This window comes from Leptonotus elevatus, chromosome 2 (assembly GCF_054856555.1).
Source record: "Leptonotus elevatus isolate MCC_2025b chromosome 2, RoL_Lele_1.0, whole genome shotgun sequence".
Lineage (NCBI taxonomy): Eukaryota > Metazoa > Chordata > Actinopteri > Syngnathiformes > Syngnathidae > Leptonotus > Leptonotus elevatus.
Window position 1 is genome coordinate 3991862 of NC_141240.1, and position 66804 is coordinate 4058665.

The following is a 66804-nucleotide window of genomic DNA, read 5'->3' on the forward strand; positions in this document are numbered from 1 at the left end:
TCCTGCCTCTCCCAGTGTCCCATACTCATAGCCAACAGTTCTACAATTAGTCCAAATACTTGATTTCAAGCACTTGAATACTTACAAGTACTGGAATCTTCCGGAGTGACTTTCAAACTGACTCCCATATTTAGTTTACACAAGTCGTTCTTCCATCTTGGTTGTGTTTCCAGAGGAAGCAAACGTTTTTTCAAAGTGACTCCACTTAAGAGTGTAGCTTCTTCTCCACTTTGGTTCTGATCACTCCTCTTTGTCTTGAATGTTGTGGAACAGCTGATGGAAGATTTGGGAGGAGAGGTAGGTCTACATCTTATTCAGGGTGACCTGATTTTGAACATTAAAAATCGGGATGCTAAAATTTCGCTGAAAATGAAATATACAATAAATTTCACCAAATGTAATTGTTAGTCAATCTTGGTCAGATAGCCAAATGCTATCTTGGTTGACAGTACTGTTCAACAGTGCTAAATAATCAATGCACTCCCCATTACCCAATCTTTTTTTTTATTTTTATTATTATTTTTTTTAATCTGTCCTGACAGCTATTGGAAGCTGGCTGTACCGTTTACTTCATGCTGGTCACGTATTGTAACATTGGAAATGTACTGTTAATAAGCTCGGCTTGTGTTGTCTGACGAGTGGTGACCGCAGTATATAGTAGGACTACATTTCCGATGCTTTCCTCGCTCCGAATTTTTTTTAGCTGGACAGTGAGTTAACGACGTTCCAAATAACCAGACTTTGTTTCTTTTTGGGCAGTTTATTTAAACAATTGCCTCTGACCATTACGCTCTTTAGGTCGTCATAAAACTAGAAACCAATGTGGTATTAGCTAACTATATACCGTTCTAGTATGACGTCACGTTTGGGTGCCGCCCCATGCTGGAGAACAAGCTACCAACGCGATGGAATGAGAAAACAATCAGCGTGACCAAGAAAGTAGGTCAAACAGTTGATAGATCAGCAACCAATGCTATGGTGAACTTGTGTGCGGACTACGGATGCTCTAATCGCTCAAAGAAAGATGAGATCATTATTTTGGCTGCAGGCCCGGATTTTAAACCATGTGGAAGACAGGAGTTGAGTGAAAGACAGCACGGTGGCTAGCAAACCGACGACGTGACTGTTTTGCACCCACAAAGAGTACGAGGATATGCTCTGATCATTTTATATCAGGTAGTTTTTCTCTTTTTCATATACAGTGGGTCATAACGTTAACCTCTGATTGCAAAGTCCAGGCAGACGTGATGAAAATGCCATATTATCTTTATTTATTTTGAACAACAAAATAACTATTTAAACAAGATTATCACAACACTTTGACTCAGGCTTGATCGCTGCTGAGGAATGTGTTGTAAATATGCGGTCTGTTTGTTAGCAGCTAGCAAGCTAAGATAGCTTGATGTCTTCGATATACAGCAAGACGAGTATATCCGGACACAAACGATTTAATCAATGACAATTTACACCATGAAAGTAGTGATTGGCGTACTGTTTCAGCCAAAAACAACATCCCTTGGCTTCCACTTCCACCTTGCCCTCCAACCAACTAAATTTTTTGTAGCTAGCGGCTCCTAATGGCTAGTTCCAATGAGTCACAGTAATGTCGTGTCCAATGCGGGACGTTTTTATTTACTTTTACACTTGACATATTTCCCACTTTTTAACAAAAACGCTCGCCGAAATTCAAGCTCTCTCCATTTATTTCTTAAGGGGGGCTTGTCCTCCAGGAGGCGGAGCAGTAGCTAAGCAGTGACGTCAGCTAGAACGGTCTATACACGACACACTCTCATGCTAGTAGCTAGTTACATTGCATATTCAACAGTCACTGTATAACTATCTTAATTAACTAAAATGAATAGACAATGTTGTTATCTTGACATCATATGTACTTACGGACAATTCTTGTCCAAAGCAACAACAAACTAGGATCCAACAGTCAGCATAGCATATAAACAAATCGGCGTTGCGTGCTGCCACATTGGAGTTGTTTTTTTTTTACTCAGCAAAACAATGAACAAAGCAACCACAGGAGGGCGCTCTAAGGCTGCCCAAATTCAAACTAAACTTCTGAAGGGCAGAATATTTCCCATGAATCTTAGATGTGAAAGCATAAAGTCGTTCTAGTTCTTGTCAATGCTTGCTACCGATTAGATGCAGATGTGAATGAGATTGAAAACGTGAATTTGGAAGTAAGAAGGAATTTAACAGTTAAATTCCATTTTAATAGATTTATCTTGTGAATCGCTATGGCAACTGTGTGATTGACATACACATAAAAAAAAAAAAGGGGGACGCCGAGACGGGACATGCGTAATATCGGGACACAACAATGAGGTTGGCGAAATCCACTGGGACACCGGACCCAAAGCTTAAAAAGAAGTGTCCCAATCAAAATGCAACGTCTGGTCACTGTACTCTTATTCCATTTTACTGTTTTGCCAAAATAAGACACCTCCTGTTGTAAGGTGGCAGCAGCACCAAACTACGTTCAACACCATAAGAAAATTCTACAACTTCACCATTCTGAACCTGTTTGAATATTTCCAGCGGGAGATCTACTGATTCCTTAAAATACAAATCCCAAATTTTGCTTGTAGTTTTTTTTGGGTGTGGGCGACTTGCCAGAACTTAGCAGGACTTACAAACTGTTCAGAAGGTAAGAGTGGCCACAGGTTTTTCTGTAGTTTTGTCTTCCTAGCGTCTTGCGGTGATAATAGTGACAGCGCTAGCAGCTTTTTCCTGTCTGTTTTCACTCACATTCTAGTCCTTAAATTCCATCAGGATATATTGGATGTGCTGTAATTGCTCACAGCACAGGAGACAGTTTCATTTGAAACAATAACAGTACAGTAGCTACTTGAAAAAATACAGTAGCTACTTGGTAGCCTATGTCTTTCTTCCGGTTTGACAAATCTGTAAGAGGTTTTGTTTGTGTTTGTCTACTTTTGAATTGGAATGGTTGAGAAAATCTAAGGCTGCGTTCACACTGCTTCTCAATTCCGATTTGTTCACAAGTATCTGATTTTTTCATGCAGTGTGAACGGTACAATTCTGATTTTTTCACACCAGACCTGGGCCTCTTTCGTATGTGGATATAAATCGGATATGTATGCGATGCGTCTGCACTGTGAACGCTCATCCGCACGCATCCGATTCATACGTCATCAAAAGCCTGATATGCGCTTTGCGCGGGCGGCAGAGAGTGCTTGGAAGGGAGACTACTGACATTCACATTTAAGTCACATTTGTTTGTGTAATGTGAATAGTCCATAAAAAGATCGGATTTAACAAAAAATCCGAATTGGGTATCACGCCCCGCAGTGTGAACGTAGCCTAAGAGATGTCTGATAATACAATAAGATACCGTTTATTAGTCCTACAAAGGGATCATGTGTGGATAGTGCATAGGCCCTACTATTGCAATGCATGTATGTAATGGACTGACATGACACTTGACGTTCGACGTGATGAAGCTTCCCACCCAACAAGTAAATATTGGTGAGTCGTGTCATCAATGAGAGATCTCCGATTTTCCCCAATTGCTTTCTGTATGATCACAAGTGAAAGATATTGCATCATAATTGCCAAACATTCAAACATGTTCTCAACCTCCCAATTGGAACAGATACGCCCATGCAGTATTTGTACATTTCCATCTTGGTGTTCTAATCTTGTGACAGCTTGGAAGTGACGACATTGGGAAAAAGTGCACCTAGCTGGGGAATCTTCTCACTAGGTTGTGGGTCGCTTGACGTTGACCCAACCTCACCTCTGCGTTTGCGGCTTTTGGGTGCCACAAGATCCTAAACTGGCCTTTGTCAGACCGAATGGGACCACAGTAAGCAGCCGCCATATTGCATGTTCCAGAGTCTAGTGCCTATAACCTTGCGCGTCTTGCCGGAAGCCACCATGTCAGCCAGCAGCCATGTTGTTCCTAGACTTAGTAGTGATGTGTGGTGACCTCATAGCTGCTGAATAATAATACTCTGCTTTCAACTCAATACACTGTCACTGTAGACGCACTAGTTTTTACCGGGTTATTAGTTATTTTTCTTATTAAAAGCGTTTGTTGTCCCCCTACAGTGTCCTTGTCTCATCAACACACACAACCAAACAGTCTTTTAACAGAGTACAAATTTGCTGTAATTATTGTATATAAGAAAAATGTTAACTTATCTGTACTTCACCTTGTTATTTACTGTATTTCTCCTGCAACTTTCACTCTACTAAATTTATTTATCTCATATCTTGCTGTGCGGTCGGTTGTACAGACAGACAAAGGCGTAAACCAAATGTTACTTTTTATCGCATACCTACTAATGAAGACAAAAGACGTCGATTGATAGCAGCAATCAACAAAAAGGACTGGCAGCCCACAAAGTATTCGCGGATTTGCAGCGATCATTTTTTGCGAGGTTAGTAGATAAATGTTGTAATTAGTAGATAAATGTTCATACATTTTACTAGTAAACGTACACTCTTAACAAAGATTGTAACAGAGGTGTTGAATTGCGTGTTTCAAATCACATTAACGAGCCAGATAGTTAGCGTCCACTCCAACTGCACGAACACACAGCTTAGTTTTAAAATGCACCTTCTTCAAAACTATTAAGTGCATTTGACTGTTTAATAATAGGGGATTTCATCTTTGTGCTTGGAGTTTTTCGCTCTGGAACCGGAGTCATATTCATGAAATTACTGCATAGCTTGCCACTACGATAGTCATTTGTTCCATGCTAGTAAACATAGTAACATAACATCATCACAGCGTTTCAATATAGAACGGACTATGTAAAAATAAGTCAGCATGATAAACAAGTTTTACCTTTGCATTACGAGGTATATTGTACCCCGGTGTGAGCGTAGCATCTCGTCCCAGAGACTCAGCCAGCGACAAGCTTTTGAATCAGCCTTAGGAGAAGAGACGGCATTGACTACATAATGATATAGGTCGTGCGCTGTGAATTCCGGCAAAGTCGGCGATTTGATTAACTTGGTAAAAACAGCAGGCAACAGAAGGTAAGGGCTGTTTTCAAACTAGCGATCTCCAACTTACTAAATATTGCGCTGTATGAGTCCCGGGGACTAAACGTGCAACTTCGACTGACAGGCGAATTTTGGTTGAAATAGTAGATTCCATGGCTCTATGGGCAATAATAACTTTTAATTTGTAAAATAGCAGTCGCTAAGTCACTCCGGGTCACGTCCACTTCTATTCAACAATTATTTCCTTCCGCCGTCCGTCAGGGCAGTCACGTGATCACGTGACGTCGGTGCAAATTGTCAAAAGCAGCTCATTAGCCAAGACGCAAATTTTTTAGTCACTGCAAATAACTAAAGTTTAGAAAAAATAAATTAATAAAAATAAAAAACATTTACTTTCTGGGAATACTTTTACTTCCAATAGTTAAAGTACATTTATTACTGACATTGCAATATAGGCCGGTTGTATCAACAAATGTATCAACACAGGCACATATGCTTTCTTTCTAAACCAAATTAAAACAATTGTAAAATAATTGGGGAATATGTTTACAAAAATTGTGTGGCATTTGACAGAGTTTAAATGGAGCACGGTGATTGGCTGAGGTGTTAGCACAGGAAGCTGGTGGCCCGCATGGCTTTTACGGCAGCAGCGTTACTGTTGGTATTTTTGTCGCTGTTGCTGCTTTGTCCTCGACTCGGCATAGCTACACCAGGCATACAACGGGGTCACACGGAGCTTAGGCGCATCCGCATTCTCGCCACAACTATGGCAAGTGTTGGGCACGTGCACTGGAGCAGCTAGACTCACACTGCACGGATATGACGTCAGAGTCACAAAGCCTCTTGGCGCTCAAATTCACACACTGTCATCTGAGCAGGTGAGAACGGTTCTAGTCGTTAACTTTTCTTCAGATTACATGTTGCATTCTTCTGTTCCTCCTTTTACCGTTGTTGTGTCTTTTAATAAGGTAACTTACTAGATAAAATAAGCTCACACAGCTCTTGCTCATTGACAATTCCAAACATCCGGGAATTTCTGGTCTTTCCACAATGCAAATGCTCCCTTTTATACAGTGAAACCAAATGGCGGATAGTGTTGATTTTACCTGTGACTGGCATACAAACCACCAGGCAGATTGTTATAGGAGTCAAGCGACATTCCATCATCATTTTGAAATCAAAATTCCCACAAATCAAATTACAGCGATCTAAAGTCCAATGCGTTTGGAGAGTGTCATTTCACCAAGTAAAACCGCCATTTTGACTCGGAATTGTCAATAGAAAGCTTTTTATCATGTTTAGGTTACTTTAAAAAAAAAATGTTTTAATTCTATCTGTCCATGCATTTCAATGGGCGTCACTTAGACAATAATTTTTTTAAATATTTGTTTGCAAATGTTGATTTTAGGTCTGGTTTTGTCAGGGTTCGTTCAAGTCCGCAAACGTTCGCTAAACGACAAAAAAGACCATTTCGATTCTAACCGAGGCAAACTCATAGCAAGCATTTGTGAGTTTTTGCTAACATTGAATGAACTCCGATCAACCCTGACGGGAGCGCACATTACTACCTTTGCCAACACTTGCAAATGTTCGCCCCTCAGTGGGATACTGGTCTTAAAGTAAAAAGGACGTGAGACAAATTCACCCAAAAGTATTTTTACGAATCAGTACAAGTACAATTAATAAGATTCAATGATTGCTTTGATAAAACGATGCGATGAAACAGCCTCTAAAAATTAGATATCACGCCCCTGTTTTTTACTGTGTGTGTGTGTGTGTGATGTAGTAAAACTAAGGACTCAAGGAGTCGTCTTCACTCTGAAGCTGGCGACAATGAGCAGTCACACAGAACACAAAAGCCAAGGACATACTGTATAGCAGTCTTGCGTCACTGTTCACTCATTAGTGGCGAAGCTAATGGACAAGTTCTTTCGGCTAACATCTTGATGCTAACCCCTTCAGCTCAACAAGTCAGAACTAAATTGCTGTCAGCCTTTGCACGCATTCAATTTATTAAAATTTTTAAAGTCTACATATGTCAGTGGTCTGGTTTGGTCCTATTAACTCTTAATTCTAATCATGTTCATCAGGTGTGTTTATTTGTGATAAAAGAGGAAGTGACATCACTGGTGGTCAATAAAGTCCGTTCTTAATTTTGTGTGTCTCAGCTCAGATAGGAATTTCCCAGCATGCCCTGAGGGGTCAGGGGTCAGCAGCTGCACAGCATCAATGGACACTGTGGCCTTCAATGCTTACACCGAGTTTTTCACGCATGCCCACGCCATTTGTCACTTCCTGCAGTCTGAAGCCTGGCATAACCGAGCTGAGAACACCATGCACAGGTAATGAATGCATGCGGGAAGGGGAAACGATTGGACCCATGACAGACAGGGAGTGATGGGACAAATTGTGTCGAGGTGCATTAAGAAACCGAGGAAGTAATTTGCATTGAAGAACATGTTTTTGTGTGTAAAGGCTGACAGAAAGTTCTTCAGGTGTTGTCAAGCAGCTTGAGTCCACTAAGCAGATGGCTGAGGAGCTAATGGAGGCCCAGAATGTTGCCTTGCAGGCGCAGCAGGAAATCCTGGACAATGGGGAAGAACTTAGAGTCACCCTAAAAGACTCCACCCAGGGCAAGACCAAACACCTACATGTGGTTGAACACTGTTTTGTCTCGCTGCCATTTCCAGGATTTTGTTGAGGACAGAAAATCTTACATTCGGTGGTATCTTGAAGTTGGAACGCCCCAAAATGTGTAAAACTTGAGCCGAATTGAATCTGAACCTTCCTGAAAAAAATACACCCTCAAGTTCAAACTATATTTGGAGCTGGATGTGCCATCATAAGGGGGTCAGCAGCCAGCACGTCTGAAGACTTTTTCAGACAGAATAAAAGCATTGTACTTTTTCTGAAAGGATCAATGTAGGTAAAGCCCCAAGACTTGAGGCCAGGGGCCACCAACTGCAGTCCTTGAGGGCCCCTATCCAGCATGTTTCCCTCCTCCAACCAGAGGTGGCAAATCCGGGTCCAGAAAGTAAAAACCCTGCCACAGTTTGGCTTTAGCCCCAGGTGCTAGCTAGCTCCCTAGCTAGTTCCCCGGGTGCTTGTTTACCTGCTAGGGAGCTAGCTAGCTAGCACAAGGGGCGAAAGCCAAACTGTGGCAGGGTTTTACTTTCAGGACCTGGATTTGCCATCTCTGCCTCCAACCCACTTGATTCCAATGATCAGGATGGTTATTAGGCTTCTGCAGAGCTTGCTGATGAGCTGATCATTTGAACCAGGTGTGTTGAAGGAGGGTTACCACGTAGTTACTTTTACATCGGTTCCATTGCGTTGGCTTTATGGGACTCTCAAGCAGATTTTTGTGAACAAAGGACTTTGATTTGCGTTTTGTGTGTAGATGGTACATCGTGACATGATTTGCGTTCATTTTATATTAATGTGACTAACTGTTGATGAAAAAAGAAAAAGTGTGTGTGGTTAATTACCCGTCTTTGTCATTAAGTGTGCTTTTTATTGTTTTTAACAATTGTTGGGTGAGATAAAGAATAATACAGGCTGGTTAACATCTTATACCTGTATGACAGTTAGGGAAGTCAACCCAAAAAGGTTCATTACAATAACATGTTCTATGCAGCCCTATATATAAACACGGTATTCTGATTTAATACTGCATTTGTGGAATATGAACGAAGCAGCTAAATTCACTTTAAAAAATAAAATCTATCTCAGGGTCTATTTCTGTCGACTGAAAATAACATCACAGTAGGGCTCAGCTTGCCAACAGGTGAGCTGTGATTGGTCGTTACTTGGGTGGATTTTGCTGCTTAATTCACTGAAATGGGAAATCCATGTCCAGAAAGTAAAAAACCCTGCCACAGTTTGGCTTTAGCTACAGGTGCTTGTACTCAACCGGCAAGGTCATTACGAGAAGCACCTGTGGCTACAGCCAAACTCTGGCAGGGTTTTTACTTTCTTGACCTGTTTTTTCCATCTCTTTTAATTGATATTCCACAAATGCAATATCAATCGGAATATTGCGTTTAGACTAGTGGGGGCGCATACAACATTTTATCGTCAAGAAAATTTTGGGTTGACACCCCTTTTAAAAAGTAACAAAATAGTGTACAGTTAAAGGTTTTGTAAGTGACTTTTTCAATAGGGGTGTGCCAAAAAATCGATTCTCACAAAAATAGCGATTCTCATTTAGTACGATTTCAGAATTGATTTTAACTCTTTGACCGCCATAAACGTTATAAGACGTTTAGCATAAACCTAGGGAAGGGCGCCGAGGACGTTAAAAGACGTCCACTATGTTTTTTTTTTTGTTTTTTTTTGGAAACGGGTGTAGGAAAGCCTTGGGCAGCTGTGCTGAAAGTATCAGGCAGATCTGGTTAGTATAAGACTCGTTTTGGCCCCTAGATGGCAGCGATGACTCTCTTTGCACAAGGTTGGATGGGCCGCCCACCGTGGGCGTCAGTAGAAGACGTGAGGCGGAGCTAGAGTGTTGAGGAGACAATGGCTGAATAAGCCACAATGGCTGACCAAGCAACCGGTTGCAAGCAGCTCACGCTTGACGGAAAGCATCGATCAATACTAAAAAGCGCATTGATGTCGACGATGATGATGACTCCGAGCTTGACGCCAAAGTTGGAAGCCTTGACGCGACTGTTATGATCACGTAGTAAGCCTCACCGGCTAAGCGCGGCTAGCGCTGCTAAGGCCGGAAAACGCGCACAATAACCGACTGGGTACTTCTACACAATCGGACATTCGATCGGGCGATGGAGAGTTGGCATCGACCAATGCAGATTGATGATGATGATGATGGTGAATCCCGAGGTTGACGCCACAGTTGGAAGCCTTGACGCGACTGTTATGATCACGTAGTAAGCCTCACCGGCTAAGCACGGCTAGCGCTGCTAAGGCCGGAAAACGCGCACAATAACCGACCGGGTACTTCTACACAATCGGACATTCGATCGGGCGATGGAGAGTTGGCATCGACCAATGCAGATTGATGATGATGATGATGGTGAATCCCGAGGTTGACGCCACAGTTGGACGCCACAGTTGGACGCGGCCTTTATTCTCACGTCATAAAGCATCACCGGCTAGCTCTGCTAACGCCGGAGCTCCACATGCGGACATTTTGTCGGACAATGAAGAGTACCCCGAGTCCAATGCATATTCATCGGAGGAGCGGGTACAGTCTGATCACGGAGAAGACACTGGTTCTGGACTACGATGCCACCATGAATGGAGTGGATAAGATGGATCAGAACATCTACCACTCGGTATAGCAACTGAAGGACATGAGGAAGCCAGACGTAACACCACCGTAACGTAACCGTAGCATGATCCTGATATTAGGCTTGATGGCAACACACACTGCAGTATATACTTGCTATTCCCCGGAAAAAACGGCCTGCAAGAAAGTGGAGCTTTTGCACGCGAAGAGGCAATCTGTTGTGCAAATGTTGTTGTGTCTCCTTGCACGCAGGGGAGAAAAAAGAAAAAGAAAAACTGTCGTTGAAACATCCACATATTTGTAAATAGCACCACAGTTGCACACATTTGTAAATAGTTTGCCAAATTGTTGTCAAATTGTTACACTGTTGAATGTAAATAAACGTATTTTGCTATCAAAAAACACTTTTTCATTCTTGGTGGTAGTGTTTTATAGAAGTAAAGCACTATTTAGGTGTTTGTGGCATCATTCATGGACAAAAAGAAGTGTAAAATTCACTAGAATGCATGAAATAATATCGTTTCACTAAAAGCTTGATTTCTCCGTATTTTGGTCCAAAACAGGCGAAATTGGATGAAACTAACTATTTTCTATTGTTGATTACTAAAGAACGGAATAAGGTAGAAACAAACTTTTTTTTTCTGATGAAAGTCCAATCTTTCATTTGGTAGTACGTGTGTTTCCATAGTCCAAACAGAACATTTTCTGTGGACCTTAAAAGATCAGTCAAAATGCTTAAATCGGCTGGCACTGACGGCATCCCTTTTCTGAAAACGTCTGGCAGTCAAAGAGTTAAATGTCCCAAAATCAATTTTATTTTAATAATTCTATACTGTCTTCTTGCCCTTGTTTGTGTGCGTTTGTATTTAAGTGTGCACTGTGTGTAATTTTCATCGTTATGTGTGTTTAGATTTACAGTTAATCTCAACTATAGTGTAATAAACGACTTGATACTGTAACAATAGTGTTGTTAGTTTGAGTTCATGTTGCTTGGGGGACTGATTAGATTTAGGGAACACTACAGGAAGTGAGGTAGACCGAGCATGCGCTATGAGCCAGGAATAACATACTGTAGTAAACACGTCACTGCTTTAATCATCCACTCTGTATGGTCAGTGAGAACGGAACAGGTTGAAACCGAGACCAGCATTGGATGCTGTCTGCTCGGGGAGGGCAGAATATACTGTAAAAGTGATAACATTTATAGCTAGCTACATAGAGTAGCAGTTGTGGTCCACACACTGTTTTTGTGGAAAAATTGACTTTCCTTACAATTCAAAAAATCATTTTGAATCAAAAACTGTTCTGAATCGAAAATCAACGGAATAGAATCACAGACCCAAAAATTTGAACCGACTCGTGAGACAGTCAAAGATTCCCACCCCTAATTTTCAACTCAAGTAAATTGTAAATAAAAATTTTAATAGATGTTGAACTTCAAGGTACCGCTTTTTGTAATCTGACTTCTAGAGGCTACTTTCAAGTGCAAGTATGCATCGCAGCTCATTGTCACATGACACCCACAGGTCTTCGGTCAATGTTCTCTGAACTGAGCAGTGTCTCTAAGGAGCAGCAGGTGGCGCTCTCAGAACTCTTCAACAGAGTTTCCTTCATGCAGAACTTCCTGATGATGGAGGCACATAGTGTCATTTCTTGTCTGTACAGTGCTGCCGCCCTCTGTGCCTCCTTCCTTCTCACCGCAACACAGCGCTCCTCCAGGGCCAGGTAGGTCCTCCCCCTTCAGCAGCAGGAGTGTTTCGACTGTTCTATTGGTAACATGCATCTGGTTGCAGGTTGCCGTTGATGGTTCTGGTGTGTATGAACTTCTATTTGGAGAGAAAGATCTATCAATATGTGATAACTTCTGATCACCCCGAACACAAACACATGGTGAGTGTTTGATCTGACGTGTGCGTGTGTGTGTAACAACTTCGTAATTTACATGTGCAGGAGGTGGTCAGTGTTTATGTCGACGTGTTGAGGTGGTGCATGATGGTCGTCGCAGTGTTTGTTCTGCTCTGGGTGTGTGCGCGCTACACGGATCCCAGCCAGCAGAGTCTTTTGGTCTTACAGCAGCTCCAAGATACACAATATCGCCTGCAGGAGGCACTGCAGCGAGCAGGTCAGTCTGATGCACACCGTTCAGCTCCTCTGCCTCTGATTGGCTGGTAGACGATGCCTTCGCAGATTAGATTGGCTAGTTTTACAAATGAGGACTGATGAGCCAATCGTAGACAGAGTAGGGTGGGGCATAAACACAGTGAATGATCCTTCAAATACTGTCCGAAGGTTTCGATCTCCGGAGTCGGCGCTGCCAGTTACACACTTACCTACATGATTTTGTATTGTTTTAGTAGCTAGGCCGGTAGTTGATTTTAAAGTAATGTAAAACACAAGAATGAAGACATGTACTTCAAGATTCAGCCTAAAACATATGGACATCGAATAGTGACTGTTTTTGACAATTTTCATTGTTCACTAAATATTGTTTTACAACATTATTTATACTGTATGAACTTCAATGCAATCCTATGCATGTTAGCCCTACTATGCTCCTGTATTTTAACATGGGCCATTTTAGTGGTACTTGCAAGAGCCAATTGTGTTTTTGGGTGGTACTTCATGTGAAAAGTTTGAGAATCACTAATCTCGATGAAAATAAACATTAACTGGCAAACAAGCGTGAAAACAAGATAAGCTGTGTTGGTAACAGATAAAAACAAAAGAGCCAATGTTAACGTTAATATCAACTATAATAATACTGCATGTGTATTGATGCTGGAGTCTGCATTTGAATGTGACCTCACTTCTTGTTAATTTTTCTCTGACAGCTCATCTTTGTTGAGGTTGTACAAATGTGGCTAAAAGAAAAACACATGCAGAGTTATTCTGTGTATGAGTTCTGTGGTGTTAGACTTGCTTGTTTCGAAGCACTTTAGTGTATGCAAAAAAAGGTCACGTGTTCTTTTGTGAGCGACACACCAACAGTGAAGGGTTTTCTGTCTACAGAAAGTTTTGTGCAATGGAAGAAGATAGAAGACCCTCAACTTGAGGTGAAGGTGAGAAGAGTTCAGTTTTTAAAAGTGTATGAAACACCACAGAAAGTGAAACATGACTACATGTACCAGGCAAGATGGAAAGAGTCACTGAAGAAGAAAGGAAGATGTGAAGGAGAGAGCCATACATTGGTGGCTCCAAGCACAGATGCCCACCTGTCAATCACTGGTTAGTTAAAAACAAAAACAAAAAAACACTTTACAATTTAGGACCACTTTAGGCACCGGGCAGAGCCAAAACAAAAGTGTGTGTATGTGCGCAGGTCGAAACTCTGATCGTCATCTCAGTAGCACGCTGATCACAACGGTGACAGACAACTCTGTACAACCTATCGTTGCTCATGACGCCTCGGTAACTCCAAACAGACATCCTCGCCGGCGTTCCTCTTCTTCTTCCCCTCTGGTCTTCAGCATCCCGGTAGAGGGCCAGCAGGTTGACCAGGTCCGACCACGTTACAGCCTCAGGAGCAGAAGATCTCAGAAAAACTAACTTGAACTTTATTTTATATTCTTCACATTTTTTTAAATCATCAAACTCAATAAACTTGATCTTAAGTTTAAATTCTGACGTGTTTAAAATTGGATGTCAAAATCTGCACGAGTGAATGCTGAGATGGTGTCATCAAAGAAAAACCTTTCACTTTCACCTTTGACTAGCAGCAGTAGTGCAGTCCAGCGTACACCCACTTCTTTTTTCAGTCAGTTTTGCGCCTACCCACTTCTAAATTCTCAATTTTGCATCCACCCACTTCTGAATCCTCCTGGATGCGCAGTTTTTGCGCACTATACAGCCATGACCACTGATCCGTATATATTACTGGATCGGCTCTATCGGGTATCCAGTAATATTTCGATCAGTTGCCATGACCCACCCTCCGCTGCCTCTAACTGGCTGGCCTGCACTTGCTGTCGTTGTTTTATTAAAGGCATGAGAACTGATGCGCCTATCAGAGAATGAGTAGAGTGGGTTATGCTGAGGATTAACAGGTCACTCTGTCTCCTGCGAGATGATAGTAAATGTGAGTGAAATAAACGTCTTACCAGTGAGTGACGACATGCAGGCTATCCAAACATATTGTACATAGAATGAAAACATCATTCAACAGATACGATTTAAAGTTGTTTCCAAATAAATCCTTGTTAACTTTTAAACTACTGGCAATGTACTGTACAGAGGTTTTTGTCGGCAATACATTATAGTTAAACTGTGCGTTAATGTTATGAAATGTAACGCTATCCTAAAGTTAGCAGCTAAACCCTAGATTAGGATCATGTAGGGTTCTCAACCTTTTTTTCATTTCATATTTTGCCCCCCCCCCCTCTAAAAAAAATTTTTTTTAGGGGGGGCAAAAAAATAATTCAGCCTAGTACTGCCTGAAGTGCAAAACGCAAAAACAAAAAAAGTGAACACAACTGCAAACCAAAAAACACAAACCAAATAAAAACACAAACAAAAACGAGACTACAGCAAATTTTTAAAAATCACAAAAAAAACTAAATGTAATCGCAAACACAAATAAAAAACACAAACACAATACGAAACAATAAAACGTAATCGTAAACAACAAAACACAAACACAAAATATGAAACACAACGAAAAGTTATCAAACATAAAAAAAAGTTATTGAAAACACAAACACAAAATACGAAACAAAAAATAAAAAGTAATTGCAAACACAAATCAAAAAACAAACACAAAATACGAAATAAAAAGTAATTGCAAACATAATTTTAAAAACACACAAAATAAAAAGTAATTGCAAACACAATTTAAAAAAAACACTAACACAAAATACGAAATAAAAAGTAATTGCAAACACAATTAAAAAAAAACACTAACACAAAATACGAAATAAAAAGTAATTGCAAACACAATTTAAAAAAACACTAACACAAAATACGGAACAAAATAAAAAGTAATTACAAACACACACAAAAACAACACAAACACAAAAAGGTATGCGCGCAAACACAAAAACCCAAAACACATTAACAAATGATGAAACACAACATTTCGCAAACTGAAGTGGCGTTTACGTAGGAGGGGGGCAGGTTGAATCCGAGGAATGTGATTGGACGAAAGTAACTCCTAACAGCACAGTTTACATGTGCTTCAAATACTTAGAAATAATAGATATTACAGTTTTATAGTAGCGTTTGCCGTTTAATTTAATGAGATGGTTGGAGAGAAAAATGTCTTCTGGCACAAATGTACTGGAAATCCTACAATACTTTAAAATTTAAAGATTGGCTAGATCAGTGGAAGATCAGTGTAGTGGTTAAGCATTCGGTTTTCTGACCAGCGTAAGTTTTGCGATAGGGTTCGAGCCTCGCTTTTGGCAAAATCCTTTGAGGCACTTAATATGCGTTGTTATAATTTTTTTATGTAATATTTGCACAAAGAGTTGTTTTAAAAATTTTGGGCAAGGTAAAGAAAAAGAACATTTGATTGCCAAAAGCGAGGCTCGAACCCACTTGCAAAATCTACATAGGTCAAAAAGCCTTGTTTTACCACTTGACTGACCTTATCAGTATAGTATAAATGGGATACCATGTTAGGATTTCTAGTACATTGCCAGATGACGTTTGTTTTCGCTCCAACTATCTAACTAAATTCAACGGCTAACGCTACTATGAAACTGAAATATCTATTATTTAAAAATATTTTAAGCACATGTAAATTGTGCTTAACAGTGCTGTTAGTAGGGTGATACTTTTGTCCAATCACATTCCTCGGATCCCTCCTGCCCTCCCCCGCACGTAAACGGCACTTTATTTGTTAATGTGTTATGGGGTTTTGTGTTTGCACGCTTACCTTTTCGTTTGTATTTTTTATTTGTGTTTACAATAACTATTTGTTTTTTTGTTTTGTATTTTGTGATTTGTGTTTGCGATTACTTTTTTGTTTCGTTTTTTTGTGTTTGTGACTTGTATTTGCAATTACCTTTTTATTTTTGTGGTTTTATTTCGATTTGTGTTTTGGGGTTTGCAGTTGTGTTCACTTTTCTGGTTTTGCACTTCATGGCCAACATATAGTACCCCCACCCAGCGCAAAGCATTTTAGATGAACAAAACAGTGCTGTGCCATCTTGTGTCACGTACCCACAGGGGTACACATACCCTGACTTGAGAACCACTTATGTAATTGTTTCAGTAGTTGGATAATTAACCCAGTTTGCAAAGACTGTTATGCCAGACTGCAATGTTAGATGAAACTGTAATAAATGCCAGGACCAGAGATGATCTCAATGTCTATGAAGCCTGTATACAATAACTTAAAAGTAATATAGCCCTAACTTATGATGTATTTTAATTCTATAGTAGATAACATATTGTTGTTTACCTAAAAATAAATACATTTTATATTACAAACTGTTCCCAATTCATTCACGATAATTTTATTATTGTGCGTAAATACAAATGGCTTTTCCCTCACATGTCACCGTTTCTAAATACAGGGTGTTTTTCTAGAAGCGGAGGAAAAAAGTAAGTAACATTTAGAGTATACCCACTTTTCCAGGGACCATTACCCTCTGTAGTGGCGGCATGCACTTCCCGGGTTCTGATCTAGCCAATTGCACGTAATGTGATAGCGTGTCGTAGAGCCAGTCACAAGCTGGGATGTAGGGGACCGTGTGAAACACTTCACATGATTGACGCAGCCAGGAGACAGAGACGACCACTTTTTCTTACAGGTCAAGTATTTTAATCGTTTTTATGTATTTAAAAACAAAAGTAACTATTGTTTTTGTTTTGGGTTCTCAAAAACAAACCTTTACTTCAGGAGAAAAGTACTTTATATCTATTGGCTTCAACAGATGTATACAGTGCAGACGCATTTCCGCGCTCTCGTTGATCAGTTCCCTGTCTGACAAGCGCCCTCTGCTATCTGGATGTTGCAACAATAGTAGGCAAATCAACATTTGCTTTTTTTCTGTTATTACAATAACGACCTTTTGAAAATGTATTGAGTAAAAAGTAGATACTTATGTTAAAATGGAACGGATAAAAGTTTAAATTAAGTAGACAAATACCCATGAAAGTACAAAATAGTACTGAAAAAACCTACTCAAGTAAAGTAACTAAGTATTTGTACTTTACTTCCCATTTCTGCGTTTGGTCAGTTGTGGTTTTATCCCAGTGTTTAACCTGAAGATGGCGCAACAAAGAAGTTTTTTTGCCCCAAATTGCAGTATTTAATGGACTACAATGTCAAAAATAATGACCAGGTCATGTAGACAGCATTAGTAGACAGCCGTTTATACAATTTATAAGCAAAAAAAAGTTGATTTGGTCTTGCTTTGCTCTTAAAGCACTCGCTTAAAGGGGGATATCGTCATTGACGGGAATTGACGATTGACAGAAGTGCCCACCTCTGTCTGGATTCACAGGTGGAATGGAGCTGCATCTGCAATGATGTGGACTCTGTTGTGATGACAACGGAGCTAAGCCAAAAGACAAAACTCTCAATGTTTTGTCAAATCTACGTTCCCGTCCTCATCCGTAAAGAACTCAAGTCAAGATGCTGATAATTCCCATTGTCAGATGAGGTGGCTTGGATATTTGGAAGACCATAAAAAACAGCTCATTACCAAATAGTGCATGCTACCAGTTTCATTTTCACCCCTTATTGTAGGTAATGTATGTCAATAGTTAGCATTATAATGAGATACATGAACTCTTAAGATGACTCATGTTTAGTAATTTGTAATTTATTGCTGTTAAGTGTCTGACTCAGATCAATTTTGCACATTGTTTGTTTGACCGCATGCCGTCATTCCACATTGGCTATATTGGGGCAGACATAAAACAGCAAACTCATTGCCAAACAAAACTTTTTATTCAAGTATTAAAATGTAAAGCACATTATTTTGAATATCAACAGAGTACCAATTAACAGAAAAGCAAAATTGCAACCTTATCTGTCTGTAGCATGTATTTTATCATCTCCCTTTACCACTTTATTCTCATTCATGTATGATGCATAGAAATGTTTGTACAGTAGCTTTCACAAAACTACAATCCTGTGTCCAAAAAGATCTGTTGGTCCCTTACTTAAACAAAAATGTTCTGAGGTGAAATACATGTAATGACAAAAAGCATCACTAAGCCAAGCAGGTGACGACACTTGAGTGTGATTCACACATATCAACAACTGGGCCAAATTTGCCTGCCAATAGTCAGCAAAGGCCTGGTTTTTTTTTTAGGTCTACAATGGGTCCTCCTAGTGACTATCACCTGGTGTAGGGGGTGTTACCTGCATGGAAAACACTTGAGCTGACAACATTAAATGTAAATCCTGTTTGTTATTTGTGATTGCAAATCCTAACAAGTGTGGTGAATATAACCTGCCCCGCAAGACATTTGCTACCGTAAAAATTAGAACAGTTTAACTGCCACACCAGATAAGCTAACGGTTACTTTAGCGCCTTCTACAGTATCTCACAAAAGTCAGTACCCCGCTCACATTTCTGCAGATATTTAATTGCATCTTTTCATGGGCTAACACTGAAGAAATGATAGTTTGACACAACGAAAAGTAGTCCGTTTACAGCTTATGACTACTTTTTGTGTTCCCTCAACTCAAAATACAGCCATTAATAGCTAAACCCCTGGCAACAAAATTTGTACACCCATGTGAAAATATACAAATTGAGCACAGCTCTCCCTTTTCCCTCTTCGGTGTCAGTGTTAGCCTCAGGCATGAATAGGTAGCAGGTGTGTTACATTTGGTATTACAGCTCTCACACCCTCTCGTAACGGTCAGTAACGGTCATTTAGAGTTCAACATGGCACCTCATGAAAAATGACTTTTTGAAGATCTTAGAAATTATCTAATTGATCAGCTCATCAGCAAGCTCTGCAGGAGCCTGATAACGATCCTGATCATTTGAATCGGGTGTGAAACATGTAAACAAGGAGTGGTAAACTGTGAAGCTTTGGTGAACTCTTTGCTCAAAGGAGTAAAATAAATGCTGGAAATAATGGCGGCCACACAAAATATTGACACTTTGGACATATTCATTTTGGGGAGTACTCACATTTGTTGCCAGGGGTAAGCTATTAATGGTTTAGAGTTGTTTTGAGGCATGTTATATAATCTGTAAAACAACTAAAGCACAGGTTTAAAAAAAATCTGAATGAGTGTATTTTGATGTTTGCATGTGTTTATATAGCCTTTCAAAGCCTGCAAATTGCCAATCTTTGGGTTTTTAAAGGTTTATTGATTGAATGTAGCCATTGTGTCGGTGTCATTTCTTCAGTGTTGTATAATGGAATTATACAATGAAATATTAGCAAAAATGTGAGGGCTGTACTCCCTTTTGTGAGATACGGTATTGCTTTTTTGTATTTTCCTGCAATCACAGTACCCTGTAGTGCCACACTTCTTCTCACAGGTCAGTTGACAGACATCAGTGTTTTTTCCCCTTGTTGTAGGTCTCATTGTGTTTACATGGGTAAAGATGTTACAAATCGGTAAGTGCGTAACCTGCTTTTAGCGAAGCGGTTTGAAATATATGGAAATACAACCACAACATACTTCGTTTCCATTCATGAGGAATGTCACTCAAATTTTTTATCAAAGTGATAATCAGAAAAGGCACAACAAAATCCACATCATAACAATTCTAATCATATTTGCTCCTAAATGTTCTTATAATTTCCCCCAACTGCATATCATAGATCCTCGAACAGGATAAACATTTACAATGCTAGTCTCATTTTAAACGAGCTTCAGCAGGCAAATCTCCCAGTTTGACAGAGGCATAGATTAGATTTTCTTTAAAGAGCTTTTGTGCCTTTGATTTGGTTTAGTGGCTTGTATGCCCTTCATAGTTGACATCGTCATAAATCTGGTAACTACTAATTAGATGAGCACAGTACTAAGGTTTTATGGCCTCAATGACTGCAAGACATCTTATGGGTGACCGATGGCTAAAAATCCTTAGCATTGAGTTCAAACGCTCCCCATTTTAGTTCAAGACGGACACGGGGAAAACAAATCGCAAAGTCCTCTTAATGGGACGTCAACCCCCAAAAACTACAACAATGTTTGTTTGTTTTTACAGCTCCTCTAGTCTAAACACGGCATTCTGGTTAATATTATGTTTGTTGAATATGAGTTAAGCAGCAAAATCCACCTGTCTATATCCATCTTGGGGGCGGCCTTTTTGCCACTTTCTGTTGACTGAAAATGACATCACAGTTGCTCAGGTAACAACCAATCACAGCTCACCTCTTTTATGAAGCTGAGCCATGATTGGTTGTTACTAGTGATTGACCGATGTTTTCTTTCAGGGCCGATACCGATTATTAGTAGGCAAGGAGGCAGATAACCGATATTTGGAGCTGATATTCTTTTGCAGTAAAACAAAAATTATTAGCATCAAAAGAAAAAGCATGTTTGTTAAAACAACTTTTCAAACATACAGAATATATTTTTTAATTTGAACAAAAAAGTAAATACTTTTCTATAGTAAAAGTTTTCCAAAATGTTAGCATAATTGAAATATTGAACTTTCACTTGTTTTTGTTTAAATTTTAACAAAAGCAGAAAGTTCAGGGAATTTCCAGCCTCTCTTGTAAAGTACGTACAAGGTTTCAAAAGATGTTTGCAAGCAGTGAAAAATTGTCTGAACATGTTCAAAATTTCTTTGTGACAAGAAAACTTGACAAGTAAAAACTGTCTGTGAACATCTTTGCAACCTTTTTTACGAACCCTGATGAAAACCCAAATTTCACTGAGTTCGCAAACATTCGCCAATCAGAGAGGATGATGCCAATATTCCTCAAAATGCCAAATATCTGTGCCAATAATTGGTCTATCCCTAGTTGTTATCCAATGCAACATCATTTTCAGTTGATAGCAAGCGGCATAATGGCCGCCCTCTGAGATGGATAAAAATGGGTGGCTTTTGCTGCTTGAACTCATATTCCACCAACACAGTATTGATCACATTGACGCGTTTAGACTAGTGCAACCCCTTCCAACATATTGTAAAGAAGAACATTTTTGGCTTGACTTCCCCTTCAACTCATGATATCAAGCGACTACAGACAGCTGCTGCAAAAACAAACACAAAAAAAGTAACAGGAATAAAATGGGTGCAAAAAAAGTGCCTGCAAGTGCTTTCGATTGCAAAAGTCTTTAGCGATGCTATTCTATCATCTGGGAAAGAATAAACTTAATTTGAGACATACACAAGAAACTAAGATTAAAAAAAAATCACCAAAAAAAGTGTCTTGGTGACTGACTGATTCTTAAAGAAAATATGAAGCATGATCTGCACTCACTTGCGCCTTCCACACGTAATAGCACTGAGCCGAAGTCAACTCAAGTGGGAGCACACTAACATGGACTTTGCTGCAGCAGCACCTGTCTGCTGAGGGTCCCAAAACCATCTTACCATAACATAGTCAAGTCCTGCAAACTCCTGTAGGTCTTTCACTTCAATCCGCAGTGATACCTTTCTCTCGCAGCTCCTCTGTCACGCGCACCAGGTAAGTGGGATCTGGATAGCCAAAACTGGGAGAGGGAAAAAAAATATCACGTTACAAGTTATAACCATCCATCTAACAATTTTCTAACGTCCAAAAATACCTTCAGGCACAGAAAATGCAGCCTTATTAAAAAAAATTGATTATCGATAATCTCTACCCTTAATAGTTGTTGATGGTCTAAGACAGTGGTGTCCAAACTACGGCTCGGGGCCATTTGCGGCCCACCATACATATTTTGGCGGCCCGTGGCATATACTATGCCACGGGCATGGTGTCGCGGGAAGTGTTAATCTTCATAACGCATGGAAGGGGAGTGCAGTTTACTTTTCAACTAACGTGGGTTAATCTAATCTTAAAGGTGGCGCGTTGCTGCGTTGGTAGATATCAACAGGCATGAAAATCACACTTTTCGGCGAAATATGCCATTTAGAAACCAAAATACGTGACCGACGACGTGAATCATGAAGACCTGTGTGTGTGTGTCGGTGGGGAGTGCTAGGTGGCTACGTGCTACGTATGTCGACGCTAACAGCTGGGAGCCACTACACCGTCAAACATAAGTCAAGTGTCACCCTCCAACCACCACCTTTTACTATTTCAAAACCACATTATAAAAGCGGCTAAACTTGCCACAGGGATAGACGTGTGTTTTGTTTGTGTGGGCGTGTGTGTTGCACTTGACGTCACGCATCGTTTTCATAACTAAAGGTGTGTGCATGCACGCGCATCTGTGCGTGTAAAGCTGCAAATATTGCATACATGAGCTAATTTGTCCCCCCATTTCACAAGTTATACCAACAAAAACTTATTTTTCTATCTATCTTTAACTTAATATTTATATATCTTATTTATATATCTTATGAATATATCTATTTATAAATATATACTGTATGTACAGTATAAAATATGCATTTCAATTGGTGTCAATTACCCAGGGATTTTCCCTATTTGCATTCCCTATCCTATGCAAATAGCAGGGGTCCACTGTATTGTAGTGAATTTATTTTATTATGTCATTATCATATTTAGAATTGGATTAATTCAAAAGTCATAAATATTACTCAAGTTGCATTACTTTTCTCTTATGGTAGGTTGGATTAAATGATCATTCCATTTTTTAACAGGCAACTAGAAACTCAGAATACATTTTAAAAGTAACCCAACTCATAGCATAATATGGCCATGTATAGATAGATTATTATTCATTGATACTGTCTTTTAATTTTGTTTGACTTTGTTTTATCAAAATGCATCAAATTGATGCATTTCAATATTAAATACTGCACATTTTCTTTCAAGGGAACATGCACCTGTACCATTTAAAGCGGTTGTATACTTCTCACCTTTTTTATCCTTGACCCATTTTCATGCCTGGAATGCACAAGATTTGACTACTTTGTTTGTTTATTTGTTTTAATCACAGCGCCAGGTGGCCCCCCTTGTTCTTGACACCCAGTTTTCTTTAATGCATCCATTGCATTGTTTTCTGCCTTTATATTTTGTGTGAAAATCTCCCTGTTGGACAAGATATACTCGTCATGTACAATATTATTTAAAAAATAGTTATTTTGGTGGCTATTTTTCTTACCCGGAAGTCAAACGCTCGGTTCAGTAATACCCCGCCTCTCCCCGTGGCTGCCGCGCCCCTCTCATGACGTCGTCCGAGCCGGCTGCTTCACGCAACGCCCACGAAACATACAGATTTTAAAATGGACTCTAAATTTCACGGGCTGCTAAATCTCTGCGTTTGGTTACGCAAGCCATCAATTCTTAAATATACATTTGAAACAAAACGGGCCTTTCCGCAAGAAATCGTGCAAGAGGAGGGGAGCAGGAGGGTTAGAGGAAAAAAGAAGAAAAAAAGCAGCGGGTCGCGAGCGCACTATCCACTAGATCATCCATTCATTAAAAATAATCAGCGCAAATGTTTTACTTGTAGTTTACACCCTTGTCAGCCAACGGATTTTAAGACAGCTAATTGTCATTTCATTGCACTTTGGCATTGCAAATGTGAAGAATAATTGATTGCTTTGAATTTATTTGGACAGAATGTTTATTGATAAAGGCTACTTTTGTCATTATCCCATGGAGGGAGGTCTTAGAGAAAGTGGGCGTGCGTTTAGTCTGCAGTGGCGGTGCAGCTGCGCGCAATGACGTCAAACCGTGCCAACCGTGCTCGTTTTCTCAAGTTGGGAGGGGCTGGTGCTTGGAGAGCAGAATAACCTAGAATTTCTCATACAGAAGCGAATAGAGGAAAACACAACTTTGGTCATGTTTTTGGTGAAGAATTAGCATTTTAGCATGGCTAAAAGCTCCAAAAAGTTGATTTTTCATGTTGCAGTCCCTTTAAGAGTGGATTTGTGCTGAGAATTGCGTCCAAAAAGAGTTGGAGCCAACAATCTTAAATATTAAACAAGTTCAATATTTATGACCAATTATAAGCCAAGAAGTGTCAAAAGCAGCAGTAAATAAAACTAAAGGTAGTTTTTTTTTGTATTGAAGTGGATTCCTCAGGTAGCAAGACATATTTTCCAAAGCAAGACTTATTTAAGACTTCGCCATTCTACAACACTCCCACCTGCAGTCCACTTGGAAACACACTGCAACTATCGGCACATACCCAAAACAGTGTTTCCCACACCATGTTAATACTTGGGCGGGCCACCCAAGTAAACTGGCCACGCCCAAGAAGTTTTCAAGAAAGTGTTATAATTGTATTATTATTATTATTTTTTTTTTTTTTTTTTTTTTAAGTGTCGCGACTGGCATACTGCATTTCACTTACAAGCGGGGCCCACCCCATATTGAGGTCTTGTGGTGAATGTCATTCCAGGTGATGACATTTTGCAAGCCTGTCGTCATAGAGGTACCGATCGTAAAGGTAAGGCGCTGCTCGAATGCCCGGCGCAGCAGGCCTAGCACACGGTTCCCATCGGGGCTGTCGGGGAGGTAGGCCAAACGGTCTGTTCCTGGGTACGGCACACCCGGGTTGGGATGCTCTGGCTGTTGGCATCAAGAATTCACAACATACTCTGTCAGTCAGGTTTGGGCTGTGTGACCAAGACTCACGAACTACAATAGCAGATTATGCTACAAGCCCGTGATTAATGGTGACGACTACGACAATCACAAATATTTTCATTTACATTGAAATCACTGATAATAATGAAGTAATATATGAGTATTTACTGAAATACCAAACTCAACTTTAAATATAATTTTAAAAACAGCTAAAATATATAGTCAATGCTAATTTCCTGTTAGCATTTGAATGGAATCTTCCCTTTACTTCTAGCATTAGCGCTAGGCTAGCGATGTTTTAAAAACAAAGCATGATTTATATTTGAATATACAGTGAATGTAATTCTTATTGTCGTGTTTAGTTTTACAGTTAACTTCAACTGGGGTGCCATTAAACAGCTTAAAGGACGCTTAGGGACAACAGAATAACCAGCATGTGTGTGAATATTTAATTTACTCCCAAAGTCGATACTAACTTCCTATAAGCATTTTAATGGGATCTTCCCTTCACTTTGAGCATTAGTGCTAGGCTAGCAATCTTTTAAAAATGAAACATGTTTTGTATTTAAGTATACAGTGGATGCAATTATTTTTCTTTCCCAATTGTTGCGTGTTTAGTTTTACAGTTGATTCCAACTGGGGTGTCATTAAACAGCTTAAAGGATGCTTGGGGACAACAGAATAACCAGCATAAGATGCGCTACACACTTGCTCTTGCTAATGCTATGCAAGCAAAATGGTGCATTCGGGTTATTTTCACAGTGTTGGAAAACGGTTTTCTTCAATAACGTTTTAAGGGGAAAATAATCCGCCATTTGGCCCAATTGGCCAACAGTTTTGGCCGATGTTTGAAGGGCAATAATTGGTCGGCCCCAACTGTAATTCCCACCCTGAAGGCACACCACCAATATTTCCATACCAAAGTTGATGTACTCACTGCCTGGAAGCCAGGAGGGAAGCTGTAGATGATGCAGATACACCCGTAGCCCTCATGACCCTGGAGCTGCAGGGCAGGATCCCGCTCGACAATCATGGTGCCATTGGCAGGCTGGTTACCGATCAGCTGGCCGTAAACGAGTCGACACACAGGACAGGCCCTCTTCACCTTGAACGCTTGATCCAGGCAGCATCGGCAGAAGGAGTGGCCGCACTTCTCCAGGGTGGTCTTGTCTACAATGTCCCCCATGCAGATGGAGCAAGAACTGTTGTCGTTGGCCTCGCCGTGGGAAGTCGCTCCACAGTCTTTCCGGTGGGCTGCCTCGTGGAGCACGGAGAAGGCCTCTTCGTCCACAGCCTTACGCAACTTCTGCTGCTGCTGCCTCTGAGAGCGGCGAACCTGGGGCTGGGTCGGCAGTTGGAGAAGGTTCCCCTCACCGTTTGGCTCCAGGACCCCAACGCAGGGAAGCAGGGCCCTCTTCCTCTTGGGGCCGCCCTCCTGCTTGCTCATCTCCTTGCGGGCACAGCGGCACAGATCGATGAAGGCTTTGCGTGTCTCACTGGAAACGGTAAGGTCTGCCACTCCGGCGAGCCGGGAGCCTGGCACCGGCTGCAACCTCACTGCGCAGCAGCCCCCCCTCTCACCACGCCGGACGATGCCAGCATTCATGCCCTGCTTGTGCTGGAAGTCGAGAAGCCAGGGCCTGCCAGCGGAGGCCAGGTAGTCCCACACAGCCTGTGACACCAGCACCTCATCGCTCCCCTGGCCAGCACGCACGCTCATCTCATCAGATGAAACTGCAGACAAACACATGTCACAAGTGTCTCCACAAGTACAGGTTGTCCAGCGGACGTTGCATTTAAAACAGTGCTGTCACTTTTGCGGGGTTATGCGTGGCGCCACATTAGAAACAAGCACGCAACACTTGAGCTGCGATCAGCTGATCACTGAGTGTAAACAATACATGGCGTCACAACGCACGCACGCACACACATAAACACGAATACAAAACACACACACAGTTGTTACCTTGTGAGCCCATAAATCCCCTCAATGGCAATGGAGGCTTCCAGCGGGCGAGAAAAGGCGAGCAAGACGCGATGACTGTGCGGAGGAGCCAATGTTATCGCAGCTGCTCGATGGTCCGCCATTCTCCGACGGGAGATTTAGCGATTTCGCAACATCGGTTCAGCCGTCAATTTCCTGGTGATATTCAACAAACCTTTTTAATTATTATTATCGCTACCTTATCTTGTGCTCGCCTAGCCGAGCTCCGCCGTCATTTGTTTGTTTTGAAACTAAAGCTAGCAGCGAGCCTTGCTAGCAGTTTTGTGGCCGGTGTAGCTAACACGAGGAGGAAGAAGAAGAAGAGGAAGAGACAGCCCAGTGCGGTGGTGCGTCTTTAGAAGCAAGTTGTCGTCTCTTGTTGTCACGACTTTGCGTCCTAAATCGAGCACTTGTGCAACCTGGCAAATGTTTCTCAAAGATGGAGATCGTCACTTCTCCTGTTGGTCATGTCCTTGGACTTTTTTTCCCGGCCGCCCGACGACGTGACACCTCACCCAAGCCACATAGATTTTTATAAATCTATTTTTCCATGGTTTAACAAAAAGAAAAGGAAAAAAGGCTCTGCCACCTATGTGGGAAGCACAGGCCGTGGACCAAGCCCAGAATATAAATAAAACCTATCCCGGAAGTTGGATTACTGTTGACGTGATTGGCTGTAGGGACGGTCTGCTTTTTCGTGACGACACTTGAACGTCAAACAACGACACACTTTAGTTAAAGGATTGTGCAATTGCGGATAAAGGCATCTTTTTTTTTGCGTGATGGTTCTTTAGTGTCATTTATTGAATTTTAGCCTAGGAGCCCTTGTCAGACTATCAAAATGGTTCTTTAGTGTCATTTATTGAATTTTAGCCTAGGAGCCCTTGTCAGACTATCACAATTGATCAAATATGTGAAAGTTCGCATTGTATTTTTCCAGACTATATACACCATAACATAACACTCTCTGGATGACTTCCAAAAGTGCTAAATTTGACTTATTTTGACGTTGAAGTCACAGAACAATGACTATGCATCATAGTTTGAAACATGTTAGTGTGCTGTGGCTTCTTTCGAGCTGTCACAATTTCATTTGCAAAGTGGGGAACAGTGCCTTTGCCATCTTAAAATTATTTAATTTCAGATGGCAAGATTTGTGCCAAGATGCAGAATGCAATGCAAAATTGTTTGCTGCCTGATCATCCCCAAAATAAAGTTTGTTTGGAAGAGCATCAATGGTGCGAAATTGCTCTACGTTAGATAGAAATTAACTATATACTGTTTTATCACCAGCACTTGTCCCAAGGCCTCTCAATGAAAATCTCAAGGGTTTAGCAGTGTCTTTCTGGCAAATAATACCGCAATCCCAGTTTAGTTACATGTTGATGAGTAACAAACTGTCACACAGAGTATAATGAAACAAAATTAATATAATGCCATAAATTTAGCTTTCACCCTATTTAGCAATACAGCTCATTGTTCATGATTTACTATTTTCTTACTCACTTGAATTAGTCTTCATAACCAAGACTAGTGCAAGAGCAAGGCTCTACTGCATTGCCATTATTCTGAGTTCTGGCTTTCTGGCTGTCTTGAGTTCAGTGTGTGCTTTGGCTGTGACAGACTGTCTCTGTCTCTCTGTCTCTCTGTCGCTCTGTCTCTCTCTCTCTCTCTCTCACACACACACACACACACACACACACACACCCCCCCCCCCACACACACACACACACACACACACACACCAAATTAACCACGATTATACAGTCAATTTAGCTTTCACTGTTTTTAACTATATACAGTCTATTATTTATTTATGTATTTATTTATTTATTATTATTATTGGTTGTAACTCTGTGAATGGATTTACTGATCATAATGAGTTCTGCTTTCCTGGCTGAGTTCAGTTTAAATTTTGAGGCCACACAAGTCATTGAACAAATTAGCCAATATAATGGAATTGTGGCACATATACAGTATGTACAGTTCATTGAATCAGAACTACATTTAATTACTTTTAATTGTGAGTGTCTAAGGCGGCACGGTGGATGACTGGTAGGTACGTCCGCCTCCCAGTGCAGAGGACCTGAGATAGAGTCCGGGCTTCGGCCTTCCTGGGTGGAGTTTGCATGTTCTCCCTGTGTCTGTGTGGGTTTTCTCCAGGTACTCCAAAGACGTGCATGGCAGGTAAATTGAACACTCCAAAATTGTCCATAGGTGGGATTGTGAGTGTGGATGGGTGTTCGTCTCTGTGTACCCTGCAATTGGCAGGCAAATAACCCCCCCGCGACCACTGTGAGGACAGGCGGTTAAGAAAATGGATGGATGGATGTGACCAATAACAATAACAAGCTGTATTCTAGACTACATTAGCTAACATCTAGCTATCTTAACCCATTCACTGGCATAAATTCATTAAAAAAATAAGATTATAAAAAATTAGGGGCAAGAAGCGATTACATTTTTCTTCACCAGTTAACTCACGATTAATCACAAATTTTATATCGGTTCTAAATGTACAATAAAAAAAATCTATGTTTTCATAGTCTTGTTAACAAAAGTGGGGAAAAAATGTTAAACTAATAGAAATAGTTCAAATGATATTTTTTTTACGTTTATAGCCGTCAATGGCAGTGAATTAATTTAAAAAAAGAAGAAGATTACAAATTCAGGGCGTCATGCGATTAAAAACTTTAATCGTAATTAATCGCATGACTTCACTAGTTAACTCGTGATTAATCACAAATTTCATATCTGTTCTAAATGTACAATAAACAAATTCTAGGTTTTTATACTCGTCAACAAAAGTGACTTTTTTTTAAACGAATAGAAATAGTTAAAATAAAATAACATTTATAGGAGTCAATGGCAGTGAATGAGTTAACATGGACATAATTCCAAAAACACAGACCTCTGTGCTAGCATTACCTGTCTCCCTGGCTGGTTCTCAGAAATTTTCAGAGTCAACCAATCTTCAAACTATTTTAAAAGTGCCACCTCTGGAGTCTCAGCAGGGGGGGGCTCTCGCCTGTCATATCCGACATAGGGGCGCTATAGGGCGGCCTCCCTGACCACATTTGCCCCCTCCCCGGTTGGTTCTCAGAAATTTTCAGAGTCAACCAATCTTCAAAATATTTTAAAAGTGCCACCTCTGGAGCCTCAGCAGGGGGGGCTCTCGCCTGTCATATCCGACATAGGGGCGCTATAGGGCGGCCTCCCTGACCACATTTGCCCCCTCCCCGGCTGGTTCTCAGAAATTTTCAGAGTCAACCAATCTTCAAAATATTTTCAAAGTGCCACCTCTGGAGCCTCAGTAATATATTGATTGGCCTAGCGAATTAATTTTGCTGCCCCTGCTCTGTGTAGCAACATACATGTAATTGGTGGTAATTAGTATTTTGTTGTCTAAATTTTGTAATCTTGTACTCCTGGATGCAGCTGTGTGAGGATCATCTGAATTCAGATTTCGATCATGCTGCTTTAGAGTTATGCTTATTTTATGAGAGCGATTTAATGCTTAAATCAAACAAAAACGGGGAGAGAGCTCTTTAAATAAACATAACACTTATTTTCCCCCTATATGGTTGGATGGTTCCACCTAGATTGTGCAGTACTTTATGGAGGGTACCAGATGTCTTAATACTCCATTTTACACATAATTTTGGAGGTTTAATAATCAGTGGACACATTCAAAAATATTCACCTTCTTAAGTGTACAAAAAACAATGTATATCCATGTTAATCTTCTGACTCAACAATTTTATATATATATATATATATACACAATCCACTGAAATGTGCGTTAATCCTCTGGACTATATGTGACGTGAATGCGTACTGCCTTTAACGCTATCACACACGTAGCTCCTGTTTTTCACCCTTCCAACTTTCTCGACCCCTGCTTACACAATTCTACAGATTCAACCCATTCCAACTTTAACATATGCCAATTCAGAACAGGCATGCTATTTTCTCATTTCCCAAGTTCCACCCCTTCTGTACTGTGATGGTGTCAGAGGTCTGTTAAGAGCACACAGCACAGAAAACAGCATTATCAAGACTGAAGAACACACCAGGCTGGTCCGGACAAATTTGTGGACGGATTTAAAGCAGGAGAAGGAAATAAAAAGATTTCAAAAGCTTTGAACATCACAGAGTACTGTTCAATCAATCATCCGTAAGTGGAAGTTGTAACAAACAATCACAAATCTGGTCTGTATGTAAGGGTGGCAAGAAGAAAGCCATTTCTCTAGCCACAAGAAGTCACATATGCAGTTTGAATACTTACACCCTAGTCAGTTTTTTTTAGTTGTAAAACAAGTTTGAAATAAGATTAAGCACTTTGTTTCACGTTATGATTGTGTGCTACTTCACATAAAATTTCAATGAAATATATTTATTCAATAACCAATTGTCAATATGAGGGCATAGCTACTCATTTGGGGGCCATTGCCAACCCAGTCACATCCATGTATTGCACTGACAAGAGTATTTTCATTTCAGGTCTTGCTTCATACAGTTTTTCAAACCTTATTTACAAGTGACCAGTGTTTGTTCTGGTTTAATGAGTTAAAGGTATAAAAGATAAGTTGCTTCACCCCTTTGTCACTCGCATACATGCGCGCACGTAATGTGCACATTGGTCATTTTGATACCATGACTATGATACCCCTTACCAAAAAGAAGTTTATTTAAGTATGCTTGAAGTATACTCAAAATTATGAGAGTTTACTTCCAGTTTTCTTTTCTTGTACTTATTGGAAGTATACTGCAGCAAGTAAATGTTAAATTTACTTGTAAGTATACTAAAACATATATTAAAAGTTTACATACTGTAGTTAATGTAGTATATACTTAGAAGGCACTCGCTAATGCTGCATTCGAGAATGGTCGGGAGTCGTACTTTTCCGAGTTCAAACCAGGAAGTGTGTACGGGAACGCCCCCTTGAACTCGGAAATTCTACTTGCGAAGTCGGGGAAAAAAAGTACCCCGACTTCACGACAGACTATAATGTGACGTCACTCTACAATTGGAAACACAGACTGTAAATGGTAAAACACAATTTGCTCAAGTATAAAACTAGATAGCTTTCTTCCTTCATAAATATTCAACATAACTCCATGTAACACAACCTACGTGACTGTATGCCGTTATTTCTCCTTGAACTGTATGAAATGCCTATGAAATAAGATGAAAAAAAACAATAAGTGAAGCAAAATAACGAGAAGGCAAGTTTGCTGAAGGTTAAAATGAGTTTTGAGTACCAAAATTAAACCAAAAATGTATCACTATCCGCCATTTTTGTTTTTTACTTTAGCCTCAAACGCTTTCAGGTCGGAACTGGGAAAAACCAATTCGGATATATCCGACTTCCGACCATTCTCGAATGCATCATAAGGAACCAAAATTATAGGCTACATTTATTTATAAAGCCCTAAAGATCACATGGCTGGATAACTTAAGAGTTTAAGGTTGCTACCTTTAGTACCAGTGTTTGCTGGTTCGATCCCTGTCAATTCATCACTGGGCTTTTTGCTGTAAACTAAACTGTGGACATAAGTGTACCACAAAGTATACTTTCAAGTATACTTAATAGTGTACCTAAATATACTATAAAGTATACTTGAAAGTATGCTTAAGTATACTTATTAATATACTTTATAATATACTTAAGTATACTTTTAAGTGTACTAAAATGTTCTGATTTAGTCCCAAGGAGTTTACTTAAAGTTTACTTTTAATACAAGAATAAGTACACTCGAAAAATAAACTTAGGTATACTTAAGTACTGTATACTCTATATTATGTACTTAAAGTATACTACTTTTGGGTAAGGGACATGACATCAACCACGAAAAAATAGTTGTATTTTTTTTATTCCTGGTAACAAGTTCAGCATAATATTAGTAATATGGTGTTTAAATAGTAAAACTGTGGGTGATATATGACGGGAATTAGTTAATATAGGACTAGCCTTCTTGCTCTCCCACAACACAAGTAATCAGCAGTCTAGATCAATTTGACAGCTCAAATGTTTCTTTGTCAATGTTATTTGAAATGATGAAGTCCTCAAGTGAATATGCGATCCAAAACAGCCATTGTCTATTCTCAAGTCACTTTTGAAACTGATCACTTTAAGACGATCACATATCCAATTGTAATGTAATGTTTGCATATAGTCAATCAACATTTCACAGATGTTCTACTGTGTATTAGCGTCTCCTATTGGTGAAGATCTGACACTGCAGTGAGTTGGTAACTGATCAGTTAAGTGCATGAATAAGAAGCCAGATTTAATTATTATTATTATTTTTTTTTTAAACGAGCCGTGGTGAGCACATCGTTGTCCGTCTCATCATTTATGTTTCGTACAAGCAATAAGTATCACACCAGTGATCTGTGCCACTTGCTTTTTGGCCAACAAAAACTTTAAACGGGATGAGCAATGGTGGTGCATTGAGCTATATTGTGACCAGTTATCCACTAAACTCTGCAAGAGGTCGTTCTGCCAAGTTGCTTACTACTTTGAAAGCGAGCGAGGACTCGAGTGCTGGTACGTGTCTCTCTCCCCAGAAAAAAATAATCTACATTTTTAGTAAAATGTACTCATAATCATGGATTACAGTTTTGGTTTTTTACGCAACGCCGGTAGCCTGCATGTATTCCATTACTCCCGAAGGCTGCATCCTACACACTGCAAACAAGCGCAACTGTGGCCCCATGTTCCTACAGGCTGTCAGACTTCCACCATGCACAATTCTGGCATTGCTTCCTAAAGTGTTCCATCTGTAGCTGCCTCAAGATAGGCATCTCCTGGTAACACATGTATGACAGTTCCGGCTTCTTCTTTGAGTGCTTTGGCCTGAGCAGAGGGTGAAAAAAGATTAACTCGCATTGTTCCTCTTCCCTCTGCTGTTCTGGAGACTAGCGATGCTGAAGTGATATGTGTTAGATCCTATACATATGTTTTTCTTAAAGGTTTATATGGTTTTTGCTCTACGGTAAGATTCATTATCATTTTGAAAAATTATGTAATCACTAAACATCTTTTCAATTAATGGAATTAGGAAAGTGTCCAAAATCCAAACATAAACTTGTCCATTTAGGGGCAGTCTCCGTTCATGCTTAAGTTAATTTATTACACACCTTTCACTTCCAACTTAAAGTGCGGCGATTCTCTGGTCTTGGCTTTTGACACTTCCACCATGCATAACATGCAAGTCCATGCAAAATCCAGGAGCGTAGCCAGACATTTTTCAGTGGGGTGGCACAACACCTCACTGAGGGGTGGCCATGGATGGTGTGCATGCATGTGTGTCTTAGCATACCATCCACAGTCACTGTTTCATGAAATACAATTCACACACATACAGAAAAATTCCTATCATACTCACAATCAAGCAGGAACAACTCATAAGTAAAAAGCTAAATTTTTCTTAGCCTAATTTATTAGATACGTAATGCCATTTTATTTGCCGTTGCTTTACTTTTTGTAACCTTGTCTGCAAGCTGAATTCTCACGCTATTTGTAAATTCACAAACTCCGGAGAATCCATCTTGTACCGAGCCAACTGATTTTGACCAATCTGAACCACTGGTGTTTTTCACCAATCACAAAACAACATTGTGTTTGTGGGCGGGATATGCAGCTGTGACAAAAACAAGCGCAGAGGCCGTGGGAAACAAACAAACTTAACATGACGACGCTGCCGTTATTTATCTGTTCTCCCAGAATTACAGTTTCCTTTTTGAAGAAGAACAGTAAGAGGAGCTTCATGCATTTTTAGCTGCTAAAAATGTTTGTGCTTTTTTTCCCCCTACGATGATGACATTCACAACTGTTGCCATGATTGGTCAAACGTTGGGTAGCCGTGCACAAGGAGCAGTCCCAGATTGGTATTGTGGAGAAGTTCCTTGAGTGAATCACAATTATCAATCTGGCTATTGCCAGGTTATTACTTTTGTGTACTAGTCATAAACGACTTCTATCCAATGTACTGATTCGCTAGATAGCAACCAATCAATGTGACCAATTATCTAACTTGAGAATAAACTTTTAGGTTTTAGTTAGTTTGTTGATTGAACATATAAACAAGTAGCAGAAAAAATAATTAAAAGAGAAACCTTATACAGATATCATTAGTCACGGTTTACATGTTCAAAGGAGAGTAGAAAAAAGTTGAAAAGAGAGTAGGAAGAAGTTGAAAACTTATTTAGTTTGTTGTGTCCCTTTATTAGAACACTAAGTGGCAGTGTTACTCTACACATTACATTGGGATATGCTAGAAGCTAAAATGGCGACTACTGAAGCAACCTTTTGCACGTGACGTCACCGCCCCCATGGGAACGCCCCCTCCGGGATGAGCGTAGCATCTCGTCCCAGAGACCGCCAGCGACAAGCGTTTAAATCAGCTCCGGTGTAAGGAGGAGAGCCGGTTAGACACCGGCATTGACTACATAATGATATAGGTCGTGCGCTGTGAATTTCTGCAAAGTTGGCGATTTGATTAACTTGGTAAAAACAGCAGGCAACAGAAGGTAAGGGGCTGTTTTTAAACTAGCGATCTCCAACTTAAGTAAATATCGCGCTCTATGAGTCCCGACTAAATGTGCAACTTCAACTGACAGGCGAACTTCTGTTGGCTCCATGGGCAATAATAACTTTTCATTTGTAAAATAACAGTCGCTAAGGCACTAAGTCGCTCCGGGTTACGTCTACTTCCATTTAACAATCATTTCCTTCCGCCGTCCGTCATAGGGGAGTCACGTGATCACGTGACGGGGGTGCAAATGGTCAATATGACTGGATAGCCGATAGGCCAAGACTTTTGAAGTCGTGAGGCCGCCATATTGCTCCTCCCAAGAAACGTTTCTCAGCATACGATCTTATACATTTACAGTATCGAAATTGGAGAACATTTCAAACAGAACTTAGTAGAAACAGCATGATTTATGATGTTTTAAATTTGTTAAACATAAACAAGAGGACTTCAGACATTTTATAACTTGCCTGAAATACATGTAAAAATTATATGCTTAATGATGTTTACAGGAGGACCCTTGTATATATTTTTTAATTAAAGAATTATAACTAATTCAACAAAAGATCCCTCTGCCAAATCTACATTATAATGTAACATTGTAATAAAAGAAAAAGGGGGGTTTTCAATGCAGCAAATACCGTCCATGTCATGTCGCCGTGGTCTTGGTTTTTTTTGTCTTGTCATTTCCGGTTTTATGTTGAAAGTCTAACTCTCCTCTCGTTTCAGGTCACTTGCCTTTCCTCATGTGGTGTCTGTGTCGGCCCCATTCCTTGATTGTGTCCACCTGTTCTCAATCAGCCTTGTCAGTCCACTTGTTAATTTAAAATAATATTTTTAAATTTGTTTTACTTGTTAAAAAATAGTGACCAAACCGTCACAAATCCCCCACACTAACTGCCTACGAGTCTAATCTGTATGTATACCGTATAGTTTACACCAGTGACGAGCGGTGACCTTTTATAGTGGGCATGCTGGAGAGAAACGTATGCGAGCGCTCGGGTATTTTTATTATTATTAATTTTAATATTAAATATTATTTAATTATTATTTTATACCACTGTGTAGGTATAAAATTAAAGCGGAAATATTCAGGATTGACGCAGGTTAATACACAATCACATGCCCACAAATTTGCCAATACGTTGGAATTTACAGTACAGTGGAACCTCGGAGTTCGAACGTTTTGGAACTCGTACAAATCGGACTTCGACCAAAAAATCGGGGTAAAAAATGCCTCGGAGTTTGACCTCATTCTCGGGAGTTTGAACATCCAAGCAAACCAAGCAAAGCCGACCGCACCTTGATTGGGTAGCCGAGTGAAGCTGAGCGATGCCGAATGCTCACGTTGCGGTAGTGGAGACGAAGTTCTGCTCATTTCCAGTCAGAGCGGGTGAATAATCCCGGAGATGCTCCGTACATTCGCGAGTGCATTTTGATTTTTCCACAACAATTTTCTTCGACATGGGGCCCAAAGAAAGACAACAGTGCCGGTGGTAGAAAAGAAAAACGTACAGTGCTACGAACCATAATGGATTTAGGAAGGAGATTATCGCGCCGTTGTAACTACTTCCGTAAATACTGGCACAAGGACCCCCCTTAGCGGACAAGGACCCCTTGGTAGTCTAACAATATGCCCTATGTAAAATACACTAACTCAGCACTGAACTAAAGCATGAATTCAATAACATAGCATTTTTCATCCACTGAGGCGATCATAACACAAAAGGTAAGGTATTTTTTTATTGTTTAAATACTGTACATGTTTTTTTACACAAATAGTCATTAAAATAGGAATTTTCTGTTTTTGGAGCTTGGGAACGGATTCATTGCATTTACATAATTTCCTATGGGAAAAAATGTTTCGGATGTTGTATAATTCGGACTTTATACACTTCACAGGACCGAATTGTGTTCAAACTCCGAGTTACCACTGTATTCGGAACTGGCTCGTGCCCACAAAGTGGGCTCAAACCGGAGAGAAAAAAATTACATAGCAGCAGAGGGAGCAACAAGCGATTTCAACCTACAATCAACAGTTTACTAACCTGTGGACAGCCAGCGAGCCATTTATGTTTCTCGTACGTCCTGGCTTGAAAGTGACGGACGAAATTCTTCCCTGTTTTCGCGATGACTACTTCAGGAGTAGGACGACCACTTGAAGTTATATTCTTCTTTTCTTCAAATGTTTTCCGGGAAAACGGCACTCATTGAGACTCGGCGATGAACTTAACTGAACCACTGACTGTTTAACGCATAACAAGTCAAGTAAACCAATTATGCGCATGCGCGTTGTCAGATAAGCTGCTTTACTGCCAGCTTTTTTGCCATTTAAAAGGTGCACACACAGAAACAACCTCTCGGGACTAACACAACTTAATTTCTCATTGTGCATGTGTGAAACAACCTGTTGGCTTTTCAGCTCTCCGCGAGGAAAACACGTCAAATTACACAGGAACGTGTAACGTGATTTTATTGAAGGGCTTGGGCATGCACTGCATTAATAGCTTATTATAACCGCTCACCACTGGTTTACACAGTAGTCTGCTCGCGAGATGGGAGGAGCAAGATGGCCGCCCTGCGACTTCAACGGCTTGCACGGGCGTGTATGGGCTATCAGCTATCCAGTCATATATTCAAATTAGTGAGCGTAGTTCATGACACTTTCCGCTGACGTCTGACGAACTACTGTTGTACTACTGATAGCGTGTTAAGTAAATAGCATTTTTTGCTCTTCACTCTGGCCTTGTTATTTGTGTCCCGGCACCACATAGTCCTAACCCTTATTCTTTGTATGTTTTGACTTATTTCATTATTGATACAATAATAGTTTATTAATATATTTAAATCAAAGACAAAGAAGTGTAAACCTGCACATGTACTGCATTTTGACATGTTTATTTGTCAGCAGCATGCACATGAAAGTCATATGCATACACCATAACACATTTATAAGTCATATTCTCATACTCACATACAATTTTCAATACACTCATACTAATACGTCTCAAAATTTCCCCAGCTCATGCCTGATTTAAGTAATTTTTTAAAACTTTGCTTTTGAACATTTTTTTTAAACTCAGCAAGTGACTCACATCTTTTAAAGTTGGTTCCAAAACACCTCCTACAGAAACACACCTTGCATTATATTTGTTCACAATTTTTTTTTGTAAACACTTGTACCCCTAATGTCATAAAGACTCTCTCTAATTTCAAACAGCTTCTGAGTACTGTGGCAGACTAGATTGTATATGCAATATTGGGGTAATTTGAATAGATCTTGGAGCTCAGACCAGTTTTGTTTTTCTAGATCCAACTTAAAGCCAGTAATGGAATATTGTGTTCTTAGTCTTGTTTCTGATGTGTAGGTTGCTCACTTTTTTTCCCTTAAATTAAAAGACAGGAAGATGATCACTTTATATCATTAATAATAAGTCCACACGTATGTTGCCCAGTGGTCCCAAGTCCACTTTTCAGATGAAAGTCAATTTTGCATTTCATTTAGATATCAAAGTCTCTTAAGAGTCTGATGAAGCTAGTCAAACTGCTTTAAGTCCAGTGTGGACTTTTCACAGTTATGGTAGGCCGATATCAAACCAACCATCTTGGGCTACAATAGCACCTGCACTGTAACAAAGGCTGATCGCCTCCATGCCTTGATGCTGTCATCAATGCCAAAGGGTTACCAAACAAATTACTGAGAATATGACTTGAATACACTTCTCAGAAGGCCAACACTTGTGTGTTTGAGATCCTTTTTTTGTCACAGGAAATATTCACATTTTGTGAAAACACTTGAAATTATTCGCTTTGTGTATGGTGAACTAGTGCAATATGAAAAATGCACTTTTTGAAACACATTTTGAAATAAAAGCACTTTTCATCGATACTCTAATTTTCTTACCAGCACCTGTATGTATGTGATTTACTTCTGACATAGTCCCCTTGAGTTTTTTTTATATTTTTTTACATGTCCCATAATCAAGTAATTTCCTGCGTCATGCATTCATGCCATTACTTTTAATAAGACTACCAGCAGTGAGCATGCTATTCACGCAATGCTATTAAATCCAAGGTAACATTTAACATGGCCAAAAGGTACTAGCTACTGAATATGACTCTCACCTTTTTGTATTCCTTGTGATGCAAACTTCCGCACTGCTAGATGTTTCCTTGTGCTTGAAGCACGCAAGGACCCTACCACCCCAATGCTACAGCAGATCACAGCCGGTGTGAGCAACACCAGGAGCAGTCTGATTGGATCTTATGGAAGTGCTATGATCTTTCAAGATACTGTGTATGGCATTGTTGCTTAATGCTTACCTTCTATATCATAGCAAAGCTTTCATGCTGTGCCCCACAGCAGCTGAGAGGATTAGATCGCCGCGCAAGAGCTACGATCGGGCCATGACCGCCTTTCTTTTATGACCTCAATAAGAGTATCCAAAGCACAAAATCTTAAAACCAAGTCTTTGGGCTGAGAAAAGTATCAGTTCACACTAATATGTGTTTAAGACAGAAAATTATTGAAATATTGTATATTACAGAACATTTTAACAAGTAATTATTAATAATATTTTATTTTATTTTATCACAAAGACGAATCAGTGTAATATGCCATTCTTTTAATCTACTGATATACGTTGTTTGCTGAGTTGCTGAAAGGTCCCATATTGTTGAAGCTTAGTAGTAGGCCTACAAGCTGCTTTAAAAGGAATCCCAACTGTAATGACAAGTTAGCTCTATATTATTTATTTGGTTGTTACTAACATAACTATGAGATGATTTTTTTCAAAAATAATCTTCAATTTAATAGATTTATAATTTTTTAATGATAGATGTTTGCAGATGACATTGTGATCTGTAGTGAGAGCCGGGAACAGGTGGAGGAGAAGCTAGAGGCGTGGAGGTTTGCCCTGGAAAGAAGGGGAATGAAGGTTAGTCGTAGCAAGACGGAGTATCTGTGTGTAAATGGGAGGGACCCAAGTAAAAGAATGAGGTTACAGGGAGAAGAGACCAAGAAGGTGGAGGAGTTTAAGTATTTAGGGTCAACAGTCCAGAGTAATGGAGAGTGTGGAAAAGAAGTGAAGAAGCGTGTACAGGCAGGCTGAAAAATGAATCTCATAGTTATGTTAGTAACAACCAAACAAATAATATAGAGCAAACTTTTCATTACAGTCGGGGTTCCTTTTAAAGTGGGGCATGTGGTGTCCATTTTTACTATAGTTAAAGGTATGAAATATGGCTTGTTTCCTATAAAGTTTGAAACCCCAAAAGTACTGGAACAACAAAGTCAATTCATTTTTTGTTGTTGTATGCTTAAGACAATTGGGTTTCAGAGAAAAAGATGAATATGAGACAAAAGTTCAGAATTTCAGGTTTTATTTCTTGATGTTTACATTTAGATAGGTTAAATAACTCAGACAGAACACCTGTTGTATGAAGCCACCCACTTTTCAAGTGAGCAAATTATTGGAACAGACATTATTAAATTACCTTAAAGTAAGTAACCATTTAATATTTGATGGAATAACCCTTATTTGCAATAACTGCATCAAGCCTTCAACCCATTGACTTCATCAGATTGTTGCATTCTTCATTTGAAATGCTTTTCCAGGCCTTTACTGCAACCTTTTTTTGCTCTCAATATGACACAATATGTTAATTGAACTGCTGTCATTTGGGACATTTATAAATACAGTTGTGTGTCATCTGCATAACCATGGCGTTCTGAAGCATTTTACTCAAAGGTAACATATACAGTACAGATTGAACAAAAGGGGTCCTAGGACTGACCCATGAGAGACCCCACATGTCATGGCCATTCAATCAGATTCAAAATGTCCAATGGTCACAAAAAACCCTTTCCTCCAAGTAGGATCTGAACCATTTTAGGACTGTTCCATTTAAGACCATCCAAGTTTCCAGCCTGTTCAACAGTATTTTATGATCAATCGTGTCAAATGCTACACTGAGGTCCCCAATGGGCTCTTTGCACAAATCCACTACTTGCTGACCCAATAGCACTAGTTCATTTCCTGTCTTTCATGATTGGACAAACTGATTAATCCAGGTGTGCCTGACCTCACAACGACAATGGCCAGACGCTCCTGGATTAATCAGTTTGTCCAATCATGAAAGACAGGAAATGAAGGAGTGGTACTGAGTTCAGGAAGTAGTGGATTTGTGCAAAGAGCCCATAAAACAAGCACCGATACCTTCCCTACATCACTGTTCAATCTTATATCATTTAAAGTTATTAAATGACAGCAAAATGAGACAGATTATTTTAGAATAACAAGCAGTATTTATAACTATAGTATATCATGAAACAACAACAAGATGCAGTCAAGATCTAAAACTGCTGGTTCAACCGAGCAAGGGAAGTGATTTACCATTTTGACATCAGCTGCTCTATCGCCGAGGCTAATGATACATCTACTAAACACAGCAAAAAAGCAATTCTATGCTATATGTACTCACGAGCAAACATTTATGTCAACTTGTGCAACACCAAGCAGAAAAGTGAAGCAGAATCGTCGTTACTGAAGTCATGACTAATCAACTGTCACAAGATGGCGGACACCCTGACGTATGAAGTGGCAACAGGCGTGGTATCTATGTTTGTCTCTGGTAACGCCCTCAAGGAAACGGCGCGAAGTGCACGTCACGCGACAACACTAAAATCACGCGATGTTTGGACAGGTTGCTTGTCATCCCGTTCGCGGTTTATGTTTTACTAATCTTTGTGCTAGGCTTCACAGCTAGATAGCGCTTACTGTCGATATCGTGGTCCGACGGAGGAGTTATATTGCAAATACAGTAAAGATGTAAGTCTGGTGTTTACTATGTAGGCGTCATTGTTTAACGGCATTTAGTCGTCGCGTACATTGCTAGTTAAATAGCTAATGGGGCTAGCACGTAACACATACGAAATGCACGTGCCTGTCAGGACAAAAAAAAAAGCACAATATATCTTAGGTATAAATCAACAAACTTTCATGAACGAACCCGATTGGTGTATCATCGCATTACCTTTTGGAAAAAAATTCTCTAAAGCTGTGTGCTTACTGTAATTTCCTTTTTATTTTCATGTGCCTTAAGCTAATGTCAGCCAGGCAAAGGGTCATGCTCGCAAGCGGAAAGCAGTGTCACGATTGGCTCGTACTTTCACATCAAAGAATTGTTGGCAGTAATAAATTATGCTTTTATATGTTTTGAGTTTGTCGGTGTGACTACATCAGTTAAATAACTACACTTGTAGTAGTAATAATGAATAAAGGCAGTGGATATTTTGCCGTGAGCGGCAACTCTCCTGCTAGCGCTATTTTGCCGTGAACGGCTCTTATTGGTCAATCGCTGTACCGAGTCATGCACTGGGCGTGGTTCCTGCCTCGCTTAACCCTCATCTGTGTCTTTTCACGAAGTTTTAATTTTGTTTTGCCACTGAAGATAAGTTTAGGAAGATCGGCATTACCAGGCAGCCTAACACTAACCATAACCGTCAGACAGCATAGGCTGTTAGGCATTACCAGCCTAACCTAATCCTCAGGCTGTTCTTGGCACTGATGGTTCACAGCATATGGCACACCTATACAATCTAACATGCTTCAAGAGCTGCATTAAAACATTTACAAGCCTGAACAAAGATAACAATGTTCACCTTTGATTGGCACTGTCAGTTAATGATTGGAAAATTAGATGAAATTAGTCTTCTTAGTTGCGTGTGATAATAATATGCAGTGCACAACGGTCTCTGTGTGGTACTTAGGCAACCTGCAACAGCCAAGTGGTACGACAGACGGGACTCTGTCTTTATAGAGTTCTGTGTCGAAGACAGTAAAGATGTGCGTGTGCGTTTCGACAAGACTAAATTTGATTTCAGGTGAGTCTTTTCTCCACTGCTTGTCAAGTACTGATCACATCTAATTCAATTCTGTTATTAATAATGATCTTTTGTCATTTTAACACAGCTGTGCCAGTGAAACAAATGACATCAAACATCAGAATACAATGGAACTTTATGGGGAGATCAACCCCAAAGTGAGTGTCATGTGTATGTCGTGAGTTGACCTTGGGTCATGTGTTGCATGATCCCAAGCCTGAGTCTTTATTGTTGCACAGGAATCTAAACACAGACGCACAGACAGGTCGGTGTTGTGTTGTTTACGAAAAGCGGAGACTGGGAAGGCGTGGCCTCGACTGACCAAAGACACGACAAGGGTAACACTTGGCAACTTTGACTTGTTTTTCACAGATACAGTAACCACTAAAATCCAAAGCAATTTATTTACTCTCACATTCTACTTGACGTCTGATTCATTTTTGAGAAAGTTATTTTATTGCCTTCTTTATAAATATTGTATTGTTCAAAATTTGAACAGCTAGTAAAAATTCTGGTTATCAAAAGCTAGCACTAGTTATACAGTGGATTTTAAAAGTCTACGCAACCCTGGTCAGTATTTCTTGCGATTTAGTAATAATAATAATACATTTTATTTGTAATGCACCTTACATCTACAATAGATATATCAAAGTGCTACAATAATAAAAACAAGATTAGAACATCTAGGTAACGGTCACAGGAACACATAAAACAGATTTATAAATCAAAATGTATTTTCAAAAATCCGGTCGCGCCGTGCGAAGCTAACCGCCAGACCACCACGTGATACGAAGGCCAACTTCAAAATAAAAGCTTAACAAATAATACATGGACATCAATTCAATAGCCTTGGTAGGCTTGTATTTTGAAGTTGACCTGCGCAGTGCGCGATGGTCTGGCGGCTAGCTTGAGCCGTCCTACCCCAACGACCTAAATCAACACAACGCCATCCCGAAATCAGGATGTAGGCAGGATGTAAATCTTTGGTTAGTTTCCCCAAGGGGAAGTGGGTTGAACCTCGAGAGGCTTCACTGTAAGAGCTGGACCCGACCCTCTGTTGAACAAAATAATGTTCAAATAAAGCGAAAAGCCTTTTTTTTTTCAATGTCTTCTTTTAAAGTTCTATAAAATAAGTAGAGCTAGCCAACTCAAAATCTTCCAATTAGCATATTAACACTTTAGCTGTTCACGATGGGTACTCTGCAAGTCTCAAATGGCCAATAGTTTTCAGACTGGATTCGATTAAGAATTTTGCGCCCTCTGTCTGCGGATGTGATGTCATGCACGCAGTGCGTAGGTGAAAAAGGGAGTGTGCAGTTTCATTTTTGTGCAGTAGCGATTCAAAATTCGTATTTTTCATATTAGTAGTAGGTCATGCATCCAAGGGTTAAAAAAGCATGTTTTTACTATCGACTCCGTTATTGAAAACGTGGGACATTATGTCAAATTAACAATGCAGAAAACGCACAAACAAATTGATTACGATTTAAAAATGTTGAACACTGTTTTCCAAAGTTAAAGTAGACGTTTGCAGATCATTTATTTAGAAAAGCAAAAAGATAATTAGTATGCTTTCATGGAGGGCTACAGAAATTTGAGAATATTTACTGTTGAGAGGCCAAAATAGACTAGTTGTCGATTAATCGTTGCACATCGATGGCGAATGAAGTCGCACCTGACTAATGATGTGACAACTTTGAAGGAACGTGATGGCATCATTGCTAAAAACTGCACTTAAATGGACAACGTTTTTCTCTGCCAGTGCAACTGCCTCAGCGTGGACTTCAACAACTGGAAAGACTGGGAAGATGACTCGGATGAAGACTTAAACAGTTTTGACAAGTTCTCAGAGGTAAGAGCCTGTACATGACGTGCGCATGCACACACACACACGTTAAATGAAATTGTGTTGTATTGTTTCTAGATGATGAACAACATGGGAGGCGATGATCTACCTGACCTAGACTGTGCTGATGAAGAGGTGTGTTTTTTTTTTAATACACACACAGTCATCTGTATGATCATAATCACACTAATTCTTCAGAATCAGAACAATCTTTATTTGTCAAGTATGTAAAAACATATGAGCAATTTGTCTCCATTGTGATAATGTTGGTAGAAAATACATAATTTCAATAAAAACTCCGATATGTAAGCCGAAATGTCGAAAAGTCAAACTAGCAGTCACGCCGCCACGCAGGCTGACTTCAAAGTAAAAGCCCACTAAGGCTAATTGCTTTGGCATCCATGTATCATTTGGTAAGCTTTATTTTGAAGTTGGTGTTAGCGTAGGCGGTGTTACTTTGAGTATGTTTCCAGCTTCCCTGACATGTCTGAATGACGTCGGGACAGTAGAAAAAATGAGGAGGATTAATGTTTGTTTTGTTTCTTGCAGCACGACACTGCAGACAGCGATGATGAAAGTATGTATTGTTTTTCATTTTTTCAGTTATCTGTTTGACAAAAACGGACTTGAAACCATCTCAAGTTTTTTTTGTGGCGTACAGACCCTATTGAAACTATTGAAATGTTTGTGTCCTTTCCCCAAGAAATGCCTGACCTTGAATAGAAGACTGCACCCTGTAAGTGGAAGTGTAAAAGTTGGTTGCAGGCGGCGATAGAGAGAGAAGACCAAAGAAGATCTTGAAGCGGACTGAAACCACCACAACACAGGAGGTGTTCCTCTTCTCTTCTTCTGCGTGGACTTAATTGTTGTGTTGTGTTCTTCTCCATCCACTTACATGACTGCACAGGGATGTCTTACTCCACTTTGTCCTTTTAACTTTTCAGTCAAAATGCTCCTTTTCCAGACGATGTTTTTTTTTTAAAGGACACCTTTCTCTTTTAATATTTTGTAATGCAAATTGCACTTATGTTTGATAATATAAAAATGTTTTCCCCATTTGTATTTCAACATCTACAAATATTTAACAATAACCGTTACGTTTATTTCAGCCAATGAAATAAAGTTATTTTGCAAAGGACATCCTGTGTTGGGAGTGGTACAGTTTTGGCAAACTTTTTTTATTTATTTAAATTTTGCACTTTGAAACAAAACGACACATGCACACACACAACACACAAAATACTTCTTCCATTTGACTGAAATTATTAGGAGCACGTATTGGATGTTCAACTGATGTGTGTTCATTTGAAACACTAAGACAGCGCTTGGAGAGCCTTGCGTGCGATTCTGTATTCATGTTGCTTGTTCTTAACTGCTGGATTGACTCGAAGTTTCTAATAAACTTGTCTCACTCTCTTCAACCAAAGTCTCACTGACTAAAATACTTCACTTGCGGTTCTTACCATTTATCTAATCACAACAGTGATGTGTCACAACTCATAGGAGACATATGAGGAGAGTTAATAAATATCCATGTCAAGTGTCGCAAGTGTGAAATGAAATCAAAAACTAATGTAACCCTTTGAAATGTAACACCCATAAAATACCACCTAGGAGAGGATGGCGGCTAACGTAGCAGTCTCTATCTTCAGTGCTCCTTCTTAGACATCACAAAGAATTAGGTTCAAATCCACCACACACCGAAGAACAGAAGATCTAAACATTATTCATATTCCTTCGTTGACAAAAAGTTGGTCTGCAAGCTAGTCAGAAAGAGTAGCAAGTCAGCGACCTATCAAAATGAAGGCAGCAATGGCGTTAAACATGGCTTAACAGAAGACACATTTGGCTCAGTCAGTAACTCGTAGCATTGCTGCAGCTACATTAATTTATACAATTTATACAATGTTAGTGTAGTATACTAGTGTCCAAAATGTCACCGCACAAAAATTGTAAAAGGTTTCTGTTGTGTTACTGTCTCAGATGCTACTTTTAATGTAGCAACAGAGCTAACCCAAACTCCACTTCTAAACGACAGAAGATTGTCATACATGTTTTTATATTGCACACGTGTATTTTATTGTTGTACAACATTACTGTGCCCTTTCAAAATAAACCAACGCGCCACTCTTGGGTCGTTGAGGCTAGTGTCAATTTCGTCAACGAAAAATAAACAAAAATACATTTCACCACACAAAAACTAAACTAGACTTGACTAAAACCCTCATTAATATATAATAACTGGGACTAAATCAATTTGCATCGCTCCAGCTAGCTAGCTAGCATCAGGGGCTTAAGTCAAACTGTGGCAGGGTTTTTACTTTCTGGACCTGGATTTGTCACCTCTGGTTTTAACTAAGACGGCGGCTGGCGTTATCGTCGCCACCAGAAACATGTGACCTCCACTTGAATACCAATGTTGTAGCGCAGCGCCACTGAATGCAACGTAACATAATTACCGTACGTGTGTTATACACGTAACGTTGGTTTGTCTGAACAATTAAATAAGGTGGATGGAATCATCTGATTTCTAGAAATATTAAATAACAAAAGCCTCCGCGAATTTTCAAGTCAGAATATTGTTAGAGTAGAGAATATTTGTATTCTACTCTTTGCGTGTTCAATTAACTGAATGGTGAGATTCTGGTGAAGAAGTCCCTTTGCAAAGGTATCAGAAGCTTCTGATGACAACAATTGAACTCACTCAAACAGTGGTCTGTTCAGATTGTGTGTCCCTCCTTCTGCTGCACATCATTATTTATTGAAAAGTGGGTGAATACGAAAAGTCTCCTCCCATCAGCAAGTTCAGCAAGTTCCCAGGAATACAAATCAGATTAGAGAAAAACAATAATAAATCAGCCTGTCTCTTCCGACCGAGACCGGTACCAGGCTACACTCCCTTCTAGATAGCAGTGGAAGAGAAAACCCGTTGCCCTTCTTTTCTCATGAGAGGGACAGATAAGAATACAATACTATTCATTGAGCTACACAGCTATAACTAAATCCAAAACGGCTAAAATATAAATTGAAACTAAAAAACAATGTTAATAATTTAACAATATGTATACAATATATTTTGACGGGCTGCTGTCTGTGTTGCTCACTTAATTTGACAGTCATGCATATTGCTGTGAAATTATGACTGTTGACTGAACATTTAGTGATGAAAGCTCACTAGATCAGGATTGCGCACAGTCAAAAGGAAAATTATGTCAAATTTCCTTTCAATTTATTAAGGTTGGTTTACACAATACATTTTAGCACTTTGGCTCCTTTCCTCCCTTTTGTGCGATCTGGCATTTTATTTTACTCTGATCATCCGGTTGTCCAGTTACTTTTTTGTTTGTTTGTTTGTCAATCTTTATTATTTAATTTAATCGACCAAAGAGATGTGAAATGAAGACGAAGACTTGATTTAGACATCTAAATAAAGTCTAAATACAAACTACACAGGAAATTATGCATTCATAAAACGTACAGTTGTTTTTTGTTGTTTAATATTTATTTGATTCGATTTTATCATCTTGATTTGGGCTAAAATATAGACCAAATTATAGATGGGATAATTTCGGTCTAAACTCATAGACGTCTAAGGCTCAGTGGGCAGTTGAAAACAAGTTTGAGGATATGCTGTAATAATACACAAACGATTAGACATTTTAGAGAAAATCAACCGACTTCCCCTCCCCCCTTTATTAATCCAAAAACCAGCATCCAAATCTTTCTCCATAGAACATGAGAATTACAAATTGAGCACACAACACAGAATCGTGCATTTGAACAGGACAAAAAGAAAACAAAAGAAAGAACTATAATCAGACAATAAATTCTTCAAATGATCAAATACCAACAAGGCTTGCTTTGTTTTAACCCTCCTCAATGTACTTCCAAAACTTTCAATTTCCTTACAGGAAATCAAAAACAAAGGTCGACATTTAAATCAATTGACTTTGAGTACATTTTACATGCATGGACTGTTATGTATGGCCGTCTGTACGTCGTGTTGTATGTTGAATGTTAAGATAAAACATTTCGACATGTTTTGTATACTGTTTTAGTTCAAATTAATTAGTCAGTTTAGTTATCTGTTTGAAAAAATTGTTAAAAAAAACATAAACAAAACACAAAACGAGCTATACAAAGCGAATAAACTAAAAGTGACGTGGGAAAAACAACACGTGGATACCAATCACTCAAGCGTGAAGCTGAGGAAACACAAAACTACTGAGCAAAAAAGGCTCAACGCGTGGTTAACAATCACTCAGGCAATAAGCCGAGGAAACAACAACATAAAACTACGTGTCAAAAGACTCACGTAAGAAACAAGAAACGACGCTAGAGATAGGAATTTGGAACACAAAGTCAGAATAAAGCTCTTGGGCGAGGACGTAGCAAGGTCAATACTCCGACGAGGAGTGTCGGCAGTTCCAGTCCTTATAAAGCGTTGATTTGTAAATGAGAAACAGGTGCAGCGCAGGAGAACACGTCCCTCTACTTAATCAGAGACTGAAGAAAAACAAAAACACAACGCAATGAGAGCACAACCATAACAGCTCCACTCGCAGTGGACGTCAGATGTTACCGGGGGAGCTCCACTCGTCCAGCGTTTGCAGCTAAACCCTCTTGCGTCAAAGCATGGACATTAGCTTAGCATCAATATAGACACATCGCTCAAAAGGAGTGTGTCGTAGCTACCTATTCATATTTATGACTGTTGTTTATTCAAGTAATGTAGTCCTGTGCTTGTCTCTTGAAGATTTACAATCTTGCAAACTTTTCAATTTCACGCTTCTTTTTAAAAAATATATTATGGGATGGAATAGAGGCAACTCCCAGCCAATCGTAGTGTCATCCCTCATTTGCATGCGGTCAGGGGTGAGCTATTAAAATATTTTTAAGATGGTAATAATAATTTGAGCAATTGATTGTTTTCTACAATGATTCAGAGGGATTGTCACACTCTTGTCATTTTTAGGAATAAAATCCGATGACATCCACCATACACGTTGCCTGTCTGCGCTTCCATCAAATGCACCAAAATCATCCTACTTTTGGGTAGTGAAGAATTTAGTTAACTTTTCATGACCTAATTGGCGATGCGCTGATGGACACAGCAGCATCAGTGTGCTGGAACGACTAGAGAAGCGTAGTATTGACTGACGTCATGGGATTGCAAGTCGGCACCTCATGGTGGCTCAACTTTCCAGCGGACTCAGCTGTATTTCTATTGTGTTTGCACCGTTCTTTTGTTATTGATGAACGTCACCCCCGGCTTCCTCTAAAGTTATTTGTGTAAGCAAGACGTATGCGGAAGAATTAGCTCAACACTTCTTGCAGAAGTACACATTGAAACATTTGATTAGTGGAATCGATTGGTTTAAAAACATTTACCCATGTTACTGCCCGGACTGGACTACATGGCAACGTGTGGTCTAAGGTAGGATGGCTCCCAAAACACGAACATTCTTGCGTCTACTGTACTTTCGTCTTTTATTGGTTGCTCTGTGCATTTATCAATTGTGAATTTGAGGTAAAGAATCTCAGGTTATTTTTAAACTAAGTTAGCTAGTTCCCGGACCATGCTAGCTACTAGCGCTAGCATTTTACAACACTTTAACAACAATTTCAACTTTTGGGTTGCTGGGAAAGGAAAATAAGAGACCTTATTTGGAGAGACCACCAGATCTATTTTTAGCCAGAGCTAGCCACGGCTAACGGCTCACATATCACAATTGCATTATCGTAAAAGCACTTTTACCATCTTACAATGACACTTACCTTAATCAAAATGGTCAGAACACACTTTGGTCGACTTTGTCCTTTCGATTTATCTTTGCAATGTTGGACACCTCTTTGTCCGTTCCCATTCGACAGAGGTGGGCATCGTCATTGACTGGAATTGATGATTGATGGAAGTGCCCACCTTTTGGCGTGTGATAATGCTAAGCCTCACAAAAATACACGGATTGGAAAGTACCGTGTGTACAAGTAATCTTGCTTCACTTGGTGCTCAGTCTGTGCATTTTTTCAAGGCTTCACATTATCAAGCATTCGCTGAAAGTGCTGAAGCACACGCCAAAAGGTGGGCACTTCCATCAATCATGAATTCTAGTCAATGACGATGCCCACCTCTGCCATTCGACATTCCATGGACCCGTGAACGGCACACAATGTGGGGCACATGACGTCATGTGAATATTATCTATAGCAAATTTGCAAACAAGCTAGAATAAACTTGCTCCGCCTCCAGCATGAAATTTAAGATGTGCCCGTCTTAAGTCCCAGGACAATCTGTTAAAAAATTGCCAGATGCGCTGGCGGTGCGGCAGCTGTGTCAGATGTGCCGATTTTTACGTCATGCGCCTGTCTATGGAAATCAGCCTAAAAACTTTAAAATGACAGTGTAATGATGTTGAGGCGAATTAAAAACAGAGGGCTCAATGAAGGGTTCCGAATTTCCTCGCTGTCGCAGCATTGGACTTTGGATCGTTGTAACTTGATTTGTGAGAATTATTTTGATTTCAAAATGTGATGAAATGTTGATTGACTACTATAACAATTTGTCAGGTTTGTATGCTAGTCACAGGCAAAAGCAACACAATACATTGTGTAAAGGAAGCATTTGCATCGCGTTGCATTGCGGAAATATCAGAAATGCCCGGCTGTTCGGAATTTATTGCTCACCCGCGCAGTCTGTAATTTATTGTAAAGCATCTTTGAGTGTTTATAAAAGTGCTACATATATTCGAGTGGTTCTTCTTTCTTCTTATATTATTATTATTATCATTATTATTAGTAGTAGTGTCAAATAAGCATTGAGTCTTTGGGTGTCCGGAATTGTTGTAGTTGGTTGGGCACAACGCTTACTTAAAACAACAAACACAAGATAAACATGGAGAAAGTAGTAGAAAGTGTAGCTGCTAGCAAGCAGTTTTGTGAGACAAAAGCTTGGGTGAGCTCAGCACAATTCTTTCAAACCCGCCGCCCAGCATCCAGGCTTGTCAGCAGCACGCTCAATGCGAGTGCCCGCTGTCACCGCTCCCTCACCGCCTCTGGATTTTCTAGCGCTTTATGCGGTCTGAGCCTGCCGGGCTGTCCGGCACACACAATGCAAACATCCGTCTAATCACTTCTGCTGCCAAAAGGGCCGTTTATGAGCGTCCACATAACCATATGACCAAATAAAAACTAAACATCAACATTCAAGCAATTAAGCCAATTTTTCACTCATAAACTCTCATTCAGTTGTTGTTTTTTTATCTGGAAATTTTTATTAGCATGCATTCTCAATTCCTTTCATTTGTTTTGGAGAAATCAGTAAAATGTCCCCTCAGAATTCCAATATAGCCACACCCCCATTCCCTCTCTTCTAATGTCTTGGTGGGAGTCAGCGCAGGGACTGGAAAAAAAATTCAAAATCATTGTACATACATTGACAATAATTTCCAAAAATGGCTCATTTGGCACCAACATTTAAGTAGACATCTCTACTTATCAGCACCTCAAAAAATATAACAAGGATTCGTCTCGATATATCTGATTTATAAACGAATGAGGAAATTAGCAGCTTTGATGGCGTTGCTTTCTGTGATAAATCCCTAAGATATGAACACAATGTATTCCGAGAGCTTTTTCTTTTTCTTGTATTAAAGGATCTTCTCGAAAAGTAGAAGCCAAATGTCCGTTTGTCACTTTTTTTTAAAATGCGCATGCGGAAGACCATCCTTCCAGCTCTCCTGCTTCTCCGGGGGAAACGCCTATCAAATGTAGTAAACGTGCGAGCTCATCTTCATCATCATCATCATCTTCATCAGTCTCTTACGGCTCTCAGTCAGTTTTAAAGTATGCGGTGAGATTGGTGGAGCTACAACGATGAATGACTGAATCTGAAGCTCAGCGGCTACATGCTACAAACACTCGAAGTGCGCATTGCATGAAGGAACGAGCACGCACGACGTCAAGGCAGATTGATTGACGGGCTTGAGAATCAATCGTTTAGTTGATCCACCCGGAAGACGCAAAGGCAAAAGATCCTTGAATAGAGATCCTGACGTCACGTGACTATTTCTCTGCACACGTTCCCCTACGCCAGGAAAGTATTGGCACAGCGTCAATGGGCTACAATAGCGAGGAGGGCAAAAAATAGCGCTTATCCGTCAACTTTCTGCCCAAGAGCATTGACAGTCACTTTGATGAAAATTACATTATATACATGCGCGAGGTAGACAGGTTGGATTGCCGATAAAGTGTCAGGAGTTTATTTATTTATTTATTTATTTTCAACTTGGCAATGCTGCTAACGTGGAATTACCCCCGCTCTTGTCAGCGAGTGTTTTCAAATCTGATCATTCAAAGGCTTTACAAATTTGTACAATCTGGATTTATTTCCTCTATATGTGTGGTCAAAATGCCATTGAAGTTAGCAGTTTCACGCAAGTCTTGCAATGTTATGTACGTTAGCAAAATCATCCTAATCTGCTTCCTCTTCTGCCAAGACATCGACAAGGGCTTTGGGCAGTGTTGGCAAAGTCCAGTCGTCAAGGACCTGAGTTCTGCATGTTTTAGAGGTTTCCCACGTTCAACACAGCTGATTCATATTTAAGCTCATCAGCAAGCTCTGCAGGAGCTTGATAATGATCCTGATCATTGAATCAGGTGTGTTGGAGTAGAAAAACATGCAGGACTCAGGCCCTCGAGGACCGGACTCTGACACCTGTGGCTTTTGGGGATGACGTCACCCTCAAACCATAGTGGTTCTAACTTGCCAGTCTCTGTGTTCATGTGAAATCCATGGTCGAGAGGGAATAGGATCTCAGGGTAGTGCACATTATTCCAGTCACATAGCTGGAAGTTGACTTTTCTTATGTGCTGGAAGGGTCTCTCTGTTGACCTCTCCACCTTCCCACCTTGCAAGAGGGTCCTCTTCCAGCAGGAAGAGTCAACTTCCGGGTACAGCAGCTTGCAATGGCTGAAGTAATGGCAGGAAATAACAAAACGCAGGAGACACGTAAATGTAAGTATGCTAATATTTATTGAATATCATAGTAATGATAGTGGTTTTATTCAATGTTCTATACTTTGGCAGAATTTGGCACAATTGTGTGTTTTAGTAAACGCACGCTATTGTCGCGTCCGTTACGTCACAACCAGCAAGCAGCTGCGGCGGCTCGAGGTGACGACATAGCGGACTGGATAGCGATAGTATGTTCCCAAATCCTAGAGGATTATTTTTTTCTTGGTCTCCCCAAAGAAATAGAAGGGAGAGATAACCGAGACAAAGAGTGCAGGGTGAATAGGAAGTAATGGGATTGGGCCAAAGTGTCTATCTTATTTCAAACTTGTTTTATAACAAAAAAAAACTGAAAAGTAGGGTGTGCAAAAGTATTCAGATCGAGACATACCCCAAAAGACTTGAAGCTGTAATTGCAGCAAAGGGGGGTTCGACAAACTATTAATTCAGGGGGAACAAATACTTTTGCACACACTACTTTTCAGTTTTTTTGTTGTAAAACAATCTTGAAATATACATTTTGTTTTACTTCACGATTGTGTGCTACTTTGTGTTTAACTTTCACATAAAATTCCAGTGAAATATATTTGTTTGTGGTCGTACCGTGCCAAAATGTTAAAAAACTCAAGGGGGTACTTTTGCAAGGCACTGTATGTGTCTGGAAGAGGGCTCATGAGCACTACCCAGAGATCCCATCCCCTCTCGACCATGGATTTCACATGAACACTGAGACTGGCTAGTTAGAACCACTATGGTTTGAGGGCGACGTCATCCCCAAAGCCCTTGTCGATGTCTTGGCAGAAGAGGAAACAGATGAGGATGACTTAGCAGCTGATGAAATCCATACAAATATGGATGATGATCAGGAAGAAGAGGATGATTAAAATTAAAAAATTAAATTTTATGGTTAAGATGCACTCTATTTTATACTGTATTTCTCCATTTGGCTGCACAGAATGTTAGCCTATTGTTGAGAAATGTTCACCAGTCATTTTTATTCCTTGTCAGGATCTTGTTCTTTTTTAAATGTCCTATTTGGTTCTCGGATTTTGTGTGGTCATGTTTAAGGTTGTGATTGTGAGTGTGGATGGTTGTTCGTCTCTGTGTGCCCTGCGATTGGCTGGCAATCAGTTCAGGGTGTGCCCGAAGCCAGCTGGGATAGGCTCCAGCGCCCCCCCGCGACCCTTGTGAGGACAAGCGGTTAAGAAAATGGATGGATGGATGTTTAATGTTGCGCATCGATACCCTGGTCCACCAGTTTAATCCCATTTGAAATGGCAATTCTAGAATTTTCTGTTTTTTTTCCAAATTAGGGTACAGTGGATTATTTTGGCCATAGCTCCTTTAATACTTCAGATAGCAAGCTCATCTTGGACTTAAATTGAAGGTTATAAATGTGGGAAGTTTTTAATATACATTTGAGGCAGTGAGATGTACAATAAAACGTTTGAAATTGATTACTTTTGATAGTAATTTGTCAGGCGGAGAGACATTTTTTGGTCTTTTAGGGTATGTTGAGGGTGATATTTGAGAATTGAAATACAGGAAGCCTATGATAATTTTCCTGCTAGTTCCCCCATGTGTCAGGATACAAAATGGAAATTTTTATGCAGTTGCTGTACCTTGTCAATTGCAATTACACAATTTTGCCAGAAGCTTTTCCCAAAAAGGGTGTTTTTTTGGCCCCTGTGACCAAACTGCCCCTATCAACTTGTGATGGCCCAAGGTCTGAGAAAACATGGAATAATAGTAAAAAAAAAAAAAAGTTATAAAAAACATTTTGAGGAGTGGACCTGGCTCCCGGCCTAATAGGGCCACCGGCCACGCCAAAATCTTGTGTTTTGCTTTATTACCTAGCTGCCAGCGTGAGGACTAAGATTAAGTGCAGATTCAGAAATGAGGGCTACACCGCAGCATGTGAACTCATGTCTCACAAAAACCAATCAGATTAAGATTATGGTCTCTAATTAGGTCATTACTAGCAAGGCTTTCAAAGAAAGTTATCTAATATTTATAAGTCCGAGTTTGTAGGTTGTGGAGTAGGTTGATTTGAGCTATTCACTACAGGATTCCATGTCATATTATTATTAATAACTTTGCATTTCCTGTGTATCATCTTGTACTTCAAGCAACTATAGCTGTGGCAGGGGTTTAATACCGTAGGAATCTGATCGATAGATATTAGCTCGTGAGAACTTTTAAGTAGGCACTGTAGAATCGATATGACCAACTAAGGAAGAATCGTGAACAGCCACCTCAGTAGAAAACAAGTCAGTATGTGATGCAGTAGTGGCTAGTGAACCTGAAAGTAAAGCGCAAGGCTCTTCTCTATATTAAAATAAACTATTGCATGAGTCTAGCATAGCGCTAGTTAGCTCTAGCCTTACAGACTCCACACCAGTTCTAACAGGTTCGCTAATCTCCTGTAGCCCGGCCTGCTCTAATGTGTACTGTCATGGAAGGCTCAAACTGTAATCTAAATTTCTAGAGTGATGGCGCCTTCCCAGTTAGGGTAAAAACCATCCAACCTCAGCAGGTTGCGTCGCCCCCAGAAGGAGGGCCAATTATCTACAAACTGCAACCCCTGTTTGCTACAAAAACTAGCCAGCCACGATTAAGCGAGAATAATCTGCTAAACCTTACATCTTTGCCTCTTGCTGGCAAGGGGCCAGAGACAATTACTCGATGCTCGCTCATCTTTCTGGCTAGTCCTAGCTATGTTCTTCTTTGTTATATCTGATTAACTCATCCTAGTGTCACTGAAGCTGGCATGTATGACATGTATGTCAGACTAGCTAGTGTTGTTTGCCTTTTGCTGGTGTCTAAACCTGTTGCATGTGAGCTCCCTAAGACTAGCTTCAATGTCAGGCGCTCTGGCCCTAGAAAAATACATTATTGTGGCTGGGTTCTTAAACTCAATGTTACAGGTGATGAAGTCACCTATAAGTAAAGTGCGGGAGCCAGTAGACCGAGGTGAAGTGAGACTAGCTAATAGTGTTAATTTCGTCAACGAAAACATACGTTTTTCACTGGACTAAAACTAGACTAGACTAAAACCCTCATTGATAAACAATAAGTGGGACTAAATCAGTAAGGGTTTTCGTTGACTAATGACAACAAGACAAAAACATACTTAAAACAAACTGGACTAAAATCTATGGACATTTTAGTTCATGAACAAACACGAGACGAAAATTACTTGATTTTGTAAAATCTTGTTTCTGCTAATCTGTCACTGTGACACTGTCATGTGACACCCTCCCTTTCAAATCTAGCGAGTGCAACATGCACACATGGATTCATAGTGAAAGGTTACCAAAAAAAAGTTAATTATAGTTATAATGTAACATTGTTCCAATGGTTATAATGTTCCAATAGTGTTAATCCGACCGCTAACTAATACTGGCTAATTTACTAGCTCGTAGCATGGAGCCATAGTAGCCACTTGTTGATATACTGTTATTGTGTGTCAAGTTGTTTTTTTATCAGATGAGAGAATTTTTTTACGTGAAATAGTTTTAGATCCGAAACAATCTGCTGACAAAAATATATAAAGGGGTTAAATGATTGTCCTAACTAAAACTAGACTAAAACTAGACACGGCTATGTTTTCTTGGACTAAAATAAAGACTAAAATGCAAGATATAGTCGACAAAAAATTTACTAAATAAAAACGTGATGAGGTTGACTAACTATGATAAAAAACTAACAAGTGGTATTGAAATTGGACTAAAACTGAGAGTAAATTTGAAAATGGCATATAAAATGAACACTACTAGCTAACGGGCTAAATCTGTTATGCGTCTGAACAGGCTCACCGCAATTAGCAAGCCGTTCAGGGGCTGCTACTAGCTGGGCTAGTCGGCTATACTCCCGCTATCTGTTGTGTCCGCCACATCTACAGGTACCAAGGTATTCTGGATTAGCTGACGGACATGTCCCGCTAGCAGAGAAAGCCTCTCAAGGAGGAGCGTGCCAGTGATGCACTAAGCCATACTTGCATTTAATCGGTCAGACATTTTGGGAGCGAAGGCTGTTCAGAAAGTCAAGCATCAAAGGACCCCTTGCTGATGTCCGAGCAGCGGTACGGCCACAGACGGTAAAAATTGACTACTCTGTTTGTGAAAAAAGGTGAAAACGTGGCATAGACCCCTGCAATTCACAAAAAAGTAGGGGTGTCACCATGTCCAGATCAGCTATTGATATCAGATATCGGTTCGAAATCAGCCCCCCCAAAAAATTTCATCGGATTTCATCGGTCTATACCCAAAATTTAACATTTATAATATATATCTATATTAGCAATTTAGCACTCGTATACAAGCAGTCCATTCCAGACTCCGCTCCAGCAAAATCTCGATCTAGTATGCAGAGACTATGTGATCAAAACCATCTTTATTTGATTCAAATGCAGTACATTTTCATGTTAGAAGTTAAATTTATGTAACACAAATGTTTGGAATTAATGACTCATATTTTCTCATACGTACTGTTGCTGACTATTGTTCTTTGTTCAATAGCATCACTTGATCAAGTCTCTTCTAACTTTTTTCTAAATAATAAAATAAATAAAAGTATGTATAATTCCTGCTGATATCATATGGCATCGACATTGGTATGGGACAGTATGCTAGGCTGCAATATTGGTATCGTATCGCAAGTGAAAAAGTTGTATCGGGGCACCTCTAGAAAAAAAACGAGGAGTTGACTAAATGTCCCCCCAAAAACATCTATAATTGGGTAAATAAACCAAAACCATGATCCAAAACACTTAAACATACTGTAAATTCTAACTCTTACAGCATTAGTGTTATAAAATAAATGGCTTATATGTTATTTGATTTGGAAAAAATGCACCAAAAGTATGAGGACGTTGGCATGTATGTCACTGTTTTGCATCCTGTAATAATGGAAAATTTCAAGCAATAATGTACTTTGCTTGATTTTGCTTTTTTTGTAGCCACTTGGCATAGCAAAAACATACAGCCAAGACTCTCCATAACTTCCACAAATAACCTAGGCTTCTCCCCGACATGCGACGATCGTAGAACAGTCTTCATGACTCAACGTCAACATATTTGCTTGACAACAGTTAGCATGTGCCTAATAGCATCTAGGGCATTGCAGAAAGAGCACAAAAACCCACACAAATAGCTGAGTTTTCAGCTTATAGCTGAGGACTGTTTTCACATAAAACAAAAAAAAAGGAAACAATTCTAGACAAAACTTGCTAGTTTTCTAGACTACTGCACATTTCCATGTGACCTCGAGTTAGTGGACATGTCAACTTGCTCCAGAGACTCACATTGGAAAAGGAGAGGGGGAGAGGGCGGCGGGGGGTTAATTTGGGACCGCAGAGGTAGACACAGGGAGTGGTGGGTAGTGATGAGTTATTAACATTGTTTTTCAGTTTCAATTTATATTTTAGCCGTTTTGGATTTAGTTATAGCTGTGTAGCTCAATGAATAGTATTGTATTCTTATCTGTCCCTCTCATGAGAAAAGAAGGGCAACGGGTTTCTCTTCCACTGTTATCTAGGGAGTATAGTCTAGTACCGGTCTCAGCCGGTCGGAAGAGACAGGCTGATGTATTATTGTTTTTCTCTAATCTGATTTGTATTCCTGGGAACTTGCTGAACTTGCTGAGGGAGGAGAGAGGGATTTTCTTGTATTCACTGAGTTGCAAACAAATGTACTGTGGGCTGATGGGAGGAGACTTTTCGTATTCACCCACTTTTCAATAAATAATGATGTGCAGCAGAAGGAGGGACACACAATCTGAACAGACCACTGTTTGAGTGAGTTCAATTGTTGTCATCAGAAATTTCTGATACCTTTGCAAAGGGACTTCTTCACCAGAATCTCACCATTCAGTTAATTGAACACGCAAAGAGTAGAATACTAAATATTGTCTACTCTAACAGTAGACAAACTGCTTCCACTGGAATAGATTGTTCGCCCAGGGCGCGAATCTAGCCAGGACCGCCCGGTGCCTCTGCATCCATAGGTGTACACTGGGAAATATATGACTACTGCTAAAATATAATAAACAATCAAAACTATTAACTCTTTGACCGCCATAAACGTTATAAAACGTTTAGCATAAACCTAGGGAAGGGCGCCGAGGACGTTAAAAGACGTCCCCTATGTTTTTTTGTTTTTTTTTTGGAAACTGGTGCAGGAAAGCCTTGGGCAGCTGTGCTGAATATTTGTTTTTTCTCTGAGTGTGTCATTTCAGAAACTGATGTTTGAGTTCCAAGGCAGATGAGGGTTTGATGGCCTTCACTGATTACAAACTGCGAACGGGATGCGCCCCAGCTGCTGATACGTTGTATTTGCAAGTATTGCTAGTAGCTATTTTGAAGGGGTATTAAAAAAAAGAAAAGAAAAAAAGGCTGTTTTTTACGAAACATTTTTGAGAAAACAGGAAGTGAACTGTCTTGCTATGATCCCATTTCCTCAGTCTGGCATTGTAGTGCATTGGATCAGCCGGGTGCATTCGTTGGTCGAGGTGAGCGCCTGGAAGGACCGAAAATGTGTCATCGGGTCCACATTGCAGACAGCGTCTGAATGGATGTGGCAGAGATCAAAGGTCAAAAGCCGCAGAGCACAGTCTTCTCCTCCTGTGCCTAAAAAAAACATGATGCTCAACTTCCACAATGCCCAGTGACTGTGTACAAGCCTCATTACAGAGATGTCTCCTCTCATCGCTGATGCCTGAACTTTGTCTGACACAGCCGTCGCCCTGAACATTGACTTTTGAAAGCTGGTGGTCTGACTAGGATGCGACCCTTCAATCGGTGAAATGCTGCACGGTATATGCAAGGCATTTTTAATGTGTTGAATGGGGAACTGTGATCTATAGCAAGGTATTTCAGGAAATTGAAAACGACATATGTGAATTTGAAATGAGGGATTGAGAAAATTTATTTCAATCTATAGCCTGCTAAATTTTTGCCTATATTTTTGGGAGAATCAGTTTCTGAATTGGTACAATGGGAATTTTATTAATATGATATGATACGATATACTTTTATTTTCCCCGTGAGGAACTTTTTCCTGGACTTTGTCCAGCTGCAGCTACAATATAGAAAAAATAATAGAATAAAATGAGTAGTAACAAGTAAAAGACTAACTAAGAGTTTGATGGTTAATTTTAGATATTTTTTTTTTCACAGCACTGTGATTTATGAATCCCAGAAATATTTTGTGTGCTGTGTTTTTTATGAGCCCCACTAATATGTAAAAGAGGTGAAGTTGATTAGCAGTTTGAAGATAATTTTTAGTTTGATTAAATCTAGGAAATGGTAGATATTTGTAAGTTTTGTGTAATTCGTATCCTGAATTAGATTAATATGGTTACCTCTATTTTTTATGGCCCCAAAGTCATCATATATTAGTGTCTTAAATTGTATCTGCTTGTGCTCATTTTTATTGTTGTGTTTTGTAGTTTTTTCGTTTACCTCATAGCCTGATTTAGAGGGTTGTGTTATTTACGACGTCTTTTGAGTTATGAGGTCTCTATTTTATCCTCCCTTTATCTTGACGTGTTTGAAAAAATCAGTGGATCTTTGTCAAAATGAGGGAGTTTATGTTTAAGAAATTAACCAATGTAGACGAATTAGTAGATTAAAAAATGAAAAGGTTTTGAAGTGATAATCCACAGTTTGAATATGAAGAAATCTACCAGAGGAAATCGAGCGGAGCAAAGTAAGTCTGAAGCAAGCAAGGACAATAATGCATATTCGCCGGATGAAGGTTGATGACGGAAAGGAGAGACGAAATTCCACAACTGGTCTACAAGGCTGCCGGCTATCTCATCAACTGATGATCATCAATCTTATCACCTCCGACCTGGGAGCCACGTCAGCTGACCCAGTGTTCGGTTCTGGAGCGGCCGTTTGGACATCGTTTTGACATCATTCAACGGATCAAGTCAAGTGCCTTTTCCTGGGCAATCATCACGAGAATCACATTTGCAGGCAATCTATTCTGGGGTTCTGCAAAAAGCTGACAACGTCATCTTCTCATTCAACAAAGAACTTCATCACAAGATGGCTTCAAAGAACACATATTCGTCTGCCGATACATTGCGACACTTTTTAATGAACAACAGTTTATGTTAAGCCTCACATATGCTATGCTTATTCCACTAAAAATCTTTTAAATGTATCAAATTGTTTTTTAATGTCATATGCTAAACTATCTCCTCTCCTGCTAAAGGGATGTTTTAATGATAATTATTTCCACCACACAACCATTGAAAAAAATGTTTTAATGTGTTGAGCTCTCATGAGCTCAAATGAGGGAATGATGAGTTATTAACATTGTTTTTCAGTTTCAATTTATATTTTAGCCGTTTTGGATTTAGTTATAGCTGTGTAGCTCAATGAATAGTATTGTATTCTTATCTGTCCCTCTCATGAGAAAAGAAGGGCAACGGGTTTCTCTTCCACTGTTATCTAGGGAGTATAGTCTAGTACCGGTCTCAGCCGGTCGAAAGAGACAGGCTGATGTATTATTGTTTTTCTCTAATCTGATTTGTATTCCTGGGAACTTGCTGAACTTGCTGAGGGAGGAGAGAGGGATTTTCTTGTATTCACTGAGTTGCAAACAAATGTACTGTGGGCTGATGGGAGGAGACTTTTCGTATTCACCCACTTTTCAATAAATAATGATGTGCAGCAGAAGGAGGGACACACAATCTGAACAGACCACTGTTTGAGTGAGTTCAATTGTTGTCATCAGAAATTTCTGATACCTTTGCAAAGGGACTTCTTCACCAGAATCTCACCATTCAGTTAATTGAACACGCAAAGAGTAGAATACTAAATATTGTCTACTCTAACAGTAGACAAACTGCTTCCACTGGAATAGATTGTTCGCCCAGGGCGCGAATCTAGCCAGGACCGCCCGGTGCCTCTGCATCCATAGGTGTACACTGGGAAATATATGACTACTGCTAAAATATAATAAACAATCAAAACTATTAACTCTTTGACCGCCATAAACGTTATAAAACGTTTAGCATAAACCTAGGGAAGGGCGCCGAGGACGTTAAAAGACGTCCCCTATGTTTTTTTATATTTTTTTTGGAAACTGGTGCAGGAAAGCCTTGGGCAGCTGTGCTGAAAGTATCAGGCAGATCTGATTAGTAAAAGACTCGTTTTGGCCCCTAGAGGGCAGCGATGACTCTCTTTGCACAAGGTTGGATGGGCCGCCCACCGTGGGCGTCAGTAGAAGACGTGAGGCGGAGCTAGAGTGTTGAGGAGACAATGGCTGATCAAGCCACAATGGCTGACCAAGCAACCGGTTGCAAGCAGCTCACGCTTGAGCATTTTTTTCAAAGACGGAAAGCATCAATCAATACTAAAAAGCGCATTGATGTCGACGATGATGATGACTCCGAGCTTGACGCCAAAGTTGGAAGCCTTGACGCGACTGTTATGATCACGTAGTAAGCCTCACCGGCTAAGCGCGGCTAGCGCTGCTAAGGCCGGAAAACGCGCACAATAACGACCGGGTACTTCTACACAATCGGACATTCGATCGGGCGATGGAGAGTTGGCATCGACCAATGCAGATTGATGATGATGATGATGATGACTCCGAGCTTGACGCCAAAGTTGGAAGCCTTGACGCGACTGTTATGATCACGTAGTAAGCCTCACCGGCTAAGCGCGGCTAGCGCGGCTACCGCTGCTAAGGCCGGAAAACGCGCACAATAACGACCGGACATTCGATCGGACAATGAAGAGTACCCCGAGTCCAATGCATATTCATCGGAGGAGCGGGTACAGTCTGATCACGGAGAAGACACTGTTTCTGGACTACGATGCCACCATGAATGGAGTGGATAAAATGGATCAGAACATCTCTTACAACCCGGTGTAGCAACTGAAGGACACGAGGAAGCGAGACGTAACGAAACCGTAGCATGATCCTGATATTAGACTTGATGGCAACACACACTGCAGTATATACTTGCTATTCCCCGGAAAAAACGGCCTGCAAGAAAGTGGAGCACGCGAAGAGGCAATCTGTTGTGCAAATGCTGTTGCGTCTCCTTGCACGCAGGAGAGTGTTACAAAAAGAAAAACTGTCGTTGAAACATCCACATATTTGTAAATAGCACCACAGTTGCACACATTTGTAAATAGTTTGCCAAATTGTTGTCAAATTGTTACACTGTTGAATGTAAATAAACGTATTTTGCTATCAAAAAACACTTTTTCATTCTTGGTGGTAGTGTTTTATAGAAGTAAAGCACTATTTAGGTGTTTGTGGCATCATTCATGGACAAAAAGAAGTGTAAAATTCACTAGAATGCATGAAATAATATCGTTTCACTAAAAGCTTGATTTCTCCGTATTTTGGTCCAAAACAGGCGAAATTGGGTCAAACTAACCATTTTCTATTGTTGATTACTAAAGAACGGAATAAGGTAGAAACAAACTTTTTTTTTCTGATGAAAGTCCAATCTTTCATTTGGTAGTACGTGTGTTTCCATAGTCCAAACAGAACATTTTCTGTGGACCTTGAAAGATCAGTCAAAATGCTTAAATCGGCTGGCACTGACGGCATCCCTTTTCTGAAAACGTCTGGCAGTCAAAGAGTTAAACAATAATGAATCCCCATAAATGGCAGATTAAAATATAAGAGCCATTTAAATAAATATTATTTAAAAGCTTTTAAAAACTAAGAAAAGTAGATACTGTAGATAAATATTAGTTAAAAGCTAGTTAAAAAGGTGAGTCTTGAGTTTAGTTTTACAAACAAGAACATTTTCTGCAGCGCTGAGATTCTCTGTTCCATAAACAGGGGCCGTAAAACTGAAAAGATGCCTCCCCGTACCTCGGTGTCCTGACTTTTGGAATGACTAAAAGGCAAGAACCAGAGGACCTTAGTGCTTGTAAGAAGATTTATACACTATATACTGACTTGCAAAGTAAATATTCATCCCACTCATTTTCCTTATATTACTGAGAAATGGGCCAAAGTGTGGAGCAGAAGTTTGACAGCAATGATAAATATTCAACAGTAATTGTAAAAAAAATAAAAATGAGCACATTTCCTGGTTGCACTGGCATGAGTGGATGACATTTTCAGTTGCATTGTCTCTAATTTTAGGGGCAAAATGAGATATGGCTCCAAAAGACATTTTGGATTTTTGTACATACTAAATTTTCATGGCTCTAGGTACCGGTAGGGGATTTGTACAACCCAGAATGCTTTGTTAGGAAGGAATATTGCGATGCAAAATTTGATGCCCCACTCCTGTCATACATTATAGTATGTTGAAAACGTAAGATTTGTTCCCTCCTGATGCCCCAGGTGTTGAGATGGTACAACCCAAGTTTCGTCTCGGGGTGCTACACGTGCCACCTAATTTTCATAACCGTAGGTCAAACGTAGTGGGACAGGGCTTCGTTGTAAGTTATAGGATCAATTTGTGAGCAACACCAAACAGACATTTAAGTTTGTTTAAAATAATAGTATGGACTACTGCAGGGGTACCCAAATCCGGTTCTTGAGAGCCCCTATCCAGCCTGTTCTAGATGAGCTGACCATTTGGTTCAGGTGTGTTGGAATATGGGGACATTTGGAACAGGGAGCCCTCGAGGACCGGACTTGGGCATCCCTGGTCGACTGTATCAGAGGCAGCGCTAAGATCGAGCAGAACTAACACCGTTGGTTTGTGGTGATCAAGATTACCTCAAATAATTTAAAATCTTTGCAGTGGCAATCCACTACAAAAAAAAGAAGAAGGTCTGGAGCTCACTTAAGCGGCATGCAAGTGTTTTGAAATAATTTCCAACGTGTATTGCCATGCAAAAACAAGGTCCGCCATAGATGTGAATTTTAAGTTTATTTTCGTCACTTCAAAATCCATACAAAAAGCCATAATGACATAAAATGAGTTCTCGTACAAACACAAAAATACTAAACACTCGTTACACGAACGGTTGACAAAGGGTGTGTGTGGCTTCCCCTTGCTAAAAAAAACCCCTCCCAATAGAGATCCTGACGTTGGCGTCCCAAAATGGGCATTAGCGCAGCCATTTTGGCAGCATAAAAAAAACACATCTGCCACTTTGAGTAAACGGCAAACGCCACACTTTAACAATGATTGACAGCTGTTGTGGACCAGCTGCCACACTGAGAAGAGGCAAGAAAAGGATCGAGCATTCTCCAGGCTACAAAAAGAGGAACCAATGCGTAGCCAATGGATCACAGCAGCCATAAAAAGGGTGAACAAGAAGATGGAGGATATAGGATCCTCCTCGTTGCATGCGTAGAGATCACTACATATCAGGCGATTAATCAATTACTGAATCAGTTAGACGTGTAGATGTAGCTCGATTGTATAGTTATTCAATGAATGTGAAAGACGTGATGGGCACTTTGTACATGGTGGCTGAATCAGCAGATGCCACACACAAAATGTGGGGGGAATAATCTGTTTCGTTCATTTGTGCTGCTACGGTTTCATAGATATTACAAAGTTGAATTTAATAACTGACAATCACCATAAAGAAGACTTTTTACGACATAAATGATGTCAGTCGCGGCCGATTTAGCAGCTGCTAAGTTGTTAACGTACATAAATAACACTGCCAAGACTTGCGTCAAACTGCTAACTTTGATAGCATTTTGACAACACATAAAGGGGAAATAAATCTGGATTGTACAAACTTGTAAAGCCTTTGTATGATCAT

At 39.9% G+C, this 66804-nt stretch overlaps 4 protein-coding genes and 1 pseudogene across 10 annotated transcripts in view; 3 read left to right on the forward strand and 2 right to left on the reverse strand.

Moving 5' to 3' along the window:
• mecp2 (methyl CpG binding protein 2) overlaps nucleotides 1-7472 on the forward strand; it is a 21774-nt gene extending 14302 nt beyond the window's left edge. The window contains exon 7 of one of the 2 annotated variants that reach the window (XM_086068226.1): nucleotides 7158-7472. The gene's annotated coding sequence lies outside the window, so the exon portion shown is untranslated. Of the gene's footprint in view, nucleotides 4081-7157 lie in introns of those variants that run through there. The other variant, XM_086068225.1, reaches the window with a different exon arrangement.
• LOC147178195 (uncharacterized) lies at nucleotides 4203-13858 on the forward strand. Its single transcript, XM_086068227.1, is given in 10 exon segments — nucleotides 4203-5747; nucleotides 5750-5867; nucleotides 7158-7331; nucleotides 7465-7622; nucleotides 11767-11965; nucleotides 12034-12130; nucleotides 12191-12362; nucleotides 13250-13299; nucleotides 13369-13465; nucleotides 13560-13858. Coding segments are annotated over 10 exon segments (1419 nt in total). The 5' UTR covers nucleotides 4203-5620; the 3' UTR covers nucleotides 13787-13858.
• Nucleotides 13859-18115: 4257 nt separating this feature from the next.
• Nucleotides 18116-39603, reverse strand: dtx3 (deltex E3 ubiquitin ligase 3). Of its 6 annotated transcripts, XM_086068338.1 has the most exons (6): nucleotides 39471-39531; nucleotides 28311-28470; nucleotides 26787-26960; nucleotides 25758-26554; nucleotides 24585-24802; nucleotides 18116-21824 (listed from the first exon to the last, which is right to left on the reverse strand). In XM_086068338.1, exons 3-6 carry the CDS (start codon nucleotides 26797-26799, stop codon nucleotides 21749-21751), a joined length of 1104 nt encoding a protein of 367 aa, XP_085924464.1. In that variant the 5' UTR covers nucleotides 26800-26960; nucleotides 28311-28470; nucleotides 39471-39531; the 3' UTR covers nucleotides 18116-21748. The 6 variants fall into 6 exon arrangements, with proteins under 6 accessions (XP_085924464.1, XP_085924463.1, XP_085924465.1 ...); XM_086068337.1 differs by lacking the exon at nucleotides 28311-28470 and having other exon boundaries at nucleotides 39471-39603; XM_086068339.1 differs by lacking the exon at nucleotides 39471-39531 and having other exon boundaries at nucleotides 28311-28472.
• A 2427-nt stretch (nucleotides 39604-42030) lies between these two features.
• Nucleotides 42031-46214, forward strand: ptges3a (prostaglandin E synthase 3a (cytosolic)). The gene is made up of 8 exons (XM_086069765.1): nucleotides 42031-42175; nucleotides 43117-43230; nucleotides 43319-43388; nucleotides 43470-43568; nucleotides 44993-45082; nucleotides 45155-45211; nucleotides 45626-45653; nucleotides 45780-46214. Coding segments are annotated over exons 1-8 (480 nt in total). The 5' UTR covers nucleotides 42031-42173; the 3' UTR covers nucleotides 45800-46214.
• Nucleotides 46215-56562: 10348 nt separating this feature from the next.
• Nucleotides 56563-58081, reverse strand: LOC147178198 (uncharacterized; annotated as a pseudogene).
• Nucleotides 58082-66804: the final 8723 nt, after the last annotated feature.

Coding starts and splice junctions, on each gene's coding strand:
- dtx3 (XM_086068337.1), bottom strand. Junction 24,803..25,757: donor TCCCTCCTGGCTTCCAGGCA/GTGAGTACATCA, acceptor TGATGCCAACAG/CCAGAGCATCCCAACCCGGG. Junction 21,825..24,584: donor ATATGGGGTGGGCCCCGCTT/GTAAGTGAAATG, acceptor TCCCTCTCCCAG/TTTTGGCTATCCAGATCCCA.
- ptges3a (XM_086069765.1), top strand. Junction 43,231..43,318: donor AAGACTAAATTTGATTTCAG/GTGAGTCTTTTC, acceptor ATTTTAACACAG/CTGTGCCAGTGAAACAAATG. Junction 45,654..45,779: donor TGCAGACAGCGATGATGAAA/GTATGTATTGTT, acceptor CCTTTCCCCAAG/AAATGCCTGACCTTGAATAG.